Source organism: Cyprinus carpio, chromosome B1 (assembly GCF_018340385.1).
Source record: "Cyprinus carpio isolate SPL01 chromosome B1, ASM1834038v1, whole genome shotgun sequence".
Taxonomy (NCBI): Eukaryota; Metazoa; Chordata; class Actinopteri; order Cypriniformes; family Cyprinidae; genus Cyprinus; species Cyprinus carpio.
Genome location: NC_056597.1, coordinates 9,203,089 through 9,254,308, shown reverse-complemented (window position 1 = coordinate 9,254,308; position 51,220 = coordinate 9,203,089). Strand labels below are relative to the sequence as shown.

The 51,220-nt window shown below is 37.0% G+C and overlaps 4 protein-coding genes across 6 annotated transcripts; 2 read left to right on the top strand and 2 right to left on the bottom strand.

Moving 5' to 3' along the window:
- Window positions 1–1,172: 1,172 nt before the first annotated feature.
- Window positions 1,173–8,755, bottom strand: zgc:152968 (uncharacterized protein LOC564848 homolog). Its single transcript, XM_042716505.1, has 16 exons — window positions 8,417–8,755; window positions 6,264–8,068; window positions 5,670–5,756; window positions 5,331–5,535; window positions 5,033–5,235; window positions 4,741–4,881; window positions 4,537–4,651; window positions 4,357–4,428; window positions 3,464–3,604; window positions 2,786–2,899; window positions 2,627–2,700; window positions 2,298–2,402; window positions 2,107–2,222; window positions 1,872–2,010; window positions 1,597–1,717; window positions 1,173–1,298 (listed from the first exon to the last, which is right to left on the bottom strand). Exons 1-16 carry the CDS (start codon window positions 8,538–8,540, stop codon window positions 1,207–1,209), a joined length of 3,654 nt encoding a protein of 1,217 aa, XP_042572439.1. The 5' UTR covers window positions 8,541–8,755; the 3' UTR covers window positions 1,173–1,206.
- Window positions 8,756–12,893: 4,138 nt separating this feature from the next.
- On the bottom strand, window positions 12,894–17,563 carry mmaa (metabolism of cobalamin associated A). Of its 2 annotated transcripts, none has more exons than XM_042716503.1 (7): window positions 17,387–17,563; window positions 15,905–16,327; window positions 15,704–15,826; window positions 14,871–15,041; window positions 14,682–14,767; window positions 14,212–14,361; window positions 12,894–13,465 (listed from the first exon to the last, which is right to left on the bottom strand). In XM_042716503.1, exons 2-7 carry the CDS (start codon window positions 16,296–16,298, stop codon window positions 13,178–13,180), a joined length of 1,212 nt encoding a protein of 403 aa, XP_042572437.1. In that variant the 5' UTR covers window positions 16,299–16,327; window positions 17,387–17,563; the 3' UTR covers window positions 12,894–13,177. The 2 variants fall into 2 exon arrangements, with proteins under 2 accessions (XP_042572437.1, XP_042572438.1); XM_042716504.1 differs by lacking the exon at window positions 17,387–17,563 and adding an exon at window positions 17,235–17,375.
- Window positions 17,564–19,010: 1,447 nt separating this feature from the next.
- On the top strand, window positions 19,011–22,602 carry LOC109058270 (serine/threonine-protein kinase pim-1-like). The gene is made up of 8 exons (XM_042717575.1): window positions 19,011–19,433; window positions 19,576–19,794; window positions 19,994–20,085; window positions 20,269–20,319; window positions 20,435–20,813; window positions 20,945–21,121; window positions 21,294–21,382; window positions 22,591–22,602. The coding sequence occupies exons 1-8, from the start codon at window positions 19,139–19,141 to the stop codon at window positions 22,600–22,602; spliced, it is 1,314 nt and encodes a 437-aa protein (XP_042573509.1). The 5' UTR covers window positions 19,011–19,138.
- Window positions 22,603–30,543: 7,941 nt separating this feature from the next.
- smad1 (SMAD family member 1) lies at window positions 30,544–50,490 on the top strand. 2 transcript variants are annotated; one of them, XM_042716502.1, is made up of 8 exons: window positions 30,636–30,694; window positions 32,874–32,935; window positions 39,675–40,260; window positions 43,591–43,869; window positions 44,074–44,190; window positions 47,803–48,024; window positions 48,204–48,460; window positions 49,006–50,490. In XM_042716502.1, the coding sequence occupies exons 3-8, from the start codon at window positions 39,861–39,863 to the stop codon at window positions 49,147–49,149; spliced, it is 1,419 nt and encodes a 472-aa protein (XP_042572436.1). In that variant the 5' UTR covers window positions 30,636–30,694; window positions 32,874–32,935; window positions 39,675–39,860; the 3' UTR covers window positions 49,150–50,490. The 2 variants fall into 2 exon arrangements, with proteins under 2 accessions (XP_042572435.1, XP_042572436.1); XM_042716501.1 differs by lacking the exon at window positions 32,874–32,935 and having other exon boundaries at window positions 30,544–30,694.
- The last annotated feature ends 730 nt before the right edge of the window (window positions 50,491–51,220 follow it).

Here is a 51,220-nt window from a genome sequence, read left to right as displayed (position 1 = left end):
TGAGCCCAAACGGGCAGCACCAACAGCGCCCTGGCACTGCTCCCGGGCATGTCAGCCCACTGTTTCACCAGCCCTCACACTGGCTTTTCACTGCACCACGGCTCTCAAACACCTGTCAAAAGAGTGGAAAGAGTCAAGCAGCAGGTAAAACTCCACCAGGAGCCATTTAAAAGTCAATTCAGAGCAGTAGCCTTGTCCCGGATTCAGTCCCATCAGAACGAAAGGGATTCTGATTTAAGATCAAATTCTCAGCGGTCAACATAAAGAGACTAAGGCCAGACCTAGAAGCCCTTCAGGTATGAAATAAGTATTATTAGCATCATGAATTAGGTTAACTACTAAATTGTGATTACCTACAGCTGGCAAATGATGTTAAATTATCTTTATAATCAAAATGCTTTTGAGCATAAAACTGAAAATGAAATTTCCAACTTAAACTGTCTCAATTTTTGAATGCTTTGGAGCACAGACTTAAGTTTGGCCTCTTTTTAAAGAAGACATTTGGGAGATTATAGATTATTGGCCACGAGGAGTACAAGTGAGACTTATTTCCAGGGTCATTTAACCTTTTCGAATCATGTCCATGATTTTTGTGTGTGTGGGGTTTCACATAGCAAGTGCCAAAACTTTTACCAAGTTTTGCAACATTACAATGAAGTAAAATTTTATACCTACAAGTATGCTGCTACGTTGGGCTGATCTGGATACTGAAAGTACCACAGTTGGAAAGGAATTGGGGGAAAAGTATAAATGACTATTTTTTTTTTTTTTTTTTGCCCTTACGAGTCACTTCTGTTCTCATTATCTAGATTTAATATGTGGTGCTAAACAGCAGACTCTTATTAGCTCATTACACATGATTGCACAAACCTGGATGCCAATCAACACTTGTGGAGGAGATGATAGAACAAATCACATGATGCAGTTTTTTCTTTTTATTGCTATTTATTTCATTCCCTTTTTCCAGAATTCAAAGATTCACTCCCAGTGTATTATAAGCCCACAAAAAAAAAATGTTTGATTTATGGTGACAAACATAAGCGTAAAACCAAACAAAAACTGTTAATGACCAAAAACAATATCATACATCCATTTATAGTAAACTAAATACCCAACACTACACAGATTTGTATGCAAGCAAAAACACCTTATGCACTGTTTCATGCCATGAATGAACAAAGAAAAATGAATCAATTTTATTGAAGGTCACCATCTTTTCACTTTGGAGTCTTCTTTCACCCTCCAAAGCATGAGTTCCATGCATGCCGTGGCATCCTCGCGTGTGTCATGACCCACCACTGTAGCAAATGAAAAATGTGTTTCGTTTGTTTTCTTACTGAGAAACAAGCATGAGTTGTTTTAGTGTATGCAAGTCATGGTGTGCTCAGACCTGTTTCCCTTGACTACTGACTCAATTACTCAGACAGCAATTTCATGGAAGAGTTAAACGCATCTGTACAGTCCCCGTTTACATTGCCCCTACTTTACCTCTGAGTGTACGGAAAATGTGCCATAAAAAAAAGCAGATACAGCTTCTGATTCAGTGAGGTTTGTTCATGGTCATTTCATACAAATGCGATTAACAGGCTAACATACCGCTCTCTTGGATAATTCTCCGGAGATAGTCTGCAGTCAGACTGTTAAGTTCTCTTTTGTGTGGCAGACCCAGACGATGAGGAAACACCACAGAGGTGTCAATCACAGTGCTGTGAATAATCTAAAGATGGCAGAACAACCAAAATGCAATTCTTAAGTGCTTCTAATCAAAACCACAAACTTGAGTTTAAAAGCCAATGCCAAGTTGAAAAGGTTTACATCGGAACCCCAGCTACAAATTGCTCAAAAACCTTGAGCATTCCACTAGAACTCACTTTGAGAGCAGTTAAGTCATTCTCCAAGCCATGGCCAATCAGAATCGTGTCTGCATTAATAAAGCTCAAAAGCGCAGCTTGTACATCATGCAAAGATGAATTGGTACCCTTCACATCATCCTCGCTGATGCCTGAGAACCTGCGCAGGATAAAAAGTTGAGATTCACAACGTATAATTACAGTTCGCTCTTCTGAAATTGATTCAGATATTAAAAAAAAATTCAAACGATCCCACCTGGTATTATAGTCAATGACATCCTTATCAGGCTTGACAAAGGAGTCAAAGACAACTTGCAAACTGCTGTTGACCACAGTCACTCTTGCTAGTTCCAGACCTTGAGTCGTGTAACACTGGTAAAACACACATTTAAATAAAAACACATTAATATTCTTTTTAATCCTAATTATGTTTAATCTAAGCCTTACTGTTTGTGTGTCAACAGCAAAGACTCCTGGACATGTTTTGGCCACTGATGATTGAGGAAGACTGTTCACAAAGCCCTGAAGACATACTGCATCGTGGACATGAAGCTGTAAACATGTACATTAGAAAATACAGTGAATGTTTCAACTCTAGTGACTAAAAATGGAATATTAGGTTATTGGCTTGGTAAAAAGCTACAATATCACTATTGAAAATCCAGTTCAAGGAGAAATCATGGCATAAAGGAGTGGAGACAAAGCAGGTGAAATGTTTTCAGCCCCTCTGACAAAGCCTGAGTGTACGAGTATAATCCCAACACAAATCAAAATACATTGAACACTTGGCATCCAGGTGACCCAACTGCATTCTCACAACAACTGTAGCGCGTCTCAACACCTCCCGGCACTGTGAGAGAGAACACATACAGAGTAGACAATGGATAATGCTAGAAATAAAAATGTAACTTTAAGACATTCTAAACCTCTCTTACCTCGATTCTCTATTACTTTTCCATAATGGTAGTTGCACTCCTCTCTGCGGGTGTGCTTTCCACTTTTGTCAACAGAAAACGTTGCTCCACATCGACAGCAGATTCTCTTCAAAGCTGTAACCAGAGAATTCCTAATCATTTAAAAGGCTTCAAACCCTAATAGCTTCAATTATATTTAAGTTAAATAGTGTTTTGCCTTAAAAGGTGCTATATGTAGGATTGACACCGAGTGGTTGAACTAGGTATTGCAGTCCAAATTCATAATATTGGAGTTTTTTTTTTTTACCCAGTCCCCCCTCCTCAGACTTGATGCACACGCAGGTTGCCATATTGACGCTCTGACCCCTTTTGTTTGCCAGCTTCCATGACAAATGAAATACGCTGCATTTCCCACCAACTGGCAACCCGAGGTGCTGAAATACAACTGGGTAAACTGGTAGTGGGTGGATTTCAAACCAAAAACAGAGAACGACATTCCGGCCCGGAATGCACATTTTCCAAAGGAGAATAACTAACTGTAGCATTGTTTTTCAGATAAACAAGTATGTTAACTTAACATGTTTCTTAAATATCTGCAAACATATGGTATTTTTATGCTTTAGTAGAGTTAAAAACATACATACAGCACCTTTAATGATTTTAACAGTAGACTGATTGAGTATAAACCACTATACTCACGATCACTTATGCCCTTCTTGGTATCTCCATACTGGATGGCAAAATCAGCTTTATCCTTATTTTTACGAGGGAAGCTGTTTACTCGCAACATGTCCTCAGATAGAATGTGTTCCTTCAGTTGCTCATAAAGTGTCAAATCACCTGCATCAGTAAAATAAGACACTTCAATTCATCTAAATAAATGTAATTAATAAATCAAAAATAGAGATAATATAATAGCAATAGATTGATAGCATGAATGCATTTAATTGATCAAAAGTGACAGTTGAGACTTATAAATTGATACATTTATAAATTGTTCTTTTAAACTTTGTTCAAAGAACCATGAAAGAAAAATGCATCTAGTTGTTGAAACCATGTTTCAACATTCAAAATAACAAGAAATGCTACCTGAGCAGCAAATCGGCATATTAAAATGATTTCTGAAGCATCATGTGACACTGAAGACTGGAGCAATGGCTGCAAAACCCAGCTTTGCCATCACAGGAATAAATTACATTTTAAAAATGCATTCAAATAGACAATTTTTTTTACATTTTTAGAATTTCACAATATTACTCTTACTGAATTTTTTGATAAATGTAGCCTTGAGCACAATACATTTTTTTTTTTAATAAATAAGTTATTGTAAGTGAGCTAAATAAATACCCAAACTTTTGAATAGTAGTGTATCCCAATGTGTGCCGGTATACTCCCTAAAGTACCTTAGCAGGGGTTTAGAAAAATGTAAAAATCTACTTTTAATTACTACTACATATAAACAGCACAATATGAAAATAGAGTAAAGCTTACTGTCCATTTTTAATAAACTCCATCCAAAAATAAAAAAAACTGAATTATAGCGACACAGGTGAGCTCTCTAGTTTGACCCTGAAATGAGAACCAGCTCTTACCGGGTCCCTGAAGTGCTTGAGTATTTAGCGGTACATTGCCTCTAGACACATGCTGATCTCTCTCACAGGGAGCTGTAAGTACATATAAGGAGGGTGACCTGATAGGAGTGTACAGTGCAGTAAACAAAAGTGGCTGCAGTAATTTGAACAAAAGCACATGCATAAATATAACAAACATACCTTTGGCAGGCAAGATGTTTTGGTTTTTAAGTCTCTTGAGTGCATTGACAGCTATGCTTAGATACTTGAGCTTATTGATACTGCGGTCATAAACATTTTTTTCTTCTGCCAGAGCCTAGAGCGTTGAAATGGATGTATTGGAAAAACACACATTAGAAAACATAGTCAGGATTTTAAATAATGCATTATCTCTTACACACAGACCTTCTCAAACGCAGCTTGCACTGTCACAGATGATTTCAGGAACTCCTCCACAAAGAGGTTTACGTAGCGTTGACGAACATCATGTGGCACCTTTGCCCCAACCTCTTGGCGTACTTTTGCTTTTCGTTTGACACCCATAGCCTATACAATCCACAGAAATATCCCTACCTTTATCTCAACACCACAAAACAAAAGAAATTACTACCAAATTCATGTAACAATATACAAAACCTGACTTGTAGATATGGGTCTCAAGAGAAAACAACACTGACATTAGTAGAGCGAGGTAAACCTTAGCTGGTGTGTAGTTGGCTGGTTGTGGAGGATGTAGAGTTTGTGAAAGCTGAACAGGTGGAGGAGGCTGAGGTGGCCGTTGGATGGACATTGTGGTAGGAATCAGTGTCAGAGGTAAAGCACAATTTGCTTCAGGTACAATAAGGTGCAAGTTTGCCCCCAGCTGTACAGTAGCACCAACCGGAAAAATACCAACACAGGCTTAAAAAAAAAATAAATAAAACAGAAGTAAATGACAATTCCCTAAATTAGGACTAACCGATCTGATAAGATAAGGAACTGTATATGATGCTTACGGTTTTGCACTGTACTTGAATGAAGGACACTGGGTGTATAAACCTTCTTTGGAGCACTGCTTATGGCCTGGGACTGACACCCTTTCACAGCAGCAGTCAAAACGGCTGCTCTTCTTTGGCATAACTGAGTTCTGGAGGGAATGGTCAACTGGGAGCCTCCTTCTCGTAGAGGGACGATAATCTGTGCTTTGCTTTTATTGGCAGGCTGTTGAATAAAGGTTAAGTCAGAAACAGCTTTGCTATACTCAGAAATAAAATTGTCAGTATGAGATTTAAAAAAAAAAAAAAAAAAAAAAGGCTACTTTTATATATTACAACACAGAATGAATAATCTCAAACCTCAAACTTTGCCACATGTGCCACCCTTTTCTTCAACACAGCAGCTGAATTAGACTTCTCAGTTTCCTGTGCCTCTAATATTTCTTCCTGAAAATATGAAGTGCGTACATTACCACTCAAATTTGGGGTCAGGGTAAAAAAAGAAAAAGAAAGTAATACCTATATTTAGCAAGAATACAGTCAATTGACTAAAATAACAATAAAGACACTTATTATAAGGCCATTTCAAACTGCACCGACAGCTAACGGACTACATTACGTCACTTCTTAGACATTCCATGACCTATCAAACACATATTCTACTTGATCAATCAGTACAAACCATTGCAGATCAATAAAGTTATATTAAGTTAAGCAACATTTATTCTAATAAGAAATGCTCTTTGAGCACAAAATCAGTATATTTTTTCTGAATTATCATGTGACACTGAAGACTGAGTAAGCCAATTTGTAATTCTATTTCACAAAAATTACTCTCTTTACAACATTTTTGATCAGACAAACAAATTAATAACTCTAAAACCTTGAACGGTACTGTGGCCACAAAACATAACATCTACTTACAAGAAAATTAGATAATATATGAATACTTACAGGTGGATCACACTGAACCACAGGACCTTCATTTTGGTTGGCTTCCATGAAGATTCTGTAGCACTCTTCCATTGGGTCAGATTCTGAAAGATCTAAGTCCGAGTACCTGAGCTCCTCCTCAGAACTGGAGTCAATCACAATGGCTTCATTATTACTTCCTGCCATTGCTGCAGATGCAAAGGTCTGTGAAGGAACAGGTATGTCACAGGGAACAGGGAATGATGCAATTGATGTTGTCAATTTCTGCGCCACAGTTGTTCTTAGGTTTAGTTGACTAAGTGTTGGTGCAGAAACAGTTCCGGTGTCAATCCCTGAAACATATGCAGGCATATTCTGAACAAATGGTTCAACAGGACTTTTTGGAATAGTTGGCCAAGATGTTTCAGCCAGGTTTTGAGAGTGTGGACCAAACCTGTGCTCTTCTACCTTAGGTAAGGATGAAGGAAAGGACTGAGATGAGATCATGGCAAAGTACTGCTGAAATGCCTGCTCTTGGGAAATCTTGTTAGAAGGAATAACTTCTGACTTTTGAGTATAACTTGAGACATCAACTTGTGGTTCTGCCTCAAAAGTTGCATCTTGTACAACAACCGCAGGAGACTGTGAGGAAATATATTCATCTCCATAAACAGAACTGACAGGAAGCATCTTAACATCTTGATTGCATTTGATCCTCTCACTCTCACTTCTCAGATTGTCTAGACATGTAGAAATGTCATGCAGGACGCTTTCCATGTTGTGAGCCTTTTCCTCTTTTTGTGTAACAAATGCTTCCATATTGAGATTTGTAGAGTTAACTGCTTCAGGCACAGGTCCTTCTGTTAGATCCTCCAGGAAAGGCTTGGTTTCTTTTATGGAGTGCTTTGCAGTCAATACCTGTTTATTTAAGGGCTCTTCATTAGTCTCTTTACCATCTTCAGCTGGGGCATCGCTAATAGGGCATAATGTGGGTAGTTCCTTGGTTGTAGTTCCACACTGCTTTGAAAGCTTATGTTCATCTTCTAGAGGGGACACATCAATGACAAGTTCCCCTTCAGAAGACTCTTGTTCTTGTGGAATCACCACAGGTTTCGCGGAGGTCCTTTTATTCTCTTGGTCACCCTCTCTATTTTTAATTTCATGACATTGAAGTCCATCAGAAGGCAACTTTTCCTTGTGCCGCCTGGGTTTTGTTTGGTCATTTGCAAGAAGATCATTATTAACAGCATAATTCCCCTCAGGTAAATGTGGAGTACTCTTGCCTTTCTGTTTGGTCCTGCATTTTACCTGATCTTTTGCTGAAGGTGGAATGTCAATGACCAAGGTACCTTCATCGTCAGAGTCTTCAAAATGACAGGAGAGAGGCTGAACATTTTTTCCTGTTCGGTTATTCTTCAGGCTATGTTCAGTATCCGCTTTATCGGTTGACTTCAGCTTACAGTCTACTGAGCAGCTAGATAATAAATCTGCTGAGAAATTGGAACAAGGGTCATATTCCAAATCAGTCTTGGGTCTGGCACGATCAACCACATACTTAAGACCGCTGGTTGTGGAAACAGGTTTTTTGTATCTCAGATGGTTTCCATTCTGGTCTTTAGCCTTACTGTTGGTGGTTCTCAAATACTTCTCAGAGCAAAGACCTGCATCTGTCTGCACGAGGGACTGCGAAGTCTGATAGCGAGACAGTCTTTTTTGTTCTTTCTCCACCTCACATTTAACTGCCTCTATTTCTTTGTTGATCCTCTCCAATTCCTCAATGCAAGCATTACTGTCCTCATTGGTGTGAGAGGCTCCATTGGCAGAAGTGACTTCAGGATCTCCAAGTTCTAAATGTGAAGCAGAGAAACAGTTTTCTAAACAAGAAAAAAACTAAAACAAAAAAATATCCCAAAAACAATGCAAGGGCAAAATTGTTATAGATGTTTTTGGCCCCATTAGCTATTTTTTAACTCACACGTGGGATTACTTTTTAGAATATTTAGGTAAGAGTGGGAACACTAGAGAAATATAGTCTAGTAAAATCTAGTAACCCAATTCATCGGTGAATCGGTTCTTTCGGATTAAGAATCAATCGAAATTACAGTTCTTTGACGTGATGGCTCACGATTGAAATGCGTGTAGTTTCCTAACCTTTATGTAAAATAACAATGACTCATGATTTTTATTTAGCCTACCTGTCGTAGTCACGCCAGGCGTATTGTCTTTGCCGTGATTATACAAACAATAAGGTCGATTGCATCGTCCCCATCGAAGAAAGGGACAATCAGTTTCATCGAAGAGAGCTGTGGAAGGAAACATAAGAGTTGCCAGCACACGAAATTCCGAGTTATTCTGTGCACTGTTGATTGTCAATATAACGCATTCTCTCTATCTCTTGTGAGGTTGAGCATCTAATGATAACATTTTTCAAGTCTTTTAAGATGTATAACAGAACAAAGTCAGTGTGAGGAAGAGGTGATCTGCTCTCATCAAAAGTATGTAGGTTTAGCCCTTGTGTTATTGGGAAAAACTTTGGCTACGTCACCGGCTGGTAGTGTTTTAATTAATCCATCATCCCCAGGTGTGGCTGATTGGGTTTGTAGCGATGTATGATTCGTGAATGAACCGTTCTGTTGATCCGAATCTTTTCAATGAATCGCTTGAGTTAAAAACTCACTGAAAAGCAGCTCATAATTCACATTTGAGCTGTGATTGTATGCCATTTTTAATCTTAAAACAAAATTCAAAACACAACAATTAAAATATAGGCTATTACTTTCCATCCTTTTAAAACAACACATAAAATGAAAAGGGCATGTAACAAAGCCATAGCAAAATAGAACTAGATTTGGATGTTTTCTGTGGAAAATAAAACTCAGCACCACAAAGGGCGTTGTGTCAGACTGACTCAAATACTCTCCTCATCTTCTCATGACAACAGAGTTGTATAAAGAGTAATATGTATAAAATATAAGAGGAAAGGTAGAAGGAGAGTTCCTTTCATACCCACTATTTTTTTAAACTTTACTTTGTAGGGAGGGATAAAGCAGTGAGGGAGACGAATGGCATGCTCTTGATGTCTCTTTTTCTTTCGTCTTAACAGGAGTATGAAGGCCGCTGGCCTCTTTGACAGGCGAGCTGCCTCGTTGCTGTCTTTTGTTTAAATTTTTAATTTCTGAAAATCTATGATGTTATTACATTGTGCTCCAAAGGGATTGTTGGTCTCACAGACAGCCAGCAGCTGAATTCACTTTGGCTGGCAAAGCGAGCAATTAGACCCGGGATTAAAAAGGATTGAGTTTGGAGGCCTGAGGAGAGTTTGCCTGCCATTTTGAGACACTCCATTACCATCAAGAACACAAGCCATGCTGAGTTACCGCTTGAGGGTAGAGGCAGAAAAAAGCCACTCGGCGTTGCCAGGAAATACATTTGTATCTGAAGAGGTTGATTTTGACATCAGCATTGTGGAGGCAATAGTATATCCAGTGGGACCATGGCCTGATCAAATCCTGATTTTGGGACAGAGACCAGATGGAATTCATTAAGCGAAGACGGGCGGCAGCCTGCTTTTCCCTGAGTTATTCAAAGGAATTGATCTCTATTCAATAGCATCATTCAATAGTTGCTAAGAATAATTATTCACTCAAATTTATTACCACAGGTCAGTTGAGTTCCTCTTTTTTCGGAAGCAGACAAAACCATTGTGGAAGGCAATGGGGTCCAATGTCAGGCTTGGAATAATTTTTGTATTTTTTTGTGAACTATCCCTTTAAGGTGCTGCAAATATAATATTTATTCTGCAACAGTAGAACACCCCATAGAATGATACTGTAATTTTGCAAATGTGACCACAGGGATTACAAAAGGCTTATCGCAACAGAGCTGAAATCACTTTAGTTACAGTTGAAAGGACTGCCGGTCTAGTCTAAGTGTGCCAACTGAAGTTTGTATTACTCCCATGCACACTTCCAGGCTTGTCCCATTAGTTTGTCACTCATAGGATCGTTTTGCAGCAACTGAGCTCACAGCCCTGAAGGAAATGCCTTACGCGCTCATCAGTCACTAGAGAGACGGCTAGGCAGCCAGCCGAGCACATGCACATGTGAGTGTAGATTTAAGAGAGGCAAATAGCACAAACGCAGCAGGGACAGACCAGCTAAACTACAAGGAACTGTTGCTTTATAGGTGGACTAAGGCTACATTTATTTTAAATGGGGTCCAAATAGAGTAGCATGTCATTGTTCAGTTTGTTATTCTTTTTTATTTGAATGCTATAACATTATCTCAGCATGCATGGCTGTGAATGCCTTCGGATTCCAGATAAAATGTGGGTTTATTATGTCACTTTTTTGCCCTATTAATTTGTTCAAAAATACACTGCAGTTCACAATTGCTTAAATACATCTATTTTATGATGTGGATTTTAATGTATTAAATTCGATTTTGATTGTTTTTCCCATGCATGGCTATACAACTGTTCATCATAATAAAGAAAACAATCCAAAAAAGAATAACATTGTTTAAAATAAAGCCTATTAATTTGTTTGGTGCAATTACTATTTTTTTAAAAAATAGTAACAAAACTGCTTCACTGTTTACTATTTACAAAACTTTTGTCCGCAAAATTAGTAATGTGAAAAAAAAAAGTTTCAAATAAACGCTATTCTTTTACATTTTAAATTCATCAAAGAAAATGTATCATGTTTCTATAAAAATATTAAGCAACACAGCTGTTTTCAACACTGATGATACTGATATGAATTCTTGAGCAGCATATTAGAATGATTTCTGAGGGATCATGTGACACTGAAAACTGAAGTAATGGCTGCAGAAAATTCAGCTTTGTAGGAATATACAAAATTTTGTATTCAAATAGAAAATACTTTTAAATTGCAATAATATTTCACAATTTTGACTTCTGATCAAATAAACACAGATTACTTTAAAACCATTTAAAAACTTACAAACCACAAACTTCTGTACAGTACTGCATATTTGCCATTTTTAAACATGATAGGAAATTCCAGTGAGACCTTGGGTGCTGCATGTTCTTACAACAAATCCAATCTTTCTAAATGTTAAATGCGTATGTAAGCACTGTTTAGTCTGCAACATGATATCATAAACTGAATAAGGCTTCCTCCAGACAAACCACAGTTCTGGGCTCTGCGGGTACAGTCCAGACACTCAGATCTAACGTATCTCCGTTTACAGAGAAGGGCCAAGAGCTTTTATTCGTGATTGATGGAGTGGACGGCCCTCAGGTCTTTGGAGTTCATCAGTATTCACAAAGCATTCCAGTCTGAGTCATAAGACAGAAGCACAAGGCATAATGACTAGAAAGCATGTGCACAGGAGGCAGGACGTGTCTGTACGCAGACACACACAGCTTGCAGAACAAAAGCGATGAGACGAGGTCACATGAACTTGGGATTTATTGAAACAGAACAATGTTGGGTTACAACATGGCAGCGTTCAGTGTAGCTTATTCTCTTAAGAGTGTGTAACAACTTCAGGACAGGAATGAACAGGACTGGAATTGCAGTCAGCATATTCTCAGTCTGGAAGGGGCAGGCCAACACCACACTATTGTAGGCTGAGACAAACAGCAGTGGCATGCAGAGGAGCTTATTTACATAATGGACAAAGATCTCTCCAGGTCTGCAGGTCCATCTAGTGTCAGCCTGAGAGAACATCAACTACTGGAAAACACTACTGTATGAGCTCATTTAAATTCATGTAATGCAGCTATGATGTAAGAGCGGCAATATCATTTGCTGTCTTGCAGAGAATGTAATTGTAAAAAATAACTCTGTTCTGGTGATTTGGAACAAACACCCCAAGACTAAACAAAGGTTTGGTCTTTTCATCACAACAGTATACTATGTTAGAAGTTTATACAGCATCTGTGTACAGTCTACAGGTTTTCCATTTAAAAATATATGAATATTAACAATATACTGCTGAAAAGATCAAAGGTCATTTACATGGAATGGAATCTTTCCAGATATCATATATCTTTGATCAATATATGTACAATTTGTGACCAGGATAACAATCTCAGGATGAATAGCCTGTTTAATTACACTAAATGTTTTTCCAACAAGCGTTTTTACTGTATGAAGAAAAGATACCATATCAAAGAAAAATCAACAATCATTCATGTTCAGTCATGTAAACACAAAAGTGTTTACACGTAGCTTTTTCACTTTTTGATAAAGAAAATGTTCAATGAAAATGATGGTAATGTTGAAAGAACTATAATATTTTTTATGTTATATTACTGTATAAAGAAAAAATTACTGCATTGTATTCTATTGAATTTATTTAATGGGATCAGTGCAAACGTTTTGCAGGAAAGTAAAAATCAAACGGCAATGTTTTCCACCAAATGCTATTATTGTCCAACAAAAGTGTTTATATATTATAGCTTTTAAGAATAAAAAGAAATTGTAAAGAAACTGTTCAATGGGGGAAAAAAGTAAAATATAGTTTTTTTAATGCATTTTATATTACTCTGTATACATTATATATTTCTATTTTAAGAAAATGTTTTAAAAAGCTTTTCCTAATAAATCTATTTATTATAAGAGATCAATGTAAATTTTGCTGAAAAGTAAAAATCAAAAAAAAAAAAAAAAAAAAAAAAAAACATAAAAATTCATCAGTGGCCCGAGTGGACAAACAGAAATATTTTATTGTTGGGTCCCGTACACGTATCAGATTTCAGGTCAAAGGGTGTAAAAGTTATTAATCATTTAATTTTCACCAACTTTACGAGATAATACAGAGGCGGTTATCTCACCTATTATAATTATCAAATGTCATCAGTCATTAAAATCCTTTAAAACCTGATGAAACATAATAAAAGGTAATCAAATCTTGTAAGACTCAATCTTTCTATTATATCTTTCCAATAAGCCTCGGCTTATGGCTTCCCATGGAACGTCCTTCTATCACTGTACAGTGGAGAAGACTTTCAGAAGGAGGTCAGCAGCAAGGCCTGGTGAGATATCTCCACTCGTGACCCTTCGCTCCAGCTCCGGGAGCTCGGCATGCACCGCTGGATGCTGCTGGAAGTGCCGTACAGCGTTCTCCTGGATCAGATTCCACAACCACACCTTCTGCTGAGTTTGCCGCCGGACGCGGAGCTCCCCGCTACTCAGCATCGCATCTCGGAACTGTAGCATGGTATCCCACAGCTCAGGCACACCCTGCCCCGTCTGAGAAGATATGCGGACCACCTGACCACAAATGGGAAAGAGAAAGAAAACACATAAAATATGCTGGTGTAGATGTGGAGAGCTAAAGAAAGATGAAAACAGAGAGAATGGATGCGGGCAGATGCTATACTTCTGAGCAGCCAGAATGTGGAAATGTAAAGGGAGCTCGCCCACACACATCACTCCATCCTCGTCTTCACTGAAAGACCTATATACTACAGTCTTTAGGGCGGGTGAAAAAAAAAAATCAATATGACCGTCGCATTCTCCAGTACAGGGATGGAGCTCAGAAATCATGCTGCTGAGAGGAGACAAAGGCTTTAGCGGTTTTCATCCATGTGGGTGGCCTCTAATCAGTGAAATGCATGAGGCAGCATTTGGACATTCAAATGGATGCCTATGTTGGCTCTGTGCCCTGTGGGTAGAAGTAATACTGGTGGTGAGGGGACAAAGAGGAAAGACTTGTCAACATGATGGGAAATAACAACAGACTACTCCGCTGGCCAGGATACTTCTTTTTAGCAGATAATAAGGATACATAAATAAAACAAGTTTAACATGGAAGCAATTCTTATATGGGAGGAAGTGGGAGAAGGAAATATGTTAAAATAAGGAGAGGGCTATATACACACACACACACATTACCAGTCAAAAGTTTTTGTACAGTATGATTTTTTAATGTTTTTTAAAAAATTCTCTTCTGCTCAAGCCTGCATTTATTCCAGTTGTTTTATTGTAATGAAAAGCATGATTATGAAGTCGCACACCTTTGGTTTCCAGACTTTGGACTTCTTTCGGAGTAACTTCAGGGCACTTGTGTATTCTGCCTGTATCCTCCGTGCTGGAACAACCAGTTCACCATCTGATTTTGTAACCACCACCAAGTCAGCCATCTCAATGATTCCTCTTTTGATTCCCTTTTTGAAAATACATTATAAGCCACTCTCAGCGAGACTACCACAAACAAACCTTCACAACATAAGAATCAACGATAATATAAAACATAATAGCTTCAGAAAATCTGGATAATGTTCTATGGCAGTAGTTTGCAATTACTTGGACTCCAAGGCATTTATTTTAAAATACATTTAAAATATTGTTTTTTAAAATAAAACATTTCATTTAAAATGAATCAGAACTTTAACTGAAATCATTTTAAGTCATCTTAAGGTCCCCATGGAAGTTTGCTGAGGCCCCGGACTCCTCCTTCTAAGTAAAGGCAGTGTGTACAGTATACCTGTAGTTCATCGCCCCCTGCTGGTGGGATCAGCAGCACAAACATATCCACCATGTCAGCCACAGCAAACTCAGACTGACCAACACCTGTGGAAAGATTTGAACTTAAGTGACACTGCGGAGTTACTTTGCATACATAGATGTTTTTAAGAAAATTAATAACATAATGAAACCCATAACAAAGGCTTACCCACAGTTTCCACTAACACAATGTCATAGCCTGCACCCTCACAGAGGAATATGGCTTCGTTGGTGGTTCTTGTCACACCGCCGAGGGTTCCTGATGTGGGAGATGGTCGGATGTAAGCGTTCATGTCTCTGGAGAGCTCTGTCATTCGTGTTTTGTCCCCCATCAGTGAACCTGCATACAGCGGTAGCTACTTATAAGATTAACTGTTGATTAAGAAATTATTTTTATTTAGAAGAATGCATTAAATGGATCAAAAGTAGCAGTAAAGACAAAGAACGCTGTTTTTTTTAATTTTCTATTCATCTAAGAATCATGAAAAAAAAATTGTTTTCTATGAAAATATGAAGCAGCGCAACTGTTTGCAGTATTAACACTAGTAAGAAATGTTCCTTGAGCAGCAAATCAGCATATTAGAATGATTTCTGAAGGATCACGTGGCATTGAAAACCCAAGCAATGGCTTATGAAAATTCAGCGTTGAATCAGAGGAATAAATTACATTTTAAGAATATCCAAAAGAAAAAAAAAGTTATTTTTAATTATATTAATTCACAATATTGCTGTTTTTATTGTATTTGTGATCAAATAAATGCAGCCTCGATAACGATAAGGTCAGAAACGACCCCAAACTTTTGATTAGTAATGTATGTGTGAACAGCTTCAGCAGTGAAAATATGAAAATTATGTAAATATGAAAATTTGTAACCACATAACAGCTGACTAAAGTGACTTACAAACAAGTATATACATATGCAAACATCTAAAGCACAAAGATAAAACTGGCAGCACCATCTTCTGGTAGCAAAACCTTCTGTTATCTGAGCGTCTGTTCACCTCCAGTTGTGCAAGAGGAAGGATCCACGGCCAGTACCGACACTTTATGTCCTCTTCCTGTCAGCATTTTCCCAATGACCTCGATGAATGAAGACTTTCCAGCACCAGGCGGACCGGACAGTCCTGAAGTCACATGAACAAAGATGTGATTGAAGATCGAGTCAATCATGCAAACAGCTCAGTTCACATCACCTTACTGACCCACTCTGAAGGCCACTGGATTTCCACCATTGCGTTTCTCCTGCTCCTGACGGAAGGCCAGCACTCTCTGAAGCAGAACCTGGGCCAACTCTTTCTTCCTTGGATGCTGGGTCTCTTCAAGGGTTATAGATTCAGAGAGAGCTGCCCTTTGACCTCCGATAAGTCCATCATAAAGCTTGGTCAGTAGTCTTTTCTCTCTGTCAGTCAGGTCTGAAATGTGATGGCTTAAGGCAGTCTCTGTTGAAGCGGATCTCGTCTGTTGGAGGGTGCAGAGGGAGGCATAGCACAGTTTTCCAGCAGGCTTACAAAGGGAATGTCTTAATGCCGTTGTACTGCGTATAGAAGAAAGTGCAACAACACGATGAAGAACTGGAAAAACTCTAGTCGGACCCATCTTCCTTTTTCAGTTGAGTAGATGTTGTTCTGTGAAAATAGCAAAGAACATTTATGTGAATAGCTTTCATGTGTAGAAGTGGTAAACATTACAGCCTTATTAAAATATCATGTCATGTTCTATGAATAATGTACAAAATAGGGCCTCATTTCTGTTTTACATATAAATAAACTGAAAGGAGGTGTTTTAACCTTTAGGAACTTAACTTAATATAATTCATATGAGAATTTTCAATGAGGTAAAATTGTAACATTGTTACTAAAATTTTGGGAAATGCGAGTTTAAAACACTAATTTACTTCTTGACCAGTATAGAAATAAACTGACAAAAATTTCTAACGTTATGTAAATAATGTTATTAATAAATAACAGTGTTGAGAATTTAGCTTAAAATAAGCAGTCTCTCGTTAGGCTTGTTTGGGACCAAATGTTTGTAGTTACTGATAAAGTTTTAGAGTAGCATATATATATATATATATTGTTAGTATTGTTTGGGACCAAATGTTTATATATAGTTATATGATATAAGTTTTAGATATGTATATGTATATATGTGTTTTGTTTTTGTTTTTTTACCTTTGATTTAATACATTCGAGGCCCAAATTTTTATTAAAAATAAAAATGTGTTATATAATACTATTATATCAAATATAGGATTTGTGCCTTTAATAATAGTTTAAAAGAAGGCCATGGACATTTACCTATAGGACTACTATTGCAACATTATGCTAATTTGATATTAGTCACTACAAAAATACAGATATAGACTCTATAGGTATAATAATAATAATAATAATAATATAATAATAATACAGAGATAGACTCTGAAAGCTTTGTACAATATCATGGAAATGCCATATTAGCTCATGCTTATTTTACAGTGATAACAAAAACTGTAGTAACCAGGATATTTGGGCGAAAACTATAGTTTCTTACCATAGTAAATTATAAATTACATGGGAGCAACAGATCGTTGTTATTAGATCACATCAGTTCTTAACACATTTCAGTCTGATCACATAAATGACAGCGTGTTCATTGAATCAGGCAGGACAGGAACCTGAAACTCATGATCAATCAAAGCTCACCAAGTTTCCTTAAACCGTCGGTTTAGCGTCTTAAGCCCATCTGTGGTTCAGGTGCTGTGTTCATTTGGGCAGACTGATTAATACGCGAAATCTTCAGTCATATATCTCACGGGTTCCCAAATCAGCTGTGACACTATCACTAATGCTCCGAGGTCGTGTAAGTAAGGAACGTCAATGATTTTTAAAATAAAAGTGTTCCCTCTTCAAAATTAAAGTCCCCATTCGCAAAAATATAAATAAATAAATAAAAGGTACTATGTATGTATGTATGTATATATATATATATATATATATATATATATATATATATATATATATATATATATATATATATTTAATCTAGTATATAGTTTTATCGTCTTTATCAACATAGCAAACACAATTAAGTTGAAAAAGCGTTTTTCCACGTTGTAAAAAGTCATTACGTTTTTGTATGTACTGGTATTTATTAACGGCAGTATTTTTTATTTATTTTTTGTCAAAGTATAAATGCATCATTTTGTCACGTTGCACATACAAAAGTCATCATTGAAGATTTTTTTTGTAGCATTTCTGATACTGTCGTCACATTTTTAAATGCATTATTCCATCATCAGATACATCATTCATTCAATCATTAAATCATTAATTTTACTACAAAACAAATCCAACGATGTAATAATTTATTTTTAAGAATGAATAGAATATTAAAGAAAAATAAAATAATATTAAAAGAAGTAATGATGTATAAATATATAGATGCCAACATAACGCACTTGACAACTGCTTTTTTTCCCCAACAGGACGTCAGACTTCTGGACTCCTGACCTGCATTGTATCCTGTCCAGACACAGGCATGAGCTGTCTGCTGCCCTCCTGTGGCAGAGAGAGAAAACATAACCATTAATAGGAAAAATCTCTGATGTGCTTTTTTTGCTGTGAGGGAAAAGGTATGAGTTGTTTGGTGTTATCTTATAATTTCTGATGAAGTCACAGTAAGCCAAGAGAGAGAGTTTGAAAGAATAAAGCATTGTTGTTGTAGCCTAAGAGTATTCAGCATTACTTCCAGGAATGAAGAGAAATATCATCAGCTTTATCCAAAAGCACATGAAGTTTGTTTGTTTGTTTGTTTTTACATTGTCTAAGCATGACTAGAGTTTGTGCAATGTTTAAAAACAACATTTGTTGTGGTACAGTATGTGAATATAATGTTTTATAGCCTATAGAGAAAGACTTATCGGAGAGTGCTATCCCAGGTAAGCACCGTTTGGGATAAAGTGACTTTAAAGTGATCTTTATTTACATAATTGTATACAATTTAGCAGCATATATGCTACATGTTTTGAACATTTAAAACCTTATAAACATAGTTATGGGAAATATTTGGCTTGCAAATGCTTGTAATGTTTAATGAAGTGAAAATGTATCAGAAATAGGCTATTATAATCCAAAATATAATATTATTTATTTATTTATTTTATTAAGACGTGTGCTGTAGGTACGTTTCAGCAATATATATATATATACATTTCATATATATATAATATATATATATATATTGGTGTACTTGATTTGCTCGTATCGTTAGATACAAATATTGAATGATATAAATGGACAACATTAGACAAGATTCTTTCCTGCGCGATTCTCTTATGATGTCACATTCAGAATTCGAAGTTGGTTCACAGTTGTGGAATGTGAGAGAATGTAAAGAGGTGAAACTCCAATATTACTTTTGTGGGTAGTTTAGAGAGACAGTGTGTTCGTTTGATCATGGGTCAGCGAATTTCTTGTGTGAAGAAAGTGATAAATAGCAGGTGTGTGTACAATTCCCATCTAAGTACACTACAGTCCTCCGCCAACACGCCACATCCTCATCACTGTGAAGAGAGGCATGCTGGTTCTGCTGAGGAAGATGAAGGAGAGAGGAAGAGGGTGATGAGGAAGAAAGGGAGGTTTTGGAGGGGGCTGGCCTGTTTCTCCTTCTCTCGCCCAAGAGCTGGTCAGGACGGGAAAGCTCAGGGTGAGAAGCTGGAGCAGGCTGGATCTTCTAGGTGCTCTACTGATGGTATATCACTTCAACGTTATGTAAATATACATAGAATAGAGAACTGTAAATGAAAAAGTTTCTTATTAATGCTGCTGTCATATTAGAGAAAGTATAATTTTTTATGATTATTCAATATTTTGTTTTCTATTCTCCTCTTTAGATCAGGTTTCTCTAAAGAGCATCACATGTACTGCAGTGGATTGTGATCATCAGGAAGCTCCTAGCAGCAGCTCTGACATCCTCCCCTCTTCTGAGGAGCAGCAGATGCAGGAGCATCTTCAGTCGTGTGTCGATGATAGGCCAGTTAATCTGTCAGAGGGTGAGATTGTGTCCCTGCTGACAGAACAACTGGACAATGATGTGGTCATGAGCATTGAGAGTGAGTTTACTGCCATAATCCAAAACATACACACATGCATTATGGATGCTTGATATATAATACAGAAATGAACATTCAGGTTGTTTATGTATCGGAAAAACATATCACCACAAATATTCCATAAAGTTTCTCAAATAATATTAGGCCATTGAAACTACTCATATATATGACAATGTGAAAAAAAAAGTTCTTTTAATAGACATCTGCTTGAACTACAACATTGGCGTTAAACTGGGGGAAGGAGGATTTGGTGCCGTTTTTGAGGGAGTGCGATGCAAGGATGGCGTTCCGGTAATTTTTTTTTCTATATAGTATCTATCTAATAAATAGTTGTTTTGTCTTGTGTACAGCTGACCTGTTTAAACTATCAGACTGACCTATCAGAACATAATCTGCATGCTTTTATATTAATGATTGGACTTTGATTTCACAACACAACGTTCATTTTCATTAATTATTTGTTTTGTTGATCAGGTGGCACTGAAATTTGCCAGAAAAATGGAAAACATGGAATATATCAACATTGTAAGTATGCTGCACTCTCTCTGTTATCTCCTCTCAGTCTCTGTTTTCAATGTTATATCAGCTTTAATCATAGACAGGCAAATTATTTACTTATTAAAAACGGTCTTTCCTCTAGCCTGATCATGCCAAACCCGTTCCCCTGGAAATTGGCCTGACAGTCCTTGCCAATAAGGGTCCCAGCTCACCCCACATCATTGAGCTGCTGGACTGGCAGGAGCTCCCTGACCATTATGTTATGGTCCTGCAGCGCCCCTCGCCCTGTGAGAATCTCTCTGTCTTTTCGGAGTGCTGTGGGGGCATCTTCGACGAAGACTTCGCACGGCATGTGATGCAGCAGGTCATTGAGGCTGCTGACAAGTGCTGCAGCCGAGGAGTTCTTCATAGAGACATCAAGCTGGAGAACTTGTTAGTGAACACGGACACCCTGGACGTGACACTGATTGATTTCGGCTGCGGGGACCTGCTGCATGAAATGCCATACAACACCTTTAGTGGCATGTATTATCTAGATTTTGTGCAGTATTTTTGACTTTCAAGTGTAGATAGACAAACTTGTCGTGTTGCACATGCTAATGGATGCAGAGAAAACATGCTCTGGCAATTCAAACAATTCTATTTCCTCCAGGCACAAGGAAGTACTGCCCCCCTGAATATTTAGAGACGGGCAAGTACAACGGACGGCAAGCAACAGTGTTTTCACTGGGGGTGGTTTTGTACACGTTGGTTTGCGGCTATTATCCAGACCGAACCGATCTGGACAAGATCAAGGACTGGCTGTGGTATCTGCCCAGCTTGTCAAAAGGTGAGATCTTCACAAACAAGGCCAACAGTAATTCTATATCATAGAAAAACAAGAAAAAGTAACATCTGAGCCAAGTGGATTTATAAAAGATGGCCATCTTGCTGGATTTTTTTGTGAGCAGGTGTAAAGTTTTAAGATAGTAGTCAAATGTCTCTCTTTTCTTTCTGAACAGAATGCAGCCATTTGATCAATGCCTGCCTGCATCCCAACCCTGCCGAGAGAATTCCTCTTGACAGACTCCTTCTCCATGACTGGTTTAAGGTAACTATATGATTAAGTGAATTGTTTTTGGTAGATTTATGATAAACATAAAATTATAGAGATAACTTATGAAATTTGTTAATTTTAGTTTTTTTTATTTATGTTTGTTTTTATGTAGTCAAAATTGTTTTAAATTCTCGGAGACAAGAACACCCTGCAACAGCCACCTAGGAACTGCTCTTTAGTCAGCTTAGTGTCTGGTGGGCTGACACAAGTGGCCCCTCCATCCCTCCAGTCCTTAGCGTCTTGCAAGGCTGGAAAGCTCGGGTAGCGTCTGGCGCCAGGTCCTGAGGCAGCAATATTTGCGTCTTGCGGTATTGCTGCCTAGAGACGTGGACATAGGTTTCTGTATATAGTTATTTTGTTTGACACTTTTTTTAATGCTCCCATTAATGATGGGCACCCCAGTGTCAGATCTGCCCACTGCTAGATCTTCCTGTCTCAATCACCCCAGTGCCAGATTTCAATCTTGGCCGTCCCAGAGGGTGTATGGCTACCCAGAGCTTCCTGTCAAAGATGCCGCTGAGGTTGCCTGAGCTTTTAGTTTTGGTGACTTTAGTAGGCAGTAGTTCTGCCACGGACATCTCAGTCTCCAAAGTTCTGTCATGGCCATCCAGATCCTACAATCCATGTCATGGATGGCCCCAGCCAGAGCCGCCAGTCCAATTTTTTAGAGCTCCCGTCTCAACCTCTCCAGGACCAGAGTTCATTTGATTGCCACTCCAGTCCAAAAGATTCCTGTTCTGGCCACTCCATCCATCTCAGAGGTTCCTATGGTTCCTACTAACATTTCCTGTTGAAGCCGATAAGGTAGCAGTCTAGCAGAGCTCCCTGGAGGCCTCGGAGATTCTTTGTTCCTGCCCAAGAATGACTGGAAAAAAACTCTGGAAGGAACATCTTCACACATTCAGAAATAAATTGTAGCATGATATATTTTGTTTGTTTCATAATTAAGTGAAATGGCAGAAGTTAAAAATGTTGCCTTATGTCTTCTGGAGGGCTCCCTTCTTGCAGACTTCAGTTCCAACACTTCTCCATCACACTTGGCTGTTTTTTTTTCCCTCTAGTAATCCTATACACCATGAGCTGGTTAAGGTGTGTCTGATTAGGGTTGGAGCTAGGGCTCCAGACTGCGATATGTTATAAACTGATCAATCGGCCAAAATGATCCAATGTTAATGTTTTTTGTTTTGTTTTTGTTTTTTCAGTGGGATGACTAAAATATATTGTGGTGAACAAACACTACTTGTGTAAAAATTTATGGGGCCCCCCTTCGTAGAAATCACGTCCGAAAGGGCCAGACCGAAGGGCACTTTAGCATCGGCGATTAAAGGGGCAGCACCAGGGCATATATATATATCGGCGATATATATATATATATATATATATATATATATATATATATATATATATATATATATATATATATATATTATTTCATATTTCTCTGAAATTAAAAGAATACTGTACATTGTAATTTCATTGTAAAAGATATTTAGTCTGGAGCCCTGAGCTGATGTTCCTTTCAAGTGGAGTCAGAAATATCATAATTAGCAGCTCTGAACACAAGTAAAGTTGTATTTACAAGTGGAAACTTGGTATTAGGGTGATACGTAATTTGCTGAGGTGGTGTGGTGTTGAAAGGGACATGTTGATTTGAATCATGGCAGAAGCACTTATCTCTCTCTCTTTCTTTCAGCTGCTCCCATTAGGGTTCACCACAGCGGAATTATCCATACAGAAGCACTGATCTATAATATAGATACTATATCTATAATCTGTATATTAAAATCAGTGGATGAAAAGCAAGTCTGTAGTGAATGGTTGAAGTTTATTACTCCATTTTCACAGTTTTCTTATTGTAACAGTTTTATTAAATTTGTGATACCATGGATGAATAAAAATTTAAAAAAATAAAAAAAGGATAAATTATTTTATCCTCCATCTATAATAATGACATATTTGACGCGTCACTAGCTCCATCTGCTGGTGAGTTTTTATAAATGCATCAGGTTCAGAAACTGTTTCGTACCCCTGTGGACTTCAGAGATGTGTTTAAGCATTGAGGTGGAGCACTAAAGTCTCTCAAAAACTATAACGTTTAGGTGAATTCTGGCATCTCTTATATTTTAAAACAATATATGAGGACAGAGAAAAGAACAGATACCAAAACCAACACACAGTTCTGGTGTTCAAGCTGTGCCATTAAAACCTATTTAAAATATTAAAACAAAAACAAATACTCTATCTGTGATTTGTTAATGTAAAAAATGTAAAAAATATAGGTTTCTTACTTGCCACCTGGAATAACCATTTGACACAACCCCTCTTCCAACCTGTAGTGACCACTACTTGCATTGAACAGTCCAACCTCATATAATTGCATTTTGTAGGCCCCTATTGTACGAGATGGCAGTTGAGGTCTGCTGTGCTTGCAGAATTTAGTTCCATCCCTGATTAAACACATATTAACTAGTTAATCACGTTCTTCAGGATTACTAGAAAGTTAAAGGCAGGTTTATTTGATCAGTTTTAAACTCTTTAGTACAGTGTACCTCGATGGTCACAGTTGAGAAAACTTAAGCCTACAATACAGTTATGGGCCATCAGATTAAGGAGAAGCTGTTGTGTCGTTCTATAACTTGTGATCTTTATCTTAAAAAACATTACTACATCACTTTGACCTTCCCCCATCACATTGTCCCTAGTTTTTTGGTGGACATGATCTTCTTTCAAAATCATGACTGATATCATAACTTCACATAAATATTCAAGACATGCAAAATGTTTTATTAAGTATTAAGCAGAACTTACTTTTACTTACTATCATTCAAACGTTTCAATAGATTTAACATAATGTTTTGTTTTTTTTAAATGTATGAACTGATTATGATTTGTCACTAGAGGGAGCTGTCCACAGAGTTTTTATGGTGAACTTATAACGGTATAAATGTAATGTGTTGAATGTAAAAAAAAAAAATAAATAAATATTAATAAAGTGATACATATGGTTCACCTTTAAAAAATATATGTAGGTATTGATAAGGCTTCTTACCAACAGGCAGATTTTCACTTCACAAGACGTTAATTGATGGACTGGAGTAGTTTTGATAATTTGTGGATAATTTTGATGTTTTTATCAGCTGTTTGGACTCTCATTCTGACGGCACCCATTCACTGCAGAGGATCCATTGGTGAGCAAGTGACATAATGCTAAATTTATGCAAATCTGTTCCAGTACAAACTTAATTACATTTTGGATGACCCAAGGGAGAGTACATTTTAAGCAGCTTTTTATTTTTGAGTGAACTATCCCTTTAAAATTATATCTGAATGTTTATCTTGGTTTATCAGTACTGTGTGGGCAAAATATTCTTGCATAAAGGTTTACAAACAGCAGTCTGCACTGGGCAGAGGTTATCATCGGAAAGGTACCTGGCTGGTTCTTGTGGTTAATTGCCACTGATTGGATGAAGGATGGAGAGAACGACGAGGATTGGAAATGAAAGGCATATTCAGAATCAACAAAGAGGTGTTGGGGTGAATGAGAAAAGCCCTCCCATAAATTCAGGGCTATCTTTGTAACCTTTGACCTACCACTGCTACAGTTACAGCACTGTGGTAGCCATGGCAGCTACGATCAATAAAGCAATGGGGGATGACATCATTGCACAGCACATACTCACAACTGGTGAATTAAAGGAAAACCCCGAAGCTAAGAATCTAAAAGCTTTATTTGTGCTTTGTAGATTTATTTCTATATTTAGTATATTACAATACATATTTTGAATGGTCAAGAGGAATTAATTTTTTTTTTTTTAACTCATGCTGACACTGCACATATTTGCATTGTATATAAGTCATATGTGTTTAAAATGCTTTGCAGATGGTAATGAGTTTAGGGTGGATCTGGCTTTTGATGCAACATATGCTTCATTGTGTAAATGCTGAGTTATTCTCTTGCTGGCTGTTGTAGTCATCCCTCCTATGTTTTCTTTGGCATTATAGTGCATATACTGTTATTCCGTTCTAAGAAAAGCAAATCAGACATGGAAGCTTTGTTTACAGCTGGAGCTATTTTCACCACACAGAACTCTGTTTAGAATACGCCACAGGAAAGGATGATGTCAGAGGACTATCGCTTACAATATCTCCAGATGGACGCAGCGCCACAGCTCTAGTCTCAAGAGAAATGACCTTACAATGTTGAACTGAAGAAACATCTGTGATATGGGGGAAGAAATATCATTCCATCTTCAAAGTTGCATGATGTAATGCAGGAGTTATATTTGCTGAACATGCAAACAATAGCATCACCAACACCTGTCAAATGAACACAAATGAGTGTTAAAGGAGTAGTCCACCCATAAAAACACCAACTGTTTTGAGCTGTTTTCACTTGTTTGATCTGGGCATATTTTGATTCAGTTTTTTTTTTTTTTTTTTTTTTTTGAGGAAGAAATTTTATGAATAGAGGACTTGTATTTAGCCTGGTTAGAAGTTAAAAACATCTTGATGGATTTGTGAACTTTTCTCTTCACAAGATGTCAAATGATTTCGTATGAATTAGTTGTGGATTATTGTGATGTTTTAATCAGCTGTTCGAACTCTTGTTTTATTTGATGTTTAATGTTTTTGTTTGAATTAGTTGTGTATTATTGATGTAATGCTACATTTCTCCAAATATTTTTCAGTGAAGAAACAAACTTATCTTAGGAAGCTTGAGGGTGAGTACATTTTCAGCAAATTTTTATTTGTTGGTGAACCATTCATTTTGGCATTGTAGCTTCATTCACATGTTTAGAGGTATTAATTATGTGAGTTAATATTTTGCCTTTTTATTATTATCGTATGAATTAGTTGTGGATTATTGTGATTTTTTTTTTATGTGTTTGGTCTTGTGGTTATTGAGAAGTTGATTTTGTGTTTGGTTATTTTTATGTCTGTGTTATTTTTTGATTTAGTTTGCTCAGTTAAGTTTAAGCTGTGTGTGTGTGTGTGTGTGTGTGTGTGAGAGAGAGAGAGAAAGTTAAAGGAGACATCTGAATACTCACCAGAGCTACCAAAGAGAAAGTTATGAGTGTAATTTTGCATGTTAATTAACTGATACAGATCTTCTTGAATTACTACATAAACAATATGCACCATCATAGCAGACAGCATAAGTGTCTCAAGATGCCTTTAAATTACACTGTAAAAAAAAAGTAGTAGCTATGGCAATAGCAACATTTTTTCTGGTATTTTGTGATGGCAAATAGGTGTATATTTTACAAGTTTATAATTTATTAAGTTATTTAATGTTAATATACAAATATTAAATTATAAATATCTGCTTTTTACTGTCAAAAATATTTTTTACTGTCAAAAATAATTTCCATTTTGAAAGATGAAATGCATCAAAAGTTTTTGCCATGTATTGTTTTTTTTTTTGTTGTTGTTGTTGTTTTTTTTACATAATTGAATATATTTTACCTTCTGGAAGCAAGATGTCATTGATTATTATTGATTTCATTTGACATATACATATAATTGGCAAATGGTCATATAATGGTACGATGCACCTTTAAATTATTTGGTAAATTATTTGCCAACGCCCTAAATGTGAAGTAAAATTACATACAATACAATTTTTAACCATTTAAAATGTTCACAGTTCACCAATTAACAGGTATTTACCAAAGCCTTTGTACTGTTTTTCTATTTAAAAAAAAATGCAAACTTTTTTTTTTTTACAGTGTAAGTGTAGTTGTAATATAATGCATTGTTAAATAAATTGACTGTTAACCAATTTCCTTGGATTACAACTCTGAATATTTGAACAATATACCAACAATTAGTTCACAAAACCAAACCCAGTGGGCTTTTTATCATAAATGACAAGGACGACCTTGGCAAATGCTTTTACACTAGCGTGGTCTTCAGTATGCAAGCCCTCCACCAAGTGACCATGGCAGCTGTTCCAGCCTCTTGAGCCTTGTGCAAAGCCCCACAATTGTCCTCTTATTCCTCTCTCCACCCTGGGGTATGGCAGACCACCCTCTTAGCAACCATGGGGATTGCTGATGGTGGGGAGAGGGGTTAACTCTAGCCAGGCCAGGGTGGGGAGCTTCATCTTACACGTCCCCCATTTACAAGTAACATATTGTCCATTTGAACAAATGCCAGTCACCAAAGTTGTTACCCTATCACAGAGGAAAATAGGAGGCATGTCAGCTGTCAAGGCCACTGTGCTCTCTCATCTCTTAACCCACATACCTCCAGAACATGTTTTATAGAAGTTTCTCTAGAAACACAAAACCTCAGAGAGAAGGTTTTTATGGTATATTTAAGGCCATCAAGAAAAAACAACCTTAAGAGATATTGTGGGTTCAACAGATGCTAAACAAAAATTAATTAAGGTTAGGCCTTATTTTTTAAATAAAAAAACAAAAGCAAAATCTGGGTTACAGTGTGGCGCTCGAAGTGAACGGGGCCCGTTAAAGTGAAAATACTCATTGTTTCGTTAGTATAACCAACTTTTCATTTAAATTTAGAAATTGTGTTATGTTTTTGTCTCATTAGTGTATGTGTTTCTACATACTTATGTTAAGTTTTTTATTTCGGTTTTAGTTTTTGTACATCAAATTAAAGTGAATTAAAATGAGAAAACTTTGTGTGAAAAAAAAAATCATATTACTATGTTTCATATTACAACTTTGCTGCCATGGTGACATAATCCCTAAAACTTTACAACTCAAATAATGAAAGTTTTTCCAGTTGAGTTATTGGAAGTGCATTTTAAAATAAGCTTTACATATCTGCTGTTAAATGCTACAAAATTTTGCTCCATTCACTTCTAATAGTTTATTTTTTAAGTGTTTATTTTTTGGCCCCATTCATTTATGCTTTACAGTAACCTTGATTTTTGCTTCTTTTAAGTCAAACCATTTTTTTTTTTTAATTAACATGCCACAAATACTGTCAATTGAGCTCATCAAGCACTGAACCTAGAATATTCCTTTAATGATGTTCCACAATTTTTCATACTACCTCAAGCATCAAATTAACATGTACTTCTCCAGGTGAGCTTATAGTCCGTGATGGTTCGCAGGATAAATAAAAAGCCCTTGGAGACAGTATTTAAATATTACCACTCCAGACATTATTTCTAGAAGAGCAGGAGCATGGTGTCAATGGAGGCGCCTGTTTGAAATGTGAGCTGCCTGATTCTCTGCCATCATGCTTAGCATTACTGAAAACACCAGTGCTGTGCCAAAGACCGCTGATGGCACCAAAGCACAAATGAATCGCATATGTAAGCAAGCGCAAAGCTTGGCTCCCCAAATAGAAATGAAAATACCACTGATTTAGAGAGTGTTTCTTCATTTTGTGCAATACTGACGTTTTTTAGCACTAACTCACATTTTCATGGCTCCATTGTGATGAGGGTGAATGAAGGCTCCGTGACAGAGGTGAGAGGCCCTCCTCCGACCTCTCCTCCCTCCTCAGCAGTGGCTGATACTGTTAAGACAAAAGGACTCAAATTGAAAGTGCACCTGACAGCATCCCAGTGGGAGACCAGATGAGCGTTGTAGTTTGCTTGCTCATTAGGAGGCGACTTTAGGACTTTAAACCTAGGTGTATGTCAGTAAGCATAAACATTTTAGACATTCATCAGTGTTTGAAAATACATTAGTGCCTGTCTAGTCCATTTCTATATAAAAAATACACTATGGAAATAAGCCTTCTTTAGGAATGTTATTTTAAGTTAGTCTCAGTACATTCAAACCACCGTGACCTGTTTACATAGAAGACAAATTTGGTGATATGAAAATGAATCCAGTGCAGTTGCTACTGTAAAAAATTGGCTGATAAGAAGCTATGCAAATACATAAAGTCGAAATAAGTAAGCTGCGGGTTATTTAGAACGACAGTTGCAAAGTACAAAAAAAAAAGGAAAAAAAAAGAAAGAAACAATAGGCTATAATAATGATGCTGATGAATTACAAGACAAAAAAAACATAAATATATTGTTAATATACGATTAATTTCGGACATATTAGAAGTGTTTTATAATTCTGCACACTACTTGAAACGCACTCTCAGCTCGCAGTGTTTTCCCAGATTCCACATTCACGTGCAGCTTACTCGCGCCTCGCACTCAGACATTCTGTCGCCAACCGCGTGACGTAATCTGAGCGAGCAGCACTGCTACTCTCGATGGTCTCCCTCCGCCAGCGCCGCCACAGGATAATATAGTTCCTCGATTACTCGCGCTCAGAAACACAATACACTGGGATATTAATAAAGAATAAATTATTTTACATTAATATATGCCAGCATAAGCTGATTGTTGATATTAGCAACCTAAAATTGGGTTTCATGAAGACCATCTTAAATAGCATTCATTGATTTAACTATGCATTTCGTTTGTAGAAAATATTATTGCTTTTCTATAATTGATTGTAAATTTTTCATTTTCTTCATGTTGTTACGGATTGACAAGCTACATGCAAAGCTACTTACAATGACAGATTTTGTTGCACTTTTTTTTTGTTGCAGAAAAATGTGGATTAACACTTTAGTAGGCCTAACTAAAGTTTTGATTCATATTCCTCTAGGAAAGTTTTTGTTGTTGTTGTTGTTGTTGTTTTACTTTTTATTAACATCAAGGCTGTCCTTTCTTTAGTATTTTTTTTTTTTATTTGGTTATTTTAGGTAAATAGCTATTTAAAAAATAAAAGTAATTAGCCTAAACGTTGCTTGTTTCATAGTTTTAAAATACCTTAAAATACTGGGTGGAAATGTTTCTAAAAAATTGCCATAAGCTTTGTTTTTAAAGCATGCAAATCCAAATGGCATTAATGTCATTCTATCCTGGGATGAACTTAATGCTGATTTTACCACTTGTCACACACTACCTGTATTGTATTCACCCTACTGTAGCTACTGTACAGTGATAAATCACATCCTTAGATGTTGTATGTTGAGCTGAAAAAACACAGCATTACTTGATACGCTCATTTTGCACCACATGGTTTCACCAGGACAGTGCCATGATGGGCCACAGACTGCCTGGCCTCCTCGGGCCCTAAAGAGTAGGCTACATTGTTACAATGTTACATAATTCATTCCACAGTACTTTGAAAACGTTGAATGCGTAAAAAAGTAGGACTTGTTAGGACTTGCGCACCGCCCCTCACTATATCCCGCGGCGTGATACGAGCTCAGTGCGGAGGGTGCGGCGGTCCGCGACTCACTGACGCCAGGCGAGAGCAGAGCGAGTCTGGTTCTATGAATGCAGTGAAGGATCGCGTCGAGGTGGCGCACAAGGTACAGTAAACTTTAGGTTTCTTTTAAACGCGTCAACAAACTGTGAAATTACAAACGGCACTTTTGTAAATGATTTTTTAGAGGAATGCGCAATTTATAACTTCTTAGCGAGTGTTTATCGCGCACTGAGAGCAGTAATGAAGCATCCAACTTGGTGGCTCTTCATAACAACTCGAGAGCGTAAATCACTCAGTGTTTGCTATGGTTCATGTGCTGTGTGTGCACATCAGCTCGTTGTTCTCATGAAGTCATGCTGTTTGTAGTGCATAGAAGTATAATTTTGTTTGACTGTCACAATGATGTCTGCAGTCAGTTTCAATAATATGATAAAATATTTAATTTTTGTGTTGTATTTGTTTATATGCTTAATAACTGTTTACCTTGATTATTATTAATTTCACACAAATTTGTTAAAATCTGTTTAGTCATTCCTTTATATATTATTCATTCCATTTAGCCTCATCTAGTGCCTTACCACCCACTTAGCTTTATTGTGCATATGGAGGGGATTTTTTTTGGTTGTTCAAAAATGGCAATAAATCATACACGTCACTTAAAGTGAACATTTGCCCCCGTACATGATGCATGCAGAGCCTGTGAGACCTGAGCCAGATTTCCTGACATCATTGAAGATGACATATCAGATTACTCAAAGGACAAGAATTTGTCCTTGTCCATGATTTGCTTGGATTGTTATATTCTCACACATTGTGTGTGTGTGTGTGTTTTGGGACAGATAGAGAAAAGGAGTGTGTGTGTGTGTGTGCGTGCGTGTGTGATTGTCTTATATCAGCATTTAACTTACTGTATTAGTTGTCTAGGTACCTTGATGGACTGAGATGAGCAGTGACCTCTCGTACATTGTATACAATTGAGTGTTGCATTTTAACAAGGACTATAGAATACCCTTCTTGATTTTAAGGCTGGCCTATAACTACATGTGTATAGTACACTGGAAAGCCATTGAAATAATCATTATTATACCAATACATTTTCAGTACATTAATACAAGAAATACAGTAAAACATGTAGCTAAACTGTAGTGTTTTGATGTTAGCTTTCATTGAATATTGTGATTTTGATTTTTTTTTTTTTGTCACAAAATTTTGGGATCAAACAGTAATCGGCAGAACCCCCGTGGCACCCAATTTTGAAACTCAAAGCTTACATGACTGAGGTTTGAACAGTGACCTAAAAATGGTCAAAATAAAATACATACAATTTTATGTATTTACTGCACGTTTCCAGATAGATTTTGTGTGTGCATGGGGTCACAGTTAATCATATATATATATATATATATATATATATATATATATATATATATATATATATATATATATATATATATATATATATATGTGTGTTTGTTAATTATTTTAATGAATTAAATAAAAAGTGAAAATAAAAGTAAATAAATTTTGCTTGTACAGATTTGCTGTTCATTATTATTTTAATTACTACTATTATTATTGTTGTTGCTAAATAAAAATATGAATCATAATAATAATCATCATCATCCTTCTGTCCACTATAGTTAAAAATGATCACAACTGTATATCATAATACAAGATATCTGGCATATTGTTCACAGACCTAAAAGGTTGTTTTCAATCATTATTTTATTGTTATCGTTGGTGGTGTTAATAATACTGTGAGATACAGACAGATATCTAATAAATAAATAAATACGTAAACAAACTAAAAATAATGAACCATCACAATATCATAATAGCTACAAGACATCTGACAGGTATTTTATTCACAGAGCAACATAGTGTTCCTGCTTTCTGATTGCTAAGTGTGAAGTGAATGCATCCATGGCATGCTCAGGTCTGTGTGTGGACTCATGTGTCTAAATATGAAATGCCTTTCCAGTGATTTGTTTTCAAGAAGTGTAACCTTCTTTTGTAATCCTAGTGGTTTCTTGGCTCATAGTATCAGCAAAGCTCCACAGTGACTCACAACATACTGAGAACAAACAATTAGCCATCAGTTTACAGAGCATTAGCTGTTGTGCAAGAACCTTTGGCCAGTTTGATTTAAAAGTGGCATCACAGGGAGTTTGAAGCGCACTTGCTCTTGTTCTGAGTGTCTGTCTCTCTCACTCTCACTTTCATTTTATCCATCCTTCTCCATTTGTCCAACCCCCAACCCTTTTTTTTTTTTTTTTTATTAGAGAACATCGCAATAGAGCTGGCGCTTAATGGAGGGCCCCAGATCCAGCCCTTGATAAATAATGTAAGTTCTTTATAATGCAGAGTCCCCTGGGAGGACCGAGAGAGCATCATTACTGCCTCCTAAATTGATTAACAGCACTGAACCAGCACAAAATGATACATGGAGATGATGCGGGGGGTCAAGGCTGTCAAAGTTGCATGATGGGAGCCACATTAGCTCTGCCCGCTGCACCAACCCTCAAGCTAATGCTAATATTTACATGCACTCAGGCCTGGAGAGCACTAGCTGAACGCGCAATGATTGCATTTTAATGGCTGCCCTGCATTGCAAATGTGGAACCGAAACTGCCGTTTTTTTTCATTTGCGCAATTTTTCAAGCAGCAAGTGCTCAATCACAGTTCACTGATAAGACCCCTTTACGCTCATCTTACGCTTATTTCATCTCCACCCAATTTTTGGATCCCGTGCACTACACAGTTGGCCCAAACAGTGAACTTGCCTTCAAGTATTGGTTGTTTTGACTGGGCTCCAGACAGCCCAAACTAACATTGTCTGAGTCAATACAATGGCATATTGACCTTTTATGTAAGTGTGTGGTCAGACCAGTAGTCAGATTTTATGAATCTCAATAATATGTATCAATTCCCATCACTCCGACAGTCTTTGTAAGCCTTTGCCTATGTTTGGACTGTGGAGTTCCTCTCTAAATGACGTGGAATTGAATTAAACAAGGCAGCTGCACAGCAACTCTGAGACCTGTCGGTGGTCATCAAAGCTTAGTTCTAAACAGACAGACCAAAAGATCTTACCAAACCCAAGGGCCTTGTGTGAGAACAGCATCTACAGATGTTCAGACAGCACCTGCTGTGGGAATACCCGATCCGTGTGCTGTTTGGGTTCAGGAAGGGCGCTTTCAACATGTATGACAGCTTCCCTAAGGGAACAGCTGCATGTGTATTTGAGTTTGAAGTGGCCTACAGCCTTTGACAATGAGAAGCCCCTGGCTGCCTGTGATAAGTAAAGATAACGAGGCTCTTGATGTGTCAGGGAGATACTTGTAACAGTCACACAAAGGTGTTGAAGAGTTTTAGTCATTAGAGAGAGTTTAGTATGTCATAATATGTTCCTTGTAATATTATGTCATCACTTTGATATCAAAATCTCAGATTTGCTTAGTGACTTAATTTAACTGAATTTTCTTTCAAGGTTTGTCATTTTTCTTTTACAATGTTAATATTATTATTGGTTTTAAACTGTTTACTATACTACTACACTTAACCTCTTTTTATTATTTATAAAACTGAGAAATTATTTGGAATTTCACATTTTAGATGAACTACAGAAAAAAAAAGCAAAATGAAAGAAAAAATATAAAGTTTTCAGTAATCCTGAGATTTTTTTTTTAATTGTCATTATATGAAGTTTATGAGAATATATAATCTGAGGATTTTTAGCATCAATTCAAACAGTCCATATTCATATTCTAAGAAGACAACATCAAAACAACAAAATATATATATTTTTTAAAGTTTATTTTACTGGCACAAACCTGCATGCTGCAATGGTTCAATAGGAATGTAGCATAAATTCTTGAAAATCAGTCCCGAAGTGTGTGAGATCAAACTTTATTAAGACTTTATTTTAAGGTGTCCTTGTTACACATTACATGTACTTACTATTTTATAACATTATACTACGGGGCCGTTGAATGCTTGATTGGCTGACGAATGAGCTGATTGGCTGACGAACGTTCTGAGGTGTGCAATTATTTTCATGGAAATGCACGGAGAACATAGTTCCAGGCAGCTCTCTTGACCACATTACAGTTCCATATCACTTTGCGTAGTTAACTGTAATAACGGAAATTAGCATACAGTACCTATACAGCACACAGGACTAACAAAAACAACAATATGACAGACGATTTTCCAAAAGAAAATACACACGACATTTCTCACTAGTGAGGTAATAACAGTGCTGTTGTAGACTTCACATCGTGGTCGCATCACCACCTCGGGTGTGCATTATTTTTCTAATAATTCAATGGCCCGTCATCAATTATGCATAATTACATGCAAGTAGCTCTAAACCAAACCCTAACCATATAGTAAGTACATGTAGTTAATTAATATTACTCAGTACTTAAATGTATAATTACACTGTAACAAGAACACCTTAAAATAAAGTGTAACTGATTTTTTATCTATTTATCTCTTCCAGGTCAAAATAGAGCAGAATGCATTATGAAGGATTATTATTATTATCATTATTATTATTATTATGAATTATTCTTTTGTATATAAACATTAAGCCTAAGCTGAAATCTAGCTAAATGAGCTGAAAGATCTGTATTACTGTATCACTTTTTATCTGAAAAAGGATTAAGCAATAGAAGAATCCATACACACTGATTCACTGACAGGTCTTCCATGGCTTGAAGTCTTTGCAAGCTCACCTGGTCCTTATTCAACAAGAACAGATGGAAAATTCCACACATATTTATCTTTAACCCATCTGTTATCTTCCTTAGCTTTTCTTAAGAAGAAAGAACTTGTCATGAATTCCTGCTTCCTGTCCACTTACATTTAAGGTTCTATTATGAAAGACTAAAAAAATAAGATCCCTTGAGTTAATCAAAGGGAACCCAAAGACCAACCATATATATATATATATATATTTATATATACATATATATATATATATATATATTTCATCTTGGAGGTTATTGTTGATGCGCTTCCTGCCCTTTGCTCATCTCCTCCCTGACAACAGCATAAGGTCCCAGGCTTTTAAATGAGTATTTGGCTGTGAGATGATGCTAAATATAGCAGCAACTTTTTAGCCTCCCTTTTGCTGTGGTCCATGATAACAGCTACTACTCTCTCCGTAGTTAATAAATAGCAACTATTTTCATTGAATGACTCCAACTCTGATGTGCAGAGTTCATGCTAGTTTATAAGCCAATGACATTTTTTGATTTTGTTTAGATTTTTGCAGTAAGTTTGTAAAAAATGTATTGAATTAAAATATTGTCAAATTTAAACTATAGAGGCATTTGTGTTGTGATACTTTGCCCTGATTGTATTTGTAACCTACATCAGACAAGCTTTCTAAAGTGAAACAGTAGCTGAGGGCAGTCACACTCACCGAGGACAACATTATTCTTAGCACTCAGCATAGTTCAAATAGCTGCTATCTGATGTCACCTTACTTATCTAGTGTTGATGGGCCAGAACAGAATCAGTAGAAAAAAACTTTCTTGCCTCTCAGACTCTGATAGACTGGAAAGTCCTTGGCGAAACAAAATAAGCTTATACTTTTCATTTGTGTGGAAAACAGAGGAAAAAGGAGCAAGAAAGAGCAAGAATAATGTTTTGCAGCTTAGAAGTGGTTCAGTTATCATGCTCGATGTGAAAGCACCCCACCCCGAGAAATGTATTTTAGGCCTGTTGCTTTATTCCAATGAGGATGCTATGCAGAACCATCTGGCAACTTCAAAAGAAGTGTGAACTCTTGCATTGTGCGCTCTTATTTCCCTCCCCTGAATGCTGGTTAGTGAATGGCTGCTTTGGGATCTCTCTGAATGGACACTTTTATCTTTATCCCAAATGCGTTTCCTTTCTGTTCTCAGGATGCGGAAAGGCTCCCGTTTTACACTTCTTTCTTTTTTTTTCTTGACTGAGTGATTGGTTAACTAGAACCTGTAATATGTTTCAAAGCCTACAGTGATCTGCTGAATGGCATCCTGTTGTAAGCTGCAGCATCTTCACGAATGAGGAAACTGATATGAGTCAGGACATTGTTCAGTGCTATACAGCATCACTCAGTAGTGTGTCACACCAGTATTATTTAGCAGTGCCGTATGAACACATCCCACTTCCCATATCCTGAAAGCCATTTTGAGAACTTACCGTAGAGCAAATGTAATTGGAAGCTTTGCGCTGTTACTCTGAAGGCAGCCATTCCGAGAAGCCGTAACAGAATGATGTCATCATCACAGTGACCTCAGGGAAAAAGATGTATTGCATCATTTGCTCTGGATTGGTGGCATTAAAGCATTTGTGCACGAGGATACCTCACTAAACTGATTTCAGAAAGGCTTCCAATGCAGCGTAACGAAATCATCTCGCCTACAGCAAAATATAAAGAACTTCAGTGACAACTAAGCCAATATTTAAAATAAAATATTTATTTTAATTACTAAAATACAAATTTATTGCTAGAAATGAAATCAAAAGGTTTAAAATGATTTAAAAACATATTTACCAACAAAATCACTACCAACTGCAACTTTCTGATAACATTTTTTTAATTTAACTATTGAACACACAGGAAAATGGGATATCATAGGCAGCAGAGGATAAATCTGTATTTCCTTTAAAATTGACTGGATAAAGGCCCCGATATACTTCAAACAAAGTTTGTTTTCGTTCTTCGTTTGGGGGCAAAATGTAGTTCAAAAAGCATAGGGGCGCTTCTGGAGGCGGAGTGTAGATTCATGTAAACATGTGTCGTGACGCTCACACGTACACACTAAACACAAAGATGCAATGATGGTGTATCTAGGTGTTAGACAGCTACCAATGGTCAGAATATTATAGACAAAAGAATAATGATTAGCAGCAGCTCAGAGTCATGTTTGCAATACAAAAGAACCATTCCATTCCTATAATCAGTCTTTAAGTGTGAATGGCTCATAGTCTGAAAACTTTAGCATGATGTGGAAAAAGTATTGGAGTCATCTCAATAACATAAACCTGTTTGTTACTTTATTTTATTATCAGGTGTGGATATAAGTCAGTGTCTGCTCAATACATACCAGTTTGTTCAGTGTGAGCACTGCACACTTGCGAATCATTTTGCTATAACCAACCATGTATAAACACAGTGTAAATAAGAGATTTATTGTGCAGTATCGATAGGCCTGGGCGATAAAACGGTATGTGTATTTATCGATGGTACATCTTCATCGATAACAATACAAAAATTTTGGTAAAGTGAACGATATAGGGGCATGCTATAAATGACAAGCAGACGGCCAATAAGTTGTGACATCAGGGACGCAGTGGAATGGAAATTAAAGGGATACTCCACCCCAAAATGAAAATTTTGTCATTAATCACTTACCTCCATGTCGTTCAAACCCGTAAAAGCTTTGTTCGTCTTCGGAACACAATTTAAGATATTTTGGATGAAAACAGGGAGGCTTGTGACTGTCCCATAGACTGCCAAGTAAAATACACTATCAAGGTCCAGAAAAGTATAAAAAGCATAATCAGAATATTTAATCTGCCATCAGTGTTTCAACCGTAACGTTATGAAGTGAGGACAGTACTTTTTGTATGCGAATCAAACAAAAACAATGACTTTATTAAACAATTTCTCTCCTCTGTGTCACTCCACATTAGCATACCGCCATTTTGGCGAATCTGAGCTGTATGCAGGCAGCGTACGCTCTTTTGTGTCAGCCGCAACACAGGATGCGCTGTTTTCTTTCGAATCAAAGCGTAAATATACGTAGAAAATGTATCCATGTCTCGCTGCTGAAACAGAAGAGCGTACGCTGCCTGCGTACAGCTCAGATTCACAAAAATGGCGCTTCGCTGATGTGGAGTCAAATTGACAAATGAGGAGACAAATTGTTTTATTCGTGTACAATAGGTATTGTTGTTGCTTCTTAATGTTACGGTTGAACCACTGATGGCAGATTAACTATTCTGACGATGCTTTTTATACTTTTCTGAACCTTGACAGTGTATTTTACTTGGCAGTCTATGGGACAGTCACAAGCTTCCCTGTTTTCATCCAAAATATCTTAAATTGTGTTCCGAAGATGAACAAATCTTTTACGGGTTTGGAACGTGTGATTAATGACAAAATTTTCATTTTGGGGTGGAGTATCCCTTTCAACCTCCCACAAATTCCTGAGACAAAAGTTGAACCTCTTTTAACTTTACATGGCTTTCTATATCTCTTGTGTGAGATGCGAGTGCAACAGTCATAGTTGTCCGTCTCGAAAATGTGCAGAATATTTCTGAATATTAGTTCTGTGTGAATGGCTTGGTTTCAGTTTTAACCTAACCAAGATTTTCTCCACATTGAGCTTCTATATTTCTCTAATATCTTGTGGGTTCAAACTGATAGGCTAACAAATACAATAAAATACAACAATGATATTTACACTATCATAAGCATCTCGTGCCACTGATAAGGCTCCCAGATGCACACCTAAAATTTGAATGCACCGTTTTTGCATTTAAATTTTAATTTGACTAATACTCATTTTTTATTCACAATCTCTTAAACACAAGCAGGCATAGCAGCACTCATGTTAACATGTTTGTGTGTTGTGAATTAAATGCAATCAGTGTGTTTCAGTAGGTATTATGTACTAATAGCATTATTAATGAACCAATTTTATTTCATATTTTTATTTTAAAATAGTTAAATAAATAAAATAAATATTAAAATAAAATATTTGCAATAGTTTTTGCTATGGTACCCTAATTTGTACAGAGAGCAGTGGAATTTTACTGGTATTGGTACCGACTACTGAAATTTTGGTACTTTTACAATAATACTCTGAAGCCAAAAAAAAAAAAAATCTGTGCCTATCATATGATTTTCAGTCTATATCTGACTTTCAGTAACTATAACAGTGACTTGTGTAGACTCCAAACCAGGCCAAAAATCTAGGCAAATGTCTTGTAGTGTATTCCAGCCTTTAGTGTCAGTGCTGGACTCTTTTAAACTGATCCCAAAGTATAAATGTCTGACTGAGTTGTCTGTCTCTTTACAGGTGCACTTGACAGTCTGACCTAGCTCTGTAACAGCACAGCTTTCAGTAATTACCCCTGTCCATGTGTCGCTGTGGTTGAGTTTTTGATTCTCTTGGAGAAGGCAGAGCAGAAGTTCCTTGTTCCTGTGTGGTTGAATCCTACGGAGTAACTGTGACAGCTTTGGCTGGGGCGCACGTGGCGCCACTATGAATGTCACCTCGCTCTTCTCCTTCACCAGCCCGGCAGTCAAGCGATTGCTGGGATGGAAGCAAGGTGACGAAGAGGAGAAGTGGGCAGAGAAGGCAGTGGATGCTCTGGTCAAGAAGCTGAAGAAGAAGAAGGGTGCTATGGAGGAGCTGGAGAGGGCACTCAGCTGTCCCGGTCAGCCAAGCAACTGTGTCACTATCCCCCGCTCGCTGGACGGAAGGCTCCAGGTGTCACACCGGAAAGGGCTGCCTCACGTCATCTACTGCCGCGTATGGCGCTGGCCCGACCTGCAATCACACCATGAGCTCAAGGCCCTGGAGTGTTGCGAATTCCCTTTTGGATCTAAGCAGAAAGATGTGTGCATCAATCCCTACCACTACAAGAGGGTGGACAGTCCAGGTCAGTGTCTAAATATATCTGAGCCGGTTGTTCATGAGCACTACATAATAGAAGCTGATTGATTCAGTGACCCTTTCTTTAGGCTACATCATTATGACAACAGATAGTGGCAAGTCTTTTATAATTAAGTCACTGAATCATTCCCATTATTAATATTTTAAAAACAGTTTACTGACACAAGTCTTGAGGCCCATTCACACCAAAGGAGATAATTATATGACTATATGTTTTAATAATCATTCAAATTCTATGAGAATATGGAAGTCCACACCAGACCTATAGCTATAATAGCACATAGCACCAGTACCTTTGGAGCTGATGAATGACAAATACAATGACAGCCTATCAGCATCCACTCGACTTCGCTTTCTCATAGTAAAGGGAATATTATTGTCTGTTGCTGTGGGCAATATATTTATAGTTATTGTTCTTGGTTTGAACTTTGCTTTATTATTCTTATAATTAACATTTGTATTTCCACAGAATCTACTTTGAGACTCTAGAAAGAGTGTTTAAGCATCATAAGCTCTTTTCCCACAAATGACAAAAGCAGATCTATAATTTCTATTAATCTCTTCCATTTTATGAAAATGCAGACTCTTTCTAAGAAGGATTGTATTGGTTCAGTAGATCAAACTGATGAATTGCTGCTTCACAATCATCACTCAAATGATGTCGGCTTGTGCTCATAAGCAGTCATGTGCTTCAAAAGGGCAAGACTCCTGTGAACAGAAATTATGATGCATGGAAAGAAACAAAAATGATTTTTCTCTTTATAGATTTGTTCAAAAACACATATTCATTCACAATCTATACACAGGGTCCCCACTGTCATAGAAAACCTGGAAATATCAAAGATTTTTTAAATGTCATGGTCTGTAAATGTCACTGAAATTATTAAAATGTTAAAGTCATATATTTCATCCACTATAATTTGTTCCTTGTGATTTAAATAGCTATGAAATATGAAAATAATTTTTCAGAAGTCATAAACAGTTGAAAAAAGTCATGGTTATTCATTGGCTAAAAGGATCCTGTAAATATCACTAAACTGGACGTTGTTTTGTTTTTAAAGCAATGAGATTCTGTTAATTTGAATGTTTTGTTTAAAAAAGTAATATGATATCATCTCGTATGTAAATGGTGTGCAGTTTTTATTTATTAATTTCTCTTCCTCTGTCAGTGGATCCCATATGGATTATATAGCCCATATGTATCTTTTTTCATGCATGTTCCTGAGTTTTCCCTTCCCATGGTTCCTGCAGATGGTCTCTTTCTTTTTCTGTCCTTCCCCTTCCATATCTCTCTCTGGCCTCTGCCAGGTGCTTTTCTCATTTGTTTGATCCTGATATCGCTTGAGAGAAAACTGTGGAGTCTAAAACCTTCTGTGCTCTTTGTGTTTTTGTGTGTCTTAATGGGAAACAAGAACATTTTCTTTACCTCTGCTTGTGGTAAAAGAAAGGACTTGAAATGCACAGCCCCCTTTTTGTTGGCTAAGCAGAAGATGAGGGTCAGCTGACAACACAGAAACAGCTGTCCACAGTATGTGTGTGTGTGTGTGTGTGTGCACATTATGAGAGCAGAAGCAGGAAATTCCAGGCGGGGGCAGAATGAGGGCTTTGTTCAGGGACTGTGTACACTTTTGTGTGTATGTGTGTGTGGAGGCTGAAACATGTGGCTGTATAGAGGAAGAGTTTTACAGGAACTCCTGTCACCCACACAGACAATAGCAGGAAAGACTGGTTGCCCGCCTTGCACACGCTTGTGTAGTGCAGGCCTGTGGATGTCTGGACACCTGTAAACCCATAACCACCCCCCACCCCCCCCCCGCCCTCCAGAACGGCAGTACGCACTCTAAAACGATTAACTTGTATAAATAAAAAGTTATGTGGGCAACACAGGCGGAAACACCAGTTACCACATTTTATTGCTCTACTATTTTTGGAGAGTAGGCGTGCGTGACAACTGTGAATATGTCTCTTGGATAAGATAGGGAAATATTTACATATTTTATAAAAATACTGCAAATAGTGGATGAAAAAACAATACTGAAGATATAAGAAAATCATGAATAATTAAAGGGTTAGTATACCCAAAACATGAATATTTTGTAATCATTTACTCAACCTCATGTTCTTCTGAATCTTTATGAATTTTTTTCTTCTGTGAAACATAGAAGATATTTAAAGAAAAATATCTCACTGTTTTCTGGCCATACAGTGATGGATCTTTCAACAGTTGAAACATTCTTCAAAATATCTTTTTTTAAAGTCATATAGGTTTGTAACAACATGAGGGGGAGTGAATGATGATGGAAGAGTCACATTTGGGTAAACCAAATATAACCATCGAGAACCAAATATATTTTTGGTTCTCGATGTGCAATTTTATTTTATTTATTTTTGTGTTTTATTTATTTATTTATTTTTATTATTATTATTTTAATTTTTTTTGCCAGGATTCTCCAAATCACTATGGCGAGTGTACAATAATGATTGCTGTTAGAAGTTATCAGGTTTGTTTTGGCAGGACATTTCAGGATTTCATTAGTTCTTGTGCGTCTAAATCAAAGTCTATATAAAAACTAGACGTTTTCCCTGAACGCGGAAGTCATGCCTGACTCTTAACTGGAAGGATGCTTTGCATTTCCGGTCTCCAGTGTTTCTAGTCAAATTATTGTATATTTCGAGCTGATAATCCAATGTTAAACCTATTAAAATGTTTTAAAAATGCAAATGGCTCCATAACGCCATCACTTTACATTGTTGCAATGTCCGTCATTTGTCAGTGCCTCTCTCCTCAAAGTATAACGAGTGTGTAGATGAAACAAAGCTGCCGACGTTAGCTACAATAAAAACAGATGGGCACTATTTAAATGGGTTCCTGTGGAGACCGAAATAGAAGAGCATCCAATCGGATGTTAGAATTCGTAATAGCGTTGCTCAACCTTTTCGCATACCAAAGCAACGAATTAAAGGCCAAAATGTCACTTGAGGCTGTATCTCTGCCATGCTTCAGCACATTGACACCAAATTTTGTTTGTGCCATTGCCAACTCACACAGAACACACCAAAAGGATTTGATTACAGCGCCACCTATTGGTCAAAAGTGATAAGTCATTTAATCATATTACTGGAGGTTTTATTTATGATTTTTCAACCATTTCAATTACAATCATTCTAAAATTGCTTTTATTACTCATTGTTAGATTTGGTCTGATGCTCCATGCCATGCTTAGCTCCTCAATTGCTTCTGGAGTGCTTGGCCCCGTAATTGCTGCTTGCAGCTATATTTCTGAATGTTTTGGATATTTCTCCTCTCTTCCTTCAGTGCTGCCACCTGTGCTGGTGCCACGAAACAGCGAGTTCAATGCGAAACTCTCTATGCTGCCACGCTTCCGTAACCCACTCCACCAGACGGAACCCTCTATGCCTCAGAACGCCACCTTCCCTGACTCCTTTCAACAGCAGCCAGCGAACGCCCTTCCCTTCACCCCAAACTCCCCGACCAACAGCTACCCCAGCTCGCCCAACAGCGGCACGGGCAGTACAGCCACCTTCCCCCATTCACCATCCAGCTCGGACCCAGGCAGCCCTTTTCAGATGCCAGGTGAACTGCGCTTATCCTATTCTTTTCATTGTCTTTAAAGTAACAATCAAAATTAGTACGATTTTTAGTGGGTTTTTTTTTTTACAGAAGTGTCTTATTCACACACCAAAGCTGCATTTATTTGATCAAATATTCAATCAAATCGATAATATTTAATCAAATATTTATATTTTTTGTCTGTTTTTTTGGTTGTTGCTTTCAAAGAAACCCCTCCACCAGCTTATATGCCTCCAGAGGAGCCAATGACACAGGACTGTCCCCAGCCAATGGACACTAACCTGCTAGGTCAGAACCTGCCACTGGAGCTCAACAACCAACCAGGTAAACTCAATTTAAATGATAAAAACCACACCAAAATGAGACACCACACTAAGCTTCAGCCTTCATGCCTTACAGCATGACATGGGCTGCTTAAAGCTATCAGCAGCTGCCTGCCCACACTGCAGGTGCAGGAAGTCCAATCACAAACATACTCTCACACACACAAATTTGCAGACAGTCTGACTTTTTGTTCTTTAAATCTGGATAATCTTGCAGCAACGTATGTAATAAAATTGCATACGTTAAGTTACAGTTATACAATATCAGAAAATAATGTTGTTCTTTGAATATTGGTAAACAGTAACATTAATAATGAATTAATTTGCTGTATTTTGTTCCACATCCTGCTCACTGTTATCCTCCTAACAATGTTCAGATTGAAGGCTATGAAAATAAATTAAGTGGACATACATATGCAGGCTGTGCCATGTGCAAAAAAGATTTGAAATGTAAATATTACAAAACTGTGCACAATTTTGACATGTAAATGTAAGATAGTTTTTACATGTTTATCCAATTAAATTCGTTATGATAACTTTACAGTTACTGCTTTCATAGAAATACCATTAATTGACTAATTTGAAGATCCAGCAACAATATTTAGTCAGAATTATTGTGCTTTAGTTCTCTGTTGTGTTCTGTGCTTCCACTCAGTGAAGTCTATAAAGTTTAACCAAGGCTTTCTTGCTGTCAGGACAATAAAACCATAAAATGTAATGCAGTGTGCTGTGGGAAAACATGTCTGAAATGCATTAAACAGCAAAGACACCTGTCAATTGAAGCCAGTAAACTAAGTGAGTACACAAGTTTGCTTAAAGAATATATAAAAGCATTCTCATGTTTAGGACAACTAGGGTCATGCACCCTCTGCTATTTTTTTAGTGTGTTTTGTCTATAGACTGCATTTTGTCCATGACTGATGGAAGTTAAAGTGCACAGCGCAGTGCCCAGACTAGATAATGAAATTTGTTGTTAATTATTTGTATTATCCATTCGTTATTGCAGCACTGTTGGGCTGTGACTTCGTATTGGTTATGGCTCATTATTTACAGTTAGTCAATGATAGCAAAAGCTTGAATGAACACTGCATACTTTACTGCCCTGAATGCTGTAAACACTTTCCCATTTTTATTTTTTATGCATCCTGTGTTTGGAAAAAATTGTTTGAAAAAAGTTGAAACACAATGTTTAAAACACACAAATTTGTGTGCATGGCATGAAAACAGCCCTGTATTTCAGAATCAATGATTCCAATTATGAAGCACATTAAATATACAGCTTGTGTGTAGTGATGCACAGGAGGCGAGTTGTTGAAATATTTGTGGAAGTTGTGGTACTGTCAAAATTTTGGGATGCACACTCAAGCTGCATCCTGTGGAGCACTCAATTCTGTTGTGATAGGCTAATGGGAAAAGAGTAGACAAAACACACCTATGGCCCAGTGTCACAGACCAGAGGAAGCTGGGTAGAAACATGCCATAGATAAACACATTGCCCTCTCTTTGGGATTCGCACATTTGGCACAGATGAGCTGTGGGTATCAGAAAGAGGACATATTAATGACTGGTGTTTTATGGGACCCACACGTTTGCTTGCACTGGGGTGCGATTTGATACGGACAGCTATCCCACTTGTATTATGCTGATTTGGTTGTATTTTGTTGGCCCTTGAATAGTGCAGGGTAATAACCAATCACTGCAGCCTGTTCCTTAAGTGTTACCATTAATAGCCTAGCAACAGTGACCTCATATAAATACCCTAGTAAAATCGATATGCCCTCTGCTGTAAGAGATGAGATGCAAGTCTAAATCTGTTAATCATATTGCTTAATCCCATTCAAAGACACAATCCAGCACTAAAGGTGCATTAATATATACCAAAATAGCAAAATAAAATGTTTTGGTGGTTGTGTCAATACAGTCAAAAACAAATAAAAATAATAATATGCTTTATGTTAACCTGTGAAATTGCTAACTTGTTTTAAAAGGTCATATAAATATTTATTAAATATAAATATAAATAACTATAAATATTAATATTAAAAATGCACGCTGCTGTTCTTTTTTTATAGTTTTATCCAGCAAGGATGCATTAAATTGTTTAAATGTGATTTATGAATTTATAAGGATTTATAATGTTAATGTTTTCTATTTCAAATAAATACTGCTCTTTTGAACTTAAAGAGAGAGAGAGAAAAAAAAAACTGTTTTCCACAATAATATTAAGCAGCACGCTGTTTTCCGTATTGATACTAATAAATGTTTATTGAGCATCAAATCAGCAAATTTCTTAAGATCAAGTGATACTGAAGACTGGAGTAATGGCTGTTAAAAATTCAGCTTTGAATCACAGGAATACATTACATTTTAAAATATATTTAAATAGAAAATTTAAAATGAAATTACTGTTTTCATTGCATTTTTGACCAAATAAATGCAGCCTTGGTGATCTTAAAGTGATAGTTCACCCAAAAATGAAAATTCTATCATTAGTTACTCACCCTCATGTTATTCCACACCTGTAAGACCTTTTTTTATCTTCGGAACACAAAGTAAGATATTTTTAATAAAATCTGAGAGCTTTCTGAACCTGACATAATTTTCATTTTTGGGTGAACTATCCCTTTAAGAGTAACTTATATTTGAATTTCCACACCATTCTACTTTGCTTTAAAGGGATTGTTCACCCAAAAATGAAAATTTGATGTTTATTTGTTTACCCCCAGGTCATCCAAGATGTAGGGGACTTTGTTTCTTCAGTAGAACACAAACCAAGATTTTTAACTCAAACTGTTGCAGTCTATCACTCTTATAATGTAAGTGGACGGGAATCATACAACAAAACAAACAAAAAAAAGCATAGACAAACAAAACCAAATTAAACCCTGCGGCTTGTGACGTTACATTGATGTGTAAAGACACAAAACGATCAGTCTGTGCACGAAACTGAACAGTATTTATATAATTTTTTACCTCTGATTCACGCAATGTCCGAACTGTTAGAACTCTCCTGAGCACATCCACCTATGCGTTTATGGCGGCTTGTAGACTTATAAGTACATTACCACTACCTATCTCTCAAATGGACCATTGACACTCTATCTACAATCTCAATTAGGACTGTCAATGATCCATTTGAGAGATAGCAGGCGGTAATGTACATATAAGCCTGCGATCCGCCATAAAGCAAGAAGAAGAAGACGCCTCAAGCACCTGCTGCTGAGAATGTGCTCAGGAGAGTTCTAACAGTTTTGACATTGCGTGAATCAGAGGTAAAAAACTATATAAATACTGTTCAGTTTCTTGCACAGATCGATCGTTTTGTGTCTTTACACATCAATGTATCATCACGAGCCGCAGGGTTTAATTTGGTTTTGTTTGTGTATGTTTTTGCCGTTATTCCCATCCACTTACATTATAAGAGTGATAGACTGCAACGGTTTGAGTTAAAAATCTCAGTTTGTGTTCTACTGAAGAAACAAAGTCACCTACATCTTGGATGCCCTGGGGGTAAGCAGATAAACATCAAATTTACATTTTTGGGTGAACTATCCCTTTAATACAGTATGTGTATGTGTGCTTGCGCTCAATGAGTTCATAACCATCTGTGCAGATGTTCAGCCTGTGGCATATGCAGAACCCATACACTGGTGCTCCATTGTGTACTATGAGCTGAATAATCGTGTGGGAGAGGCTTTCCAGGCCTCCTCAACCAGCGTACTGGTGGACGGCTTTACCGACCCCTCCAACAACCGTAACCGTTTCTGCCTTGGTCTGCTGTCGAATGTCAACCGCAACTCGACCATTGAGAACACTCGACGCCACATCGGAAAAGGTTTGACTGAAATGATCACTATATAAAACAACTGTTCAACACTATCTGCCTATTGTGTGTTGAATTGCACTATTATATAGTACTAAAATATGACAATAAGCTGATATATAGGAACATGATACTGAAATGCTGTTAATATGCTAAATAAACTCGTAATCACCTTTTCATATATTTTGCAGGAGTTCATTTGTACTATGTGGGAGGAGAGGTATACGCTGAATGTTTGAGCGACAGCAGTATCTTTGTTCAAAGCCGCAACTGCAACTATCACCATGGTTTCCACCCCACCACCGTATGCAAGATCCCCAGTCGCTGCAGCCTAAAGATCTTCAACAACCAGGAGTTTGCCGAGCTCTTGGCACAGTCCGTCAATCACGGTTTTGAAGCCGTCTATGAACTCACCAAGATGTGCACCATCCGCATGAGCTTTGTAAAGGTAAACTAGATTATAAACGAATAATTCAAATGATCACTCACCCAAAAACGTACTACTCATGTGGTTCCAAACCTGTATGTAAAATACAAAAGAAGATATTTTGAAGAATGCTTTTATCAAACACCAAATAATAGATTTTTTATGTTTTTGAAATAAGTCTCATATGCTCACCAAGGCTGCAGCATTTGATCAAAAATCCAGTAAAAAATAAGAATATTATTACAATTTTAGGGAACTGTTTTATTTTTATACTTTTTAAAATGTCATTTATTCCTTTGATGACAATGCTGAATGTTTAGCAGACATTACTAAAGTTTTCCATGTCACATGATCCTTCAGAAATATGCTTTGGACGACACTTTTATTGTATGAAAAAAAAAAAGTAAGAATCAGATGCTGAAAGAAGTGCATACAGGTTCAGAACCGTATGTGGATGAATTAATATCAGAATTCAATGAGAATTCCCGTTTTTGAGTTAATCTTCTCTTTATGTAGCACACAGTTTCAGGAGAAATACAGCTGATGTCTTTGTACTTGTGTTCCAGGGTTGGGGTGCAGAGTATCATCGACAGGATGTGACAAGCACCCCATGCTGGATTGAGATTCATCTTCACGGGCCCTTGCAGTGGCTGGATAAAGTCCTAACCCAGATGGGCTCTCCTCACAACCCCATTTCCTCCGTGTCCTAGACAGAGCTGGCCAAAAGGCAACTGCAGATGTCTGGGTTCCCATGCAGAAGCTGATTGGTTGAAGGGAGGGTTGGGAGGCGGGAGGAGGGTGGGGTTTGTATTCTACTTGAAGGCAGTTTGTTTGGGGGCCTAATTTTGGCTGAAGAGTACTCAGTTCTCAGCCCGTGAGAATCTGGAAGATACTTGACAACTTTGTGTGACCAAGCATGTTAAATGATGAGGCCATCATACTTGTGGCAAGTATCCTCCTTTGGTCTTGTTTGTAAAAGAAGTTGGGTTTTTAAGCCAATTTGTTTTTCTTTCATTTTCTTTTGCATTTTTTCTTCTCTTTTTTGCAGTTTACGAATCAGTATTCCATTGGCGAAAAAAGATCTGCATCTTAGCTTAGAGACTAGTACAGTGTTGTACAGAGTAGTGTAGCGTGAACATGTCTGATAGACAAAAAAGTAAGAAAATATAATGCTTTAAATGACCTGAATGGCATGAAGCTGTGAGAAGGATAATGAGGTTATTAATGCAAAAAATTTCACAGCCGGCAAGAAGAAAAAATGTAGCAAAAATGGACAAAAATGTCTGTTGTAGAATGAAAAATACATATATTTGAACACAAAACTTTTGAATAGGGTAAACGTATGGGGAGTTAGGGCATGTTAGTAGTGGGTAGGGACGTATGTCGCGCTACTTTTATTGCAGTTGTGTTCGACTGATTTATAAAATGGGTGTGTAAATGTACTTATTAGTAGGGAAAATGCTGTGCAGTCTGTTTTTTTTGTTTGTTTGTTTGTTTGTTTTTTGCAAGTGTGGTTTGATCCCCAGGATTGTAAGTCTATGAAAGCAGAGGTAGGCATTGTTTACTTTGTCCATATATTGTGCACTGCACCACTGTGCTGCACGGAAGAACGTCCTCTTTTCTCTGTTTTTTTTTTTTTTGCCATGAATAATCTGTTTTCATAAAATACCTTTAAAAAATCAAGAGAAAAAATGTACATGATGCCTGTGCATTTTCAGCATTTTTAGAGTAAAATAATTACTTTTTTTATTGACTAAGTTCTAAATGGCACTAGTTATATTGTTTTGTAAAAAGTAGTTCATTTTTTGATTAACTTGCTCTCAGTTTTTTTATTCGTAGTGAAATCCCATCCACTGTTAAAATGTAAACTTTTTTTGTATTTTTTTGAAGAAAATATATAATGCTGTTCCTTCATATCTGCACTTTCATAAGCGGCTTCTTGTCTCTGTCTCTTTTTTTGTGCTGTTCTTGCTTACTTGTACTATCAGAAAGCAGTTTTATTCCATGAATATCAAGTCTCTACTGGAAGATTCAATAAAATTGTTTCATTACCACTGTCTTTTAGTCTCTTTATGTTTAGAAAGTTTTAAGGCAAACTAATCACTTTTATAAATGCAATCTGTTATTATTTAATGTTAATAATATTATTTAATTGGATGTACAGTGACATTAAAACAAATTTAAGGCATTACATAATCTGTAACTTAATGTTGAAATAGTATAGAAATATACTGTATAGTAGCCAGCTGTAAGCCTATGATTATGACTGCTGATTGTTAAGGTGCTAATTTACAGTTCAAATGAGAAGATTAAATTTAAGGTTTTATTGGAACAAGACAACAACAACACGCTAGTTTCATTCATCTGATCTCTGTCTTGTCTTCTGTTCACTGTATTTTAAATGAAGTACTGTAGTATGTGGCAGGACGGTGCCAGTAGAAGGATCAAAAGAAAAGAAAACAGCGCCCTCTAGTGTCAAATCTGAGATTTGTATTGAAAGGTTACAGACTTTGTGCTGCACATGTTGTGTAAGTTCAGTAGAGCAAAGTCTCATTTTCCAGGTACCAAAGGTAAGTTGGGAACTATGTAAGATTATGTATACATTATTTGTGTACTATATGTATTCCCAAAACACAAATAGTTCATAATCAAACTACTTTAACTGTGTCCTAAATTTATAGTTTTATTTAGCATAACAGGAGGTGCATGCAGATTCTAAATAATTATAAATATTACAACATTATAAATAACAACGAATCTGAATGACCTACTTTTACAGAA

Bases quoted from the DNA above. Each gene is read 5' to 3' on its own strand.
- zgc:152968 (XM_042716505.1), bottom strand. From the start codon at position 8,540: ATGTTTCCTTCCACAGCTCTCTTCGATGAAACTGATTGTCCCTTTCTT. The intron at 4,429-4,536 runs GTATGTTTGTTA...ATGTACTTACAG, and splicing joins AAACATCTTGCCTGCCAAAG to CTCCCTGTGAGAGAGATCAG. The intron at 1,718-1,871 runs GTGAGTTCTAGT...TGCCATCTTTAG, and splicing joins ATGACTTAACTGCTCTCAAA to ATTATTCACAGCACTGTGAT.
- mmaa (XM_042716503.1), bottom strand. From the start codon at position 16,298: ATGGGTCCGACTAGAGTTTTTCCAGTTCTTCATCGTGTTGTTGCACTT. The intron at 15,042-15,703 runs GTGAACAGACGC...CGCTGTATGCAG, and splicing joins TTCCTCTTGCACAACTGGAG to GTTCACTGATGGGGGACAAA. The intron at 13,466-14,211 runs GTGTGCGACTTC...ATTTGTGGTCAG, and splicing joins CCAAAGTCTGGAAACCAAAG to GTGGTCCGCATATCTTCTCA.
- LOC109058270 (XM_042717575.1), top strand. From the start codon at position 19,139: ATGGGTCAGCGAATTTCTTGTGTGAAGAAAGTGATAAATAGCAGGTGT. The intron at 20,320-20,434 runs GTAAGTATGCTG...TCTTTCCTCTAG, and splicing joins ACATGGAATATATCAACATT to CCTGATCATGCCAAACCCGT. The intron at 21,122-21,293 runs GTGAGATCTTCA...CTTTCTGAACAG, and splicing joins TCTGCCCAGCTTGTCAAAAG to AATGCAGCCATTTGATCAAT.
- smad1 (XM_042716501.1), top strand. From the start codon at position 39,861: ATGAATGTCACCTCGCTCTTCTCCTTCACCAGCCCGGCAGTCAAGCGA. The intron at 40,261-43,590 runs GTCAGTGTCTAA...CTCTTCCTTCAG, and splicing joins CAAGAGGGTGGACAGTCCAG to TGCTGCCACCTGTGCTGGTG. The intron at 44,191-47,802 runs GTAAACTCAATT...CCATCTGTGCAG, and splicing joins GGAGCTCAACAACCAACCAG to ATGTTCAGCCTGTGGCATAT.